Here is a 72,089-nt window from a genome sequence, read left to right as displayed (position 1 = left end):
ATTATTTATTTTTATTTTATTCTATTCATTTTATTACCGAGCAGATGATTTTGCATTATCAACTTTACACTCGCCATTATTGTATCTTTTACACTGTTTTAATCATTTAGAAATAACTATGACATGGGCCATGGCTATAAACGTCAAGAAATGAACGTTTTTAGTAAGAAGTAGGGTTAAACAAGCCAATCATTTACAAGAAGACAAGGTAATTAGTTATTACTAACCGGAAGCTGTTGGTTAGAACGACAGATGCTAATTGTCCACCTGCAGTAGCTTTAAGCAATAACGAAATAAATCTAACTGTCCAAAGAACAAAACATGAAAATATCTGCTTTATACGGACGTTATGTAATTGTGATTTAAAATAATAATAAATGGAAATAAACCTCAGCATTTCCGAGAATAATTGCATTTAAAACTCACTTCGAAACATATTTACATATATAAAATTATTTAATTTGCTATAGAAATATAATTATCATTTTTGTAATTATTTATAATTGCAAAAACTAGTAAATAAGAAAAAATGTGATGGCGAGTATTAAATTTAAAACTAAGAATTTCTAATGACCAACAAAAGGATAATGTCGAGCTGTTTAAACGTCCTTACATCCTGACGAATGCCGATAGCAACCACGATGTTTTCTATTTAAAAATTTAAAGTTGAAATAAGTAAAATATTGTTACAATTCAGTATTAACAAATGAATATTTACAATTCACGTTCGTAATAGGAAACACTAACTTTCGACCTCGATTTAACGAAACGTTTCTCCCAAAAATTAATTCTCTTCTTCTGGTTACTAGACCCGCCTTACAAAAAACTTTATTCAATTATTATTTATATATTTAGAAATTCGCCCATAAAACACTGGTAAAAATTAGATTTTTCTGTTGTTACATAAATAACTAAGTAATATCCACGGGTTTGAGTTGTCAGCCGGCGTGACTTGTTATATTACTACAACATCCTTTACAGAACACGGCTACCAGTCACCGCCTTAAAGGCTGGACAACTCCAGGGTGTGTCACGACGGTAATATCAGCTTTCTTTTTTATTTCAAGGTCGTAAGAAACGAGATAATTATCACTTAATTTCTCAATTCATTTTCTTCGCTACGTGGGAGACACGAGGCTTACTAAGCACCTTGTCGAGTCTGTAAAATATTTATTAAATATTAAGATACGTAAGCGACTCCTTTTTCATTAAATGTTACGTCACTTATACATACGAAGAACTCATCGTTTTTCTATACAATGAATTTTTCAGATATTGAGTGTAAATTTTGTTAAAATCCAAAACAATGAGAGTTTCGTTTATCCATAAACGGTAAAACTATAAACAAAATTTTATTTGGGAATAAAACGAAAATTACAATAATAATTTTTGAATTTAAAGTAAAATGTCTTCGTTCTCTTACGCAAAACACATTTCTTATTAGAATTTAATTTAATTTTAAATTTTAAATTTTAATTTTAATTTTTATCCGATATTTCGTATGCAATTTATCAGAATATGTCTGCAAACTGGTTTGAAAAAGCAATAAATAACATTTGTGTCACGCCATTTACTGGCTCTCTATACAACAGGTATCTAAATCTGTTTTCTGTATTGGAATGATGTGTAAGTAATATAAAATTAAGTAGTTTTGTTTATAGTGTTTACCAAACAGAACAGTGAAACTTATTTATTATATCCGAGACTACAGACAGGCTGTTTTGAAGACAAACGAATGGCTTGAGAAACGATAAACAGAAGTTAGGGGTGGAATTGTTAATAAGAAATGGACTCTCCCATAAAGAACGTAGAAAAATTAAACAGAAAGACGAAACACTTGTTAGTGAAAACTCTCTCTTGACACCTAAACTTCGTTGACGTTTTTTCTATTCTTTATAAGGAAAAATTATATCGGAATTACAACTTTGATTAACAATCAAGGTGTAATTCCGCAGAATTTTTTTTTATTACACAAGGAAAATTTTGAAAGGAAAACGTCGGTATTATGTAGAAACGATTTAGGAAAACGAAACGCTCCGATCAGCATAAATAGTTAATAAAAAAATGAATAAGTTTTTCTTACTGAGTAAAATACACGTCTGGATGATAATCAAGAATTGACTAATTCATATATAACAATTTATGACGTCGTATATTTTAATTAATTAACGCCGTTACTTTCACTAATTATATATTTTACTATACAGTATATAATAATATCATGTTATTAATAGAGTTTAATTCGGAAAGTTGAGAAATTACACATAAACTTTGGGTAAATAAGTTGATAGTATATTCTAACAAGGTTTATTAAATAGGTACCTTTAAGTTTAACAATGTAGGGCAGTGGTTCTCAAAGCGGGTGCCGCAAGTACGCCACAAGGGTGCCGCGAAATTTTTAAATAATTAAATTAAAATTACTTAAAATAATGGAATTAAAGTATTAAATTAAATAAATAATTAAAACAATTATAAACAAATGAATATTGGTTTTTTCTACTAATCTTGTTACGTCGCTACTCGTCTCAGTGACTCGGTAATTGGCGATACGTAAATACTAGAAAAAAACGAACTAGTTACTAGTCGTCTGTTCTTCTGTTCCCGCAGCGAGTAAAAGCGCAATATAAATGCGTCGAATGCAGTACTTGTTTTTATTATTGTTATACGTTCGGACAATAACGAAAAAGCATCGTATAAAAATATTTTTCTTCTTTACAACAAGAAAAAATAAATTATTAACGTGTAATTAAATTTTATAATAAAATATTGAAGTTAATTATGTCGTTCAATATCGTGAATAATTTTTTCATTAGAAAAAGAAAACGTGACGATTCTAATGATCGAGAAGTGGCTACTGGTAGCAAAGCTAAGGAATCAATTAGCTTTGCTACCAGTTACCAATTAGTAAATCATCAAAAATTGAGAGCTCATTTTATCACCAGATACCTTTTATAATAATAACTTTTGTTTTGAATGTTTTTGTGTTGTTTGGAAATAAACTTACTTACTTTAAAAAGCTTTTATTTTTTTCAAAGACTTTTCATCCTTCATATCTTTACTAACCGTAAAAAAGCAAAAAATAAATAAATAAATAAATAAATAAAATAAAATAAAATAAAATAAAATAATAATAATAATAGGGGTGCCGTGAATTTTGTTTAATAATTTCAGTGTGTCACCAGACGAAAAAGTTTGAGAAACACTGATGTAGGGCGTTCTGTATACGAACACCAGCAGAAAATAAGCAAGAAATTAAACACATTTACTTTAGATTTTTCAATAATGTATAGAAATAACTTGGAATGCGGTAATAATATTGTTTTGAATTCTTTTATACTCGAAACAAACTCATTTTGTGAAATCTAATTGCCGAATTTAAAACTAATTCATATTAAGAGTAATGGGAATAGTTTACATATAATGCATATGTATATAACCTAGCGGAAGTAATTCGGCATTTGCAATATCGATGGAGTTCATCCGGTCCTGTCGTATCGAATTAAAGAGCTTTTAATATATATGTGAAGAGGAAAACTCAGCTATAACAAATCTACGACCGTCTTACGTGATACGAAAATCATCTTTTATTTTTTAATTAAAAAATATTTTAAAAAGTTTATCTCTTTTCTAATAATTTAAAATGTTTTATATTTTTAACTATTATAAAATGGTAAACAGCTTAATTTTCAGGATAGGAATTGGTTTCATAAAAACTCATAAATGCCAAGAAGGAGTAAAATCGTCATTAAGTTCGACCCTACTGGACATACAGGATTCCCTTTATCTCTCTATTCCCTCGACCTTTAATCAATACAATTTAATAGCATGAATCGCCCTCAAAAATTACAAACCTTCCTGCAAAATTTCAGGAGTTATCAAGCTTCAAAGTGGTTGAACAAAACCGTCCTCCTCTATACACACTAACATCTATACATCCAAATAACACCCAATTATTACTTTTTGTGTTCGATTTAATTTATTATTATTTTCTTGTTGCTGCGTTAAGGGTTTTTCACTTTAAGACGTAAAGCTTTTTACATGTGGCATTTTTTATTGACAGTAAGCTACTCTTTATGGGAGCACCACCTCGAGAAACAATTAGTACACGTGTACTTTAGTACGGCAATAAACACGACGGCTATAAAAATAATTAAGGTCATTAACGAGTTTTTTAGCGATTTGTGAATAGAAAAAAAATGTTTTTAAAAAATTTTAATTTTTAATATTTAACGTCATTTTTTAGTATAAAATATCGATTGTTTTTCTATTTTATAAATCGACCGCAATTCAAATTTACGGCTTCATCTAAATCTTGAAATCGCTATACTTCTGTAAACAATATTTATTCTATGGATAGCCTTAATATCGTAAAGCTATTCATCAGTTAATACTACCCCCATTTTTCACTCGGTAGTGGCCGAGCGAATAAATCCTTGTTAATGTTTCCTGAATGATTCCGAAATTCTATGGCGATGTCTCAATCTATCCAATAGACGTAAATGAGCTAATACACAATATAAGAAACACTTTATATACGTCATTTTCAACATTTCCTCTTTTCCGTTTAGCGCAGAGCTTTCTAGCAGATTATATCTGCTAATTATTAAATATAAATTAAATAGATTTACCAAAGCCCGTCCGGATCCTCTAGCTTCAAATTCGTCACGTTTTTACTCATTTACCAATGATATTACCTTAATATTTTCCTAAATATATAAATTTAAAGCGAGCAATTTAATTGCGGGTAAATTTCTGCTCCTATGTTAAAACATCGTTAAAAAGTAAGATTAATAAGGAGTTGTCACTCATAACAAATAATACACGTCGTGGTCCCTTTCGCACTAAATTGTAACGTCGAGGATGCAATTGCGTGCAAGTTTTCGGCACGAAGATGAAGGCAATTTATATAAATACGTCAATTGTTATAACGGTTAAATAATATCAATTTTACAACGATATATATTCGATAAGATGGAATATTGTTCTAGGGTATTATTAACAGATCTAGAATATTACGTTATATAAAATTGATTGTCCTTACTGGTGTGAGTCGAAGCGTAAATCCACATAATGAGGTAACAGATCTCATCGTTACGTGTAACAGATCTCATCGTTCTTCGCAGTAAACGTAAAATTTTACAAAATAAAATCTGTTTATTGACATCCACGTCACATTAAAGTGATTGTTCTACTTGTGAAAACGCATTTATCACCTCTATAAGCCTACACACCTAACATCTATATAAATTATATGTCCCGTAATATAAACGCGTGTTAAATATTATCGTTCTACTTTATACATAATTATCTTTGATGTGTCTTATCGTCACATTTAACACGTCACCAGAAAAATATTCTAAACGATTATTTAAATATCTTTTCAACGAAAACGAGCGTAGACGACAATACGGGTTAATTGCTGCTCTCCAGTTACCAGTTTCTTGTCTGTGCTGCTTTTTTCATATAAGCATTACTAAAACAGGATTGAATTGAAGGCAACCCGACAGTGCGCAATCTGCCAAAAAAAAGAGTGCCTTTGTAGAGGAAATTCAATGGGAAACTGGCCCCTATTTACGTTATACAAAGGAAGAATCCGGAAAGCTTTAAGTAGTCATTTTTTTTGGGACGAACCCACGTGTTGGGTAGTTTATCCACTCTGCTACCGGTGAACTTGACTATTATTGACTGAATAAAAGCGAAAAATATCACACTCACAATGCCATCATAGTTAAAAAAATACGAATCGCGTTATATATCTCGGAGAAGCAACGCCAGGCCTAGATTATTACACTTTTAGGTAAAAGATTCTCAGAGATAAACCCCACCGTTATACGCGGATTAGTGCCACCGATAGAAAGAATCGAGTGCTAACTAAACACAGTTAACGTTAATTTAAACAAAAGAACACTTTATACTTTTATCCCCACTTCGAATAGCTATCTTATTGTTAGTTATTCGGATTTTTTTCACGTTAAACTTACAAATTATTTCGATAGCCATATTATTTTTTACACAACACCTGTTTATCCGACACACTGCACCAGAAGAGTTAAAGGGTTGAAAAGTTACAGCAAAATACGTGTGCACGAATGCTTATGTAGTTAGTAACGCCGCGTAAAGTATTTCTTATCTTGTCTCCTACCAACACCTAAAAACGGGGACGAACCCACGTGTTGGAATCCGAGTATGCCGCTTCACTTTACAAGGCCAAAATCGACATTATCTGTTATCGATCTGACACGCTAATTAATTTATGGGGGCTATTTTTCCTCCATTCAATTTTCCTCTATTGAAAAGATTAAGTCATCAATTGTTTTCTCGTTCTTTCCTTTATATAATTATAGCAGAAAATTACAAACAACGATTTTTTTATTACGCGCCGTGAGGATTCCGCCAGATGATTAGGCCGACAGTTTATTTAGAAACGTGCAAATTCAGGTGCCGCTTCCTGACTGGTGTAAAAGTATACGGTTGGTGTACTTTATTGGGAGATTAATTAAATTAGCACACTCCCGTAGCCAATAATCGTCGTTGCGTAGAAACCTAGCTCGAAATCGGTTCGTTATTATTCTAGCAGCGGTATCGTTATTATTTGATCGGTATGTGTTCATCCGAATACCGGTAATTTAGTTTATCGTTTCCTACCTAAAACGTAATGACTGATGAATATTTTCAAATTGTTTAAAAATTCTATTGTTTTCCCATCTACTTTTAACTGTTCTTTGAAATACGGTGTAATTATTGTCTTTTGAAATAGCCCGCATCATGCAATAACCATCGATCGCTTGAAAGATCCAGCTAGAATTCGGCTAATTAAATGATTAGTATAAAGTAATTTGACGAGAGGGAAGCGTTAGGCTCCCTCTAGTCAAATTACTTTATCTCGGGAATAACAGTAGTTCATTAGTACTAATACTGTTAAATAAAAGTTTATTATTTACCAAATCATTTACATAGGTGTTTTTACATATATCATTACATAGATAGGATTAATACACTAATAGGTGACATCAGATTGCAAACTCCGAAACACACAAAACCGAAATGTACAGAAAAAAACCCGGATACCGAAACGCGACGCTATATACAAAAGGTAGACAGGAATGTGCGGCGAAGTACAGAGCAATTTATGATGAAACAATACAACAGTTAAGACGTACGGTGATGAGGTATACAAACAGAGAACATAGACTAAATTAGATTTTACGTACAATTGGATAATACTACATACAGGTTGGCGAATAAGTGTCAGTTTGTGATTGTTGTGAAAGCAGGCGGTCTGAAAATGAAATTTGGTATCACAATGCGTAACACTACAGTTACATCGACACCATCTATCGGCTCCCAGACGCACGGAGAAACAATTCACAGGGTTTTAGAATTACACACGATTCAAAGCAGTTGTGGCAATCGCGGCGTCCTCTACAACCATAGTCACGCAAGCGCAATTATGTATAGCTTCAATTTTCATTTTTCGGTTATTACGTGCATGCACAATGTTTATTTTGTTTAAATATGCTTATTTCCAAACATGATCATTTTCTTTATTTATTACGCTATTGTTATGGTTTTTTTTTCAAAGATTGAACTATTCACTATCGATGGTTTTTCCTCTGCTTTAAAGTATTGTGTGTGGCGCCATCTGTTAAGCGATTTTATTTAAAAATACTTTTTATATTTTTAATTATTATAAAATAGCAAAAAGCTTAATTTTGATGGGTATTTATTATATAATATATATATATATATATATGTATGTATATAAAAGACTAATTGTAAATGTTAATAGCTTGTAAAATCGACCCCAACTCCCCCTATTCCAGATATGACACCCGACCCCTTTTATCCGCCTTCCGTCGACCTTTAACCACAAAAATTTAACCCCATCGATACTTCTGATACATAACCTTCCTCGCAAAATTTCAGAAATTTTACACTAAAAGCACAGTTATTATTAAGCTTCAAATATAGTAAACAGAATCGTTCCCCCACACACTAACGTCCACAGGAAAAAACACCCGATTTTTTTTTTTATTTCTCGAGTGTAAAAATGTAAAATTCTTAAGAGTCATTATATTACCGTTGACCACACTTTCCCTCTATTATGCAGACTATAACAGCCATTATAGGCATATGAAAGTAAAATAAAGTTCTGACATTACTGGAAGCATTAAAGATCTGATGTGAGATAAAAATTTCAATATCTCAGTAATGACGGAAACGAAGAAAAGTAACGATTTTTATGTCCTTCAAAGTTCATTTTTTGTAACCTTGTCTTCATTTGTTATTTATTTATTTATTTATTTATTTATTGTTAATATATTAAAAGCCAACTCCAATAAACGTCACAAACTGCCCGATACACGGGTTGCTGGTGTTTACAATGCCCGTGGAATATTAATACGTAAAAATTTCCCACCAACTCATTGGAAGTTGCCTATCAGAATAAACTATAAAAATTTAATTACTCGACGTCTTGTCCCGCCAGAAACGCCTCCTGACCCACTTGCCAGGCACGACACGTAAAAACTATAAACAGAGCGTTGGACATTTAAAAAAAAGTTATACAGGAAGGTTAACAAGTAAATTAACCTATTACCATAATAATATAATAATGGACTGTAGTGTTGAGTTTATCAAATAATTAGTTTTTGTCATTAAATATGTATGAATAGTTTCCGTATCATATTATTTATCTTTTTTCCTCATGTTTAAGAAAGTTTATCCTTTCATTAATTCTTGCAGAATGCATTCAATCGCGATAAAAATGTGACAATCATAAAGAAAATATTAACTGAAAAATCAATTTTTTTTAAAGCGTACAAAATATGAGAAATTCATTGATTTGTAGACGAGTACAACCTAATAGAAACCTGTTCTAACAAAGGAGATTTTTACTTGGAAATAATTATTAGGAATTTCACAATAGGAAAAAATTAATTGTGATTTTGGTACTTTTTCCTAAATTATGCTATAAATATGACGCAAAAAGTATATTTTACGAATATGTTAATTCGATAAAAATTAAGTTCGTTCTTCGGAGGGGAGAAATTTTCACTATACACCGCTCAATTTTATTAAAACTCGTGTTAAGGTTAATTAAGTTATTAAATTATTTTAAATTTCGGCTGTTAGATATACAACAGAGGGAAAGTACGGCAATCGGTCAAAAATTACTCCCAATAAGTAAAAAGGATTTTTACTTATTGAACTTTCAATCAGATAAATGTTTTACAATTTCTATTTATTGATTATGTATAATAAATATAAATTGTTTCCACTTAAGCTAACTTATCGTTTTGCATGCTATAAATTATTAAATTTATCGGAATATAAGTAAATACTGTGAACAGAACTATTTTAAAACACTTAGTAATAGAGCAGACCTTCTACCTGGCAATAAATGTCAGGCTTCCGGTGCTCCACTTTATTTTCAGACGTTCTCTGTTTCGCTCAATGCTTTACAGAGAGTTGGATACACTTATTGCGGTCGTAGCCGCTACATTTGTTTTTACCGACATATATTCGTATATTGTTACATTCAGCATATTACATTTTATATATTTTAATTACATATTATTGAAACAATTAATATAATATGTAGATTTTTTATAATTCCGTGTTGGCTGTTTTGTACTTTTTGTACAAACATTATAAATAAAAATAAATACAAATACAAAATGTAAAATATATGTGGAGTTGTTTTTTTTTAAAGTTAACGATAGTATTAAAGAGTCTACATATGTTTTATGTTTTATTTAAAAGTACTTGAGATATTTTAATTAAGGTTTCATAGATAACCGCTATGTTTGCTTGTCGTATATTGGCACTTCCTATTATCATCGTATTTTCATATTACCACTATAGTATCGAAACGTTTCTGTACCTGTACTAGTATCACTCTCACTGTCACTGTCGCTGAGTAGGTACCTCCACAATTTAACACTTTAATTTGTAGAACTTTCACTTATAACACAAAAAGTATCACTTTCTTGTAGTACTTTCACGGGTAGTTTCTTAAATCACTGTACAGCCATTCCTCTCGCTCCTACGTCGTATTTCCATATTATTTGTAGCACTTGTAGTACTTCCAAGATTATTTTGTTTTTCATGATATCATCTCATTCATACCACTTATTTCATTATCACTTCCTTTTCGTTTTGTGGGTAAAATTAGATACACTTGTAGTACTTGTAGTACTATTGCCTGTTGTTTCTGATTAGTTGTACTATTGTTACTAGCACTGTCGTCGTATTTCCACGTTTCATTACTTCTTCGTGATGGTATATGGGACGATTATATTCTGGTTTTATAACATGTTCTTATAAAGTTTATAAAGTATGTATAAAGAGTGACGTTATTGATAAGACTACTCTTTTTTATTGGCCAAGTATAACCTTCTTTATTGCTTATTGTTCGTAGCTCGTTTCTAATATTTTCATATTTAATACACTCAAATAAAAGATGTGGTCGGAGTTTCTCTGTCTCCGCATATTTCACAAGTGCCATCGTTATTATGATGGAATCTATTGTGGTACTCTGCAAAGTCACCATGCGCAGTCACGAATCTTGTAAATTTATAATTTATTATAAAGTTCTTATTTTTTATTCGCTGGTGAACATCAGGTAGATACTCAAAAAGTTCTCTTCCTTTTGTTGATTCTGTCCATCTCTTTTGCCATTTTATTATATATTTGTTCTTTATTTCCCTTTTTATATATCTTTCAGATAATTTCTTATATACTACTTTCATGTTTGAGCCGCTTGCCTCTTTTGCTAGGCTGTCTACTCGTTCGTTTCCAGGGTCGCCCATATGTGCTTTTACCCAGCTGAAGGATATATTGTTTTTATTTGCTAAGATATATTTTCTAATGTCCTCGATGAGTTAATGTTTGTTATCGTCGTCATTCAATGCTTTTAATACGGAATGACTGTCTGTACAGATTGTGATTGTTATATTTTTCATGTTGTTGCTAATCCAGCTTACAGCCTGTTCTAAGGCTACGAGTTCTGCCTGATAATTATTGCATCTTTTATCTAGTTTGATTTTCCTGTTGTATTGTTCTCTATTATTTGATATATATATGTATGCAGCTCCTACTCCTTCTGGGGTTCTCGAGCCATCCGTATAAATTCTATTTTTAGTTAATGGACTATATTCTTTTATTTGTATCTTTTTCCACTCGTATCTTTTCAATTGTTGATATCTTTTGATTTGAGGTTCTATTTCGTCTTTCTCTGTTAGTATTGCTCCATATGTTATTTTTTCTTTTAAAATTTTTCGAATATTCCTCCTTTGACTTATTTCTAAGTCCATTGGTAGGAGGCCTGCCATTACACATAATGCATCATTAGACGTGGTTCTATATGCACCTGTTATTCGTAGGAGAAATTTACGTTGGAAGCTTATTATCTTTCTTTTCATATAGGTCATTTCTGCTCTATTTCCCCATACTTGAGCGCCATATGTAGTTATTGGTATCACTACGCCTTTGTATATTTGAGTTAGTGCAGTACCTCCCGTACTCCATTCTTTTTATGCCACTTTAGTAATTTCTTGAAAAAGATTGCCAACTTTCTTTTTGACGGATTCAAGGTGGGCATTCCGTGACAATTTGTTGTCTATTGTCATACCTAAGTATATTATTTGATTAGAACATTTTACGTTTTTGTTTTGCAATTTTATCGTTGGCTGTCTTTTATCCACTTTGCGAGTCGTAAACGCGATGGCCGTAGTTTTTTCGGGGTTAAACTGTAATTTGTTTCTCTTTCCCCAGTTCGCTATCCTCTCCAATATGTTATTACATTTTTTCTCGATTTGCATCCGACTGTTTGCCGAGCAAACCACCAATATATCATCCGCAAACGCTGTTATTTTCGTTCCTATTATTGTCTCAGTATTTAAAAGGTCATTTAGTAGGATGGACCAGAAAGTGGGGCCTGAACACGATCCTTGTGGGCATCCCATTGTCATTGTTTTTTCAATTTTTATGTCAGCGTATTCTATGAATGCTGTTCTGTTATTTAAATAATCACATATTAATGAATATATATTACAGGGACAATTGATTTCTTCTAATTTTTTGTGTAGGAGCGGCCACCACGCACTGTCGAATGCTCCCGCTATATCTAGACTGAGAGCTATTGTCCATTTATTATGTTTTCGTTCTTCTTCAATATCATTAATTACTTTAGCGATGGCGTCTTCCGCCGATTTTCCTATTTTAAAACATTAAAAACTAAACTTTGCAATAATATTTGGGGCAAACACTCTTTATGATTAAGTTGAAGTTTTAAATCTAAGCAGAGATGTCGAGCCAACACCTCTTCACCTCTTTTTTAAGGAGAGAAAAGTCACGTGGAGAAGTTGGCCCGCGTTAAAGATTATCTAACTGTTACCGGTGTTTCGTCATCTCTGTGTGTAATGTGTTGTGTTGTTACTAATCGTCTTAACTAAAAGTAGTTTTGTTATTATTAACCATCTTAATATGTAAAATAACCACGCCGTAATCAGTGGTTTCGAACCATTCTTTCGTCACGAGGTTGACGGGAAGGCGCCTGTAGATAGGATGAGAGAAAAGAAAGTAGGCCGAGGGAGAGGTCGAGCTGGAAACTGGACCAAAGATGGCAAAGAATTGTGTGATTTTGATGGAAGATATGGATCCTCCACCGGTTCGAAAGCAGTAAACCTGAGGTTAAGACGAAATTGTCTGTCGGAATTAGGTGGATATTTCGGCCGGAGAACCCGGGTTTCTCTCCGGAAAGTATTAAAATTTACGAGCTAATGGCATCATTGACCCGTTTCACGGGGTTTCTGTGTTGTTAGTGGTCGTATCTCTTTAAATACTGTTATTAATATTTCGACACGGCCTTATTTAGCCGTTTGTCGTTGAGAGACGTGGTGGGCGTGGAGTAATTTTCCAACTGATACTGATACTTACGACTGATAACGATAGTTCGCACAGAATACCAGTCGAGATCAACTCCCCTCCCATAATCTCCCCTTCTCTCGTGCCTCTTTTCTATATACTTTCGTATTTTTCTTAATTCAAATATACATATATATAATAGCTTTAATTTTTCTGATGGGGGTGACTGTGCCTACTATTTAGGGAAAGTTTTCGACATCGGAGGGCCGAAAAACCTCTTCAAACCTCAGGTAGCTTGGCCCCTGTATGTCATTTCTTAATAACTGATAACGAAACAGTCTATTAGCACGGGTATGCAAAGGCTAATGTACCGTCTTGTCATCAATCAAAATTTAATTCCTGTATATGGCCCAGCCGTCAGTTCAGTGGAAAGGTGAAATAGGGATTTAAAGATGTAATAATCCACCCTAACGACCGACTGTCACGCGAAGTGGAAGGAAATACTCCCTAGCATCCGGTCCCCACGAACAGTGCTGTATGTCAAACGACAGGATTTAGTTTGGCGTACTTGAGTTTAGGCCGAAAAACAAAGTAGGAAGTGGTAATGCGCTCGTTTAAGATCGCCTGTCATACAGTGAAGTAGAAAATTTGCTATTTATTGACAATAATAAGGATTCAACATCATATTTAAAGATACTGCAAGGTAATTGAATGAAAAGTGCACTAACAATGGAACGAGAGAACGATCTCATTTTCTACATGTAGGCCTATAACAACTTTAAACAGATCCTTACTGCAGAACAGGTGATTTATATGTTAAAAAAGAAACATGTAAATTCATCCCAAAGTCCAGACCTTAAACCTGTTGAAAGTAAACGGCATATTTTTGATCCATACTTAAGAAAATACAACACAGCAGAAAAAATTATCTCAAAGAATATTTGATGAAAGAAAGGGATAATCGGACTGCGGTGACATTAGTTTTATCCAGGACGAGATTGGAAACAGCAATTGAAAGTAAGGAATTTCATGAAAATTTATGTGTAAGTTTATTATTTTATTTTCTCTAATGATTTAGAATGTGCTGTTACTTAAGCTTTTTCCTATTTTGACGTATTAAAAACTTGCATTTTTGTCTTAAAGTAATAAAAACATTTTTATTCAACATTCACCACAGTGCATGCCGAATGTCGACATTCGCCAGATATCGGTCATTCACAGTAAGATATAAACTATGATATAAAAATAATAAGCATTAAAAGCTAATTACTGTTGCCAAGTTTCAGATCAGATCCGACAATCCCTTACTAAATTATTTTAAGAGGTTCGTAACTCAAGAAAGGAACTTTGTAGAATAAATGTACGAAGTCGCGTGTCAGCTTCGTACGTTTTCTTTAATTAATTAATCACGTTCTTGATGATGCCACAGAACGCAAATTTGTGTGTTATAAAATGCATTAATTGCGCTTAGAATAAAATCATTTTTAACATTTTATCAAAATTTATAATGATATTTCTATTTATATTTAATTAAGCTACTCCGGTTAATCGTAAATACACATTCTGAAGTAAATTTTCACACGCCTTAAGTTATAAGTATTGTTACCGCTCTGACAGTAGCCACAGGGAAGCGTATGATATTTTAGGGACATTTTATGTTTAAAATAAAAATTCGCACGATTGACGTACAATACATATCGGCAACCGAAGATCAAAACTTACATTTAGAAGTTAACCAATAAGCGTTCGCGTACTAAAAGTAGAGCGCCAAACATGTAATTCGCCCTCGATCATTGGTCGTGAGCGCGGCTATAAGATGTCTTACGTCGCACTGCCATAATAACTTTAATCCATTTGTTTATTCACACTTCTACTTCGTGTTCGAAAACCTCTCGTAAGGCATTGACGTCACGAAAATAAATACCTGTTCTGTAATTTTTTCAGTTCGGCGTTGTTCGCTGTTAGAAGATGGTAAACGATTCAAATGATTAGGAATGCTTCTGTAGTCATAAAACGATCATTTATACGTATTTACAGCAGAAAATCTAAGAAAGGTATAGATAAGGTAAGAAATGTTTCTTTCTATAAATATCTTATATGGAGAGCTTCGACAATGGGTTGCAATAATTCACCAAATATGAAAAGAACTTTGTCTTTCGGCCCGGAGGATCCCACACAATTGTCTAAACCGCGTTTTCTCACTTTCGGCGTAGCAGTTTTGAATTTTTCTTTTTTAAACCTTATTTAGTTGGACTACGATTGAAAAACTGTTACTACGCTCGCAATATCCAAATAATTTCTCCTAGATAGAATCCAACGTGCTTTCGATTTAACAAGTTTGAGGACACGAATTCAACAATGTAATGTACTGTAAGAACTTGTACAATAGTAAATAACCTTGCCCTGGCAGGTGTGGAAAAACAACTCCAAGGATGTTAAAGAGAAAATTATACAATGCTAAATGAAATCATTAGATAAATCTTTAACCTCCATAAATTATAATTTTTTTAATACAAGGTAATTCCTTTACTTTGTAAAAGTAACACGTAACGGCACACACCTGTTTCCTTTTCCTGAAACATCGTAGCTTCATCGTTTAATATTAATAAGTATTTCGCAGCACCATTACAAGTTTTCATCCGAGAAGACTTCCCAAAGGGTCTTCTATAACAGCACTACACTAGAGCAAAAATTATTTTCCAGTTAAATTAAATTAAATTGTATTTGGGGTAATTGCTTTAATTGTTTTCAACAATTACCGATGACAACGGCAATCTTCTCAACAATCAAACAACACCAAAAGTAGTTACAGTATATCAAGCCAAAAACATTGACAATATAATGAATGATGACAAATGCATAGAAAATTGATTTTTTTAATTAATTAAAGAAACTGATATTTTAGAAATAAAACGAAGGTAATACTGTACGTATTTGCCTTCAAGTCGTAGTTTAGTAATATATACCATGAAAAAAATTACATATATTATTTTATTTAATTATCTTTTATAATAATAAGTGTTTTTAGAATTATAACATAAAGAATAATCAAATCAATGAATAAAAATCTAACGCGTAAATTACTCGAAAAAGAAGTTAAAAATATGTGCCGACAGCAGTTATAAAATTTTACTTTAAGAACTTTTTATACTATTAACTATTAGAAGAGGGCATATTTTAGGGTAAGGAAGGGTTTTATGAAAAATTGTAAATGCTAATGTCGAGTAAATTCGTCTTTAAGTCCGACCCTACTCGACATATGACACACGACGCCCCTTTATCTGCCATCCCTCGAGCTTTAACTGAAATTGAATAGCATTAATGCCCCTAATACACCAATCAGCTTGCAAAATTTCATAAATTTTCGACAAATAGCACGGGAGTTATTAAGCTTCAAACAGGGTGAACAAAATCGTGCCCCCCACACACTAACATTTATACGTACAGAAATTACCCCCAATTTTTTTGCATTTCTCCTCGTTTCCGGGTTCCCCGAGTCCAAAAATGTAAAAATCTTCGGGGGTCATTTTTTTGATTGATCGCCATATTTTCTCTGTTACACGTAACAGAGCAGGGAGAGTAAAAGGTAAAATTCACCCGTAGGCCTGTATTTTAGTGAACGTATGAATGAAATAGTATTTTAAAACATTAAATGAAAAGAAAACAAAAGAAATAAAAAAAATACATTTACAAGTTAGATGTTAAAAATTATTCTGATTTCCTCGTTTTCTTCCAAGTTAAATATCTGGGTGTGTTCAAAGAAACAAAGCAATTGCAGGCACCAGGAAATAAAACCTCGACAAAGTATATTTATTTTTTAAAATAAGCATAAAATGCTTATTTGTAAATCGTTTTGACTTCGTTCATAATTTCTTCGTGTTTCGAGGCGATATCTGTCAATTGTTTTATAGCCTATATTCATTTAAACTGAAAAACAATTCATTCGGTCGACGATTATCCTTTATGAAATTAATGAAATGCGTCTCAAATATTATCAAAACGTAATAATATTACCGAATTTAGCCTGAAAAATATTTTTAAACGACTTTCCACACGGTTTTATCGAAAACATTACGTACCTCGCAGGGTATTTTGCTATTTTTATAGGAGTTGTAAGTAGATATGTTCTAGGCTAACCAACAAGTTAACCAGAATATTGAAGAAGTGATTGGTGTTATCTAACTTATTATTTTAATAAAGCTGTTTGATAAACTTGTAAAATAGTACTTTTATATCTCATTGAGACTTACTTTATATATCAATTTACCTTTGTTTTTTATATAAAATAAAAAAAATACTGAATCTCGATGTAAATCCTTATAAAAAAGATAAAAATATGTGAAGGAGATTTATGCAAAAACGTATAAAAAGACGAAGAGAACCTTCAGGTTGTTTCATTAATATTAAAACATTTCGAAGGTAATACACGTTGCTTTTGCACGTGTAAAAGCGACTAATAATGTATGAATGTTTCATATAAAAACTGGTTATAATGTAGTTTTACAAACTTATTAATAGGATGCAATGTTTTTATTACACCAACGTATTTTAAATAAAATGCATTGGTGTAATAAAACGTATTTGAAATAAAATTTCACAAATATAACTGGAAAATTTTCATTTGGTGTAAATTTTACATCGAATAAACAAAACTGTTTAGCGATTTAAATATACAGTATTGTTTTATAACAAATACAAAATGATTTAGTTAAGTGGAATAATTCCGGGCTGTTGGTTTTAAATATTGTTCAACTTATCTGAAAATGAACGAAAACTGTAAACAAAAACATTTCATAATATTAAAAGTTTTCTAGTTTACAATTTTCAAATGTGAAATGCGACAATAGAAGTGTGTATATATATTTGGGCGTAATGCAAGAATATAAAATTGGCTGCGATTTACATTTCTGTGTTCTTAGGCGTATTTTCCAAAAAATGTTTGTTTGCTTATTTTGATTTCGACCGTATACTTGATTATCACATTCTCAGAACTACGGTGACTACGTAAGCAATGCGCTCGTCTGTGAATTTAAACTTCACGTGTATACATACTTTTAATTACGCAAATGTACAGTACCCGCGTAAGCAAAAATATATAAACTAAGTAATTTATCAACTTTTTAACACGCGCATTCGGAAAACCCGCTTTATTACATAACGTACTTTAGGCTCTAACGGACATCCCCTCGCCCGAATTAAGTCCGTGAATCCAGGTTTTCTGGTATTCGCATCGTCCCGACAAGTCTATATTGAGAATAGACTCGATAAGGAAAATTTCTGTTATAACACATCGTCCCTTCTTTCTGGTTTTCTACTTGAACCCGAATGTACAGATTTTCTGGAGCTTCTTAAAAAAATCAATTATTACAATTTATTTTTCGTTTACAAACAGATAATGAGGGGGGAGTTAAAAACGTCTTACCATAATGTAGTTGTATGTTTTAATTATTATTATCTAATAATTAATTTCTATTTATAAAAATAACGTTTGGGAATACAATATACTTACATATTTTGTGTCTAACAGAAAAGCCGTAATAGTGGCTACCGTTGTCAAGCTCGAAGACAAAAAAAAATTGAAAGGAGTGCGAGAGGTGTTCGTGCACCTTTACCACAGTGCCTTGACATACATAAAATTTTTATGGCCCTCTGATATCAATCAACCTCCAAAAACCGGAAAACGATTTAAGGTTAGTTTTATAATTGATTAAAAATTATTTAAACAAAGGACGAGCAATTATTTACTGTGACATCGTACGAAGCCAGCCTGCGATTTTTAATCATATTTTTAATTTATTTAATTTAAAATGTTTGCTCTCCAACTTTAAATTAGTAGTGGCTTGCCCCTGTACATCATACTTTTCTCGTCTTTCATCCGTCCAACTCCGTGCTCGAGATTAAGAAAGGACAGACATATGGACGCTAGTGGGAATTTGTAGGTCTACAATTTTTTCAACTTGCAGCCTAACAAATCTAACTCGTAAGTTATGCTTATAATATAAAATTTTGTCCGTGTGGAACACGAATCTGGCCAGCTGTCCCCATTCCTACTCTAATAATTGGTTGGATAAGATTGGACTAGATAAATGGGGTGGTATCGATAATGAGAAAACAGCGTAATGAGTGTTTATATAACACTCATTACGCTGTTTATATATATATATATAATTATATAAAACTTCTTCCGAATTGAATTAATTAATAATAGAAATAGTTTGCATGACCGGTTTTCTGCAGGTGACAAGTTGCAAGGTCATTTCTATTATTATTGATGTAAATCTCGTCATAAACGTATTTTATAAGAAAACGAAAATAACGATTCTTGATAACAAAAATATATTTTTTAAAAATATTCTCCGATTACGTGCTTTATAATGTTATAATGTAATTTCTTGTACTTTCTTCCGCATATAACCAGTTCAACATAATCGAGCTGTTTTTGTAAAAATATATATACTTTTACAATATTTTCTCTTATAAAGGTACGAATTACTTCAACATTTTGGAATTTCATATAATGTTGTAATCTTTCATACGTGGATTTGGCAAATCTACATATGAAAGTTAATGTGTTAAGGTGACGTTTTCATTTTGTTTAATTCACTTTTCGGTTAATGTTACCTTAGGATCCAAAATGGCGGCCAAAGAAATTTTTCCCTACGTTGGAGACTGCGACGGGGAAAAAATTTTTCCCTCTATTCAAGATGGCCGCGGTTCCGGCCGCCATCTTGAATTTCTCTGCAGACTCCGCGGACGTTAACCGAAAAAAAAAAAAAAAAAAAAAAAAATTATTTTTACTCACTTTTCGATGGTGGTTGCCTACTTCTTCCTACTTTTTTTCCCTTTCCGATCCATTCTTTCTTCGGTTTTGCCAGCTTGGATACTTTCCTTTTCTCTTGGTACGGCTCTTTTCTTCCCTGTTCTTTTCGATTCGGCTGCTCTTTTATTGGTCGATTGGCGTTTCCCTCTGTTCGATTTATTACTACTTGGCCATATAAACGACAGAATGCAACCCGAAGAAATGTGGCCAAAATTACTTTTAAATGTTCCTTCAAAGGCAGAAGTCTTCGTTCCGCACTTACTACTTCGCAAGAAACAGCTTTCTCTATTACTCCGATGATATAATTTGCATTTACAATCGCACGGAATGCAAACGGACTCGGTCGGCTGTATGCCTAATTTTACAGCAAATTTCGGAAATCTCAATGCGTTATCGATACGGGGAGGCAAACATAGCTCCAAGAAGTCGTCTTCCATTAACTTGTAGAAATCACGTGTGGTGCAACTCGACCGAAATTCGTCGTTGAAACTCAAATCGGCAAAACTACTCATTATCGAATAATTGGCAATAAACTAAACGCGGGGAGGTGGTGAGGAAAAAAAATGAAATATCGTAACCAGAAAAATAAACAGCAAATATTCCAATACGCAATTCGTCGCAACACTGCAGTAAACGATTCCAACTGGAAACTAGTCGATTTGCATAAAATTGCATTGAAATGAACAGAAATCACGTCACAGATCGAGCATTTGCATATTCGTTCGTAACACCACTACGAATTTCCCGCCGATATTACTCTCGCACGACGTCACGAAAAGGCTCCCTCTACCGTCGCAAATTTACACACGACGGTCGCCGTTTCGAGGTTACAGGATACTCGGCAACGTCGATCTCAGGGTTGAAACCGAAACGGGGAAAAATTCTCAACGGCGTCGACGTCACGACTCTAGGGAAAAAATTTTTCTCCGCCGCAGTCTCCGAAGTAGGGAAAAATTTCCCTGGCCGCCACTTTGGATCCTAAGGTAACATTAACCCACTTTTCTGCTTAAATATATTGTTGTAATTAATAACAGGTTTTATTTATTTCATCACGAGTTGTACCAATTGTCTAATTAATACAGATATTAATTAAATGACGTCAATTCCTTTTTTTACGGACGAAAAACGTTATGTAATACTGGACGTAATATAGAAAAAGCAATTTCGTTGCCATTACTTCTTCAAGTATTTTAAATGTCATACGATAGTAAAGCGCTTCGCTCCTCTCTCGCCCTCTCATTCCCAATATAGGCAGGCTCATTATAAGTAAAATTTGTGGGGAAAAGTGTGGTGAGGATATTCGTAGAAGTGTATTACATCGAGAGAAGTATATTTTTCGAAATTAAATAACTTCTATTAACCGGTTTATTATGACACTGCTAATAAATTTACCGCGCGAAACATGTATTTAATATTTCCAGTGTAGCAACATGCCAATCTATCATTACACAACGTTCGTATAACTTTGTGTTTAACTTGTAAAGTTGTTTTTTCATAGATTATATAACCTTGTAAAATGTTTTCAATAAAAATATTCTTTATTTTTAGATAAAATTAAAAATTAAATTATATGTAAAAAGCAACAGTACGGAATTATTCCAGTCAAATAGAATCATTTTGTATTTGTTGTAATCAATAAATAGAAATTGCTAAATCATTCTTTGCATTCTTTGGTGCAAATTTACGCCAAATAAACGAAATTTTCGATTTATTATTGTGAGACTCCGCATTATGTAATTTATTTACGTGAATAAATCATAACGTAACGTCATAACAATAAAAATTTTGTCTTATAACTCAACTTTCACACCTGGAAGTAAATCGTTTGTTAAGTTCTCAGCAGTAAAAGCGGCGCTTTCTCATGACCTTCCAACCTATTGTCCCGATTTCATCAGTTCAATATAGAAAAGAACTGCAAGTTTAGGCAGTCGCCGCCTGGTTCTTCTCGAGGTAAGAAGTCGCCTAAGGATAGTCGTCATCAGTGCCTCTAATGTGTTAGTCCATTCGGCACCTCCTATATTACCTTTACGGATACTTTGCCCATTCTCTGTATAAAGACCCCTCCAGCAAGAGGTATCACCTACCGAGATATTTAGACAAGGATATCACCTTGGACACTAATGGATACTGCCAAATCTCCGTCACAAGATATCACCTATTTCCGAAATGTTCCCATCAGCGGACTGACCGCACGACAGCCCTGTTACCGAACACGAACTTCCGCAGTTGGAACGAGACAACTGGATAATCTCAGGTATTTATCTCAACACGCGATTCAATGTAAACGCTCTCTCTCGTTAAATAGGTCGGTAAATCTAATATTACGATATGTATCCTGTAACCTTTTTTTGTGATTATTAAACAGTTATTTGTTGTTAACCCTGGAGTCTGAGTGCAGTACTTCCGTTGCGCTGTAACTCTGTCCTCTATCCGGAATCCGATCGCCCACGCACGCGGCCGCTCGCGTGACCTACGTTCTAATACCAAATCAACTCGCCGTCTCGGCTTCCGTGTCAACGAGACACGGTGCTGTTAGTCTTGACAAGGCGTCAAAGAGGTGTCGACCCTCCGGTCGCATTATTACAAAGGAATATATTGGTAAAATATGGGGTTTTGCAATTTATTTTTGACCCGATTTAAATCAAAACATTTTAGTTGTTAATTACAATCAAATATTATAAAATACGTGTTAATTATTCAAACTACGTACCTTTAGTTGTTATACACATGCAACGACGACGTGTATTGCCTCCCAACTGAAAATGTTTCGTTAGTATGCCTTTGTGTCTTTATGTTAATTTAAACTTATCTCGTCTACTAGTACTTTATCAATTAACAGGACTTATTATACTGGATTTATGGATGCAGAAATTAAGTCTTACAGGTGAATTAAATAAACAATATTATTTCTGATCTGTAAGATCTAATTGCTGCATGCATAAATCTAGTATAATAAGTCCTGTTAATTGATAAAGTACTAGTAGACGAGATAAGTTTAAATTTAAAGACAGTTTCGTGTTTATAAAATAATCTTCATTTTTTTATAGAACAGATTTTCTTCACATTTTGTACAAACCAACATATTTAAAATAATATAGAATATTGGAATAATAGTGAACAAGTGATTGATGTTATTCTTTTAAGAAGAAAACTAATTATTATTTTAATAAAGCTGTTTGATAAACTTGTAAAATAGTACTTGTATTTCTCATTGAGACTTACTTTATATAGCAATTTACCTTTGTTTGTCGTTAATAAATAAATAAAAATACAGAATCTTGACGAAAATTCTTATAAAAAAAGGTAAAAATATCTCAAAACTATACAAAATATGTAAAGAAGGTTGATTGGTACACGTACAGGCTAGAACATATTTATTTACAACCTCCTATAAAAATAGGAAAATACCTTGCAAGGTACAGTATGCTGTGTGTAATATTTTCAATAAAACTGTGCCTGGAAATTTAGTTGTTTAGAAATATTTTATAGGCTAAATTCAATAATAATATTATTATTACGTTTTGATAATATTTGCTGCGCATTTCATTAATTACATATAGGATAATCGTCGATCGAACGAATCGTTTTACGTTAATGTTAGATTAAAATTAATAAATAAAACAATTGACAGATATCGCTTCGAAACACGAAGAAAATACGAATAAACTTAAAACAATTTACAAATAAGCATTTTATGCTTATTATAAAAATAAAGGGTTCTAGGTCGAGTTTTCATTTCCTGGTTGCTTGCGAATTGTTTTAGTTGTTTGAACACACCCAAGTATTTAACTTTGTAGAAAACCAGGGAATACGATGATACGAAAAGGCTTAAGTGCACGTGTTCGGATAACATTTATACAGAGATCTTCGACTTTCGTACCCAAGATAACACGTTGAATTTCTAAAAACGTTGAATTTGTAACTTAAATTCGAAGTTTTGTACATATTCAGCTGCCTAATAATTTGGAGTTGTCACGATATTGATATTTTTGTGGATTTTATTATCGGTAACATCAAAATAATTTTTAAAAGTGGAGTCGTTTTCTGTTTAATTTGTTTTCTTTTCATTTAATATTTTAGTTTTAGGGGAAATTTTGTAATTTATTAGTACCGTACAAGAGAATACCGTATGTAGGATGACGTCGTGTCCGGAAGTCGAAGACGACTTGTGTATGCAGTAGCCTATGATGACTGTTCGAAAATGGTAAAATATGAAAATGAAATAATATTTGTCGAATGGCAGTGTTCGGCAAAAGGATGAATCGTTTAACTTTTAAATGTGTTCTTCTAAAGTTAACTAAAGTTAACAAAAAACGATCAAGTTCCGATTCTCTTCTGCAAAAACATCAACCAAGCAACTATTTCTTTTCTTCCAGTTGCATGAATTGTTTAAAAAAACTGTACAAATAATTTCTCATTCTTGTCATATTTTAATGTTCGAATAAAACATATGAGCATATTTTATAAATTCAGGTATGGTTCTTTCCAACTATCAATTATTTTGCGTGTAATAACTTATTGCGTCAATAGTTATGTTATTTATTTTTCATCAAACCAGACTTGGAAAGAACTAGTTTCATAAATAATTAGAAAATAAATAACACGAGACTATTTGTCACTAGTGGAAAGTAATGTATATTTATTTATTGTAAAACATTGCAAGAAAAACATTTTGGTGAGGAAAATTAGAGCCCAAATACGAGCCAGGCGATACTTTTTAGGTAAGTTCAGATAAAATTTATATCTTTAGGAAATAAGTGAAAATATGTCAAATATCTGAATGTTACACCATTTAGAAAAGCATTCGACGTTCTGTTTCTAAGAAATAATTTTAAAATATTTACATCAAGCAATTATTTATTGTAACATGTTCACAATTCCAGGCTGAAATTTGCAATCATATTTTTAATTTATTTTTTGTAAAATATATCTATTCCACCTGGTACTGTCTCGCTCCTCCACATCGTACTTGTCCATTAGCAATGAAGTCGTGCCAATCATTTAACTCCTTTTGGGGGAAAATTTTTGGATGAAATAACACGACTTTCGGTATGAATCAAAAGTTTTTATATAATTAATCGAGGCCTCCTGCCGCTAAGGTTTTTTTAATAACTGACTTAAAAACCTTATCTTTCATGCTTCTAACTCCGTTCTCGAGATTAAGGAAGGACAGACGACGGACGGACAACAGAACGACAGTGGAAATTTACATGTAGAATAGATATATATAAAACCTACAATTTTTTTTTCAAATTGCAGCCCAATTAATAAAATTATTTCGTGCTTATACTGCAATTAAACTTGTGGAAATGAATTTAAAATGCGCATTTTACACATAAATGTGTAATTGATAAATTTAGAAAAATAACTAACAGAGGAAAACAGGAAAGTAAAATGTTATTTATACTTTATCCGTAAGCCATTGTTATTTATTATCGAAGTAAACGTGTTCTGCATAGAACTAATAATTTGTTCACGTATGTTTCTGGACCTGTTTTGTGCCTCTGACGATGACAGTTTTCCACTTACTACAAGTGATAAAGTAATAATCGAAGAATTTACGTTGGTCTTGGAGCCAATTATAATTAATATTGTTGTTACGATAAGCTATTTTTATTGATTAATTTGAATAAAGTTTATATTTTATATTTATAAAAAACTTATTTTTTTAAATGGCAACTAAATAAAATAATATATGTAACTTTTTCATGATATACATTATTAAACTACTACTCAAAGGCAAATACGTGCTATTATTACCTTCATCTTTGCCTTTTTCTAACATATCAGCTGTTTCAATTCATAAAAGATCAGTTTTCTATCTTTTTTTTTTTGCCATTGTTACTCGTCACTCTCAGGCCTTTTGTATTATATAAATATTATTTCTAACACATTTTCGAAAAAGAGCCTTAATGTCAATTAGAATAATATTTAAACACTGATTGGACAATGGAACTAGTCAACACCATATAAAAATGAAAATAAAGCGGTAATTTTGTAGAAAGAGTTAATAAAAAGTCATCGGTAGTTGTTAAAAACCAACGTCTCGAGTTAACTAAATTATATTATATCCGAATTAAAATAATTAACTCGGATATAATATAATTTAATTGAATTTGATTTAACCGGAAAAGAATTTTTGGAAAAGTGGTAATGTACATAAATCTCTTTCAAGTTGGGGTGAATGACAACCTGTTGTTAAAATTAATTTAGAAATTTGAAAACCTGGCTTCGGGCAAATAAATGTCCGACTGAATAATTAATTTATAACTAATGTTCTTTCGTCCAGATAATAATGACATTGGAAAGGGAAAAAAGCTGTAAATAATTCACGGTCGTCCTCCGTTTGTTTCCTTTTCGTTTTATTCCATTTCTCTTTATCTATTTCCTGTTTTAGTTCATCTCCGCCAGGTTTTCATTATCTTGAATTCTGATCGACGAAGCTACTATTGTAGCTAGCTTCAAGAAAACAATACATTCCAGGAAAATAGTAAGTCGTAGGTAATATTATACTTGATATAATGTTTTAAAATATCCCTTGGATGCTATATTTGACGTTAATGAAACGTTAAAAAAATTTAAAGATATTTAGTGATAAGTTTAGATTACCGATAAATCTGGATATTTAGTATTTATGAGTAGAAATAAGCAAAACTAGTTTGGTTTAGAATGTAACTTAAAGATAAATAGTGCAAATATAATGAAAGTAAATTATATCAAATATCTTGAGATACTAACTTATGTTGGAGGTGGCACTGTGAGAAATATTCTATGAGGTAGCTTAAAGTGTAAGCTATACACAGTGTTAAAAGCTATATTGTTGAAATGAATTTATATATATTGTATATTTTATTACTTAAAAATTGAATATGTTATGCTATACTGATTGGAAATTATTCTGCGATTTAGTTACAAGCGATTAAAATACAAAAAAGATATTTTAGACGTGTCTTTAAAGTTGAATGGCGGAGACTCAGTGGCAAAGAAATTTTTCGAAAAAAAAGGCTACTGTCTGTATGTTACATGTACATTAAAACTTTATTAGACACTTGGTGAGTTAGTTTTGAATGTTGTATGAAGTCGAGGGTGTCGTCTGTAAGCAGCCGGAACCCGCTCGACCTGTTACAGTTGGGCCCGCGCTTGGAATAAACCGCAAACCTACTTCAAAAACAGCAATTTATAAAATATATAAAACCTTAAGTAGAAACGAGTTTAATTTAAATGCTTTATTTATATAATTAATAATTAATAATTGCTTTTTAGTTTTGTTAATCTTATGCAGTATAATATACCCTTACATTTTCTTATACTGTAGGCCCTATTTATCTTGGTATAAATTAATTAATAAAAAAATTTTTTTTTTATTCGTTGTTCATTTCGTATTATTAAGAGACTCTAAAAATGGCAGTGTACCAAGAGTTAACCTTTTCTAAGAAATATCGTTTTACCTTTATATTATATCATAAATAAAAAAAGATATTCTAAGTAAGTTACTAAAAATTATTTAAGTAGGCAAACAAAATAGGCACTTTAATGTTCCAAACAGGCAAATGATTAGGCAGTAAAACTGAAAATAGGCTTTTACTAGACCTCACTATTAATCAAGTTGAGTGTACTAGAAAGAGCGACTCCTAAAATGGCGGAGGGACCGATGGCGACCGGACTGACGCAACGAAACGTATGTAAAAATGGACGATCGCGTGACTCGCACCGACACGCTTTTTTACCACACTATCTCTTTGTTCAATAGTACATATCTATATTTATATATTATAAACTAACCTCCGTAACACTTTATCCAAGGCCGCCATCAGCCTCAAGCGCACTTACGCGCTTGAGACTGATGGCGGCCGTGGTCGTGTTGTCGTTGTATCTGCGACTGTGCGGCCCTTGGGGCTTCGTGGGGGGTAGGCCCGTAGTTTTTGGTGTAGCCGTGCAAACAGGGTTAGGATCTAGGCCTTTCGGGGCCTAGGCTTATTGAACTCCAATGGGGCCCCATTTTTTGTTAGATTAAGAATTTTTAAATTGGGGTTTAAAATTATTATATTATTAATATTAACTATTTTTTACTACACGATAAGTCTACATTGTTAATGAAAACGTATTAAAAAGATATGATAATTTAGGTTTTGTGGGCCCTTGACACTTGGGGGCCCAGGGCTTGAGCCCTATTAGTCCCTATGTAGGTCCGCCCCTGGTTATATATAATAATACTTAATATAGTAATTTCCTGTACATATTCATTCATAGAATTTTCGTTCTATTGCTTAAATTTAAGCATAATTAGATACAAGAAAAAAAATCTGTATATATTTATTGTATGTATTTAAAAACCATTTTTGCATTTCAATGTTAGTTTGATAAACTAAAGTACAAGCAATTTTGAAAATTACTCTATAGAAACGAAATCCTCTTATCTTCTAAATTATTTTTAAACCAGTGTAATTTCTCTCCACATCAAAAGATATGATTAGTACATACGTGAATGAACCGATTTCGCTTGGAGAATATTCAACGTCTGCTTCCTGTGGACTTACTGTACAAGTTCCAGATAGAATTTCTGTAATTTTACTTATTGTTAGTCAATCTGGATTCATTTTTTTGATTTGTTGCAATTCTCGCTGCAACTTTGAAAGGAGTTCCACTAGTGTAAGGACGGTCCCTACGTATCCGGGAGGCATGTTTCCATTTACGACATAGTTACGACGTGTGGGGTATTTTAATTCGTTTATTTGAGCAACCCACGCTTCTCATGACTGACCCCATCAACTGGTTTCAAAAGTAAACATATTTTGAACATTAGAAATGAGTCACTTTCCAATTAGTATTAGGAAGACGTCAATGAATATTGAAATGAAAAAGTCTAGCAACGAGTTGAGCAACATTCCTGGTTGTCATGCGATTTTATTTAAAAATAACTTTTATATTATTAATTTATAATAATTAAAACTGTGTGTGACGCCTTCTGTTATGGGATTTTATAAAATTTTTTCAAAAAAAATAATTATTATTATTATTGTAAAATGACAAAAGGCTTAATTTCTATGGAAGAAGTAAGTTTTACAAAAAGTTAAATGCTAATAACGAATAAAATCTTCATTAAGTCCGATCTCTCCCAAAATATGATAAGTGACACCTCCCCATCTCCCACTCCTTGGACTTTTAACCACCAAAATTTAATAATTTTAAGACGTTTAAAAGCAAATTTTAATCTATACGATTCCAATACTTCCTTTTGGTATATGTTGCAGAGATAACAGCCGGAGAGTAAAACGCCATATTAACATTATATCGAGAGAGGACGTAAACAAATGGATTAACGAATTCAGCAAACCGAAAAATACAAAATGGAATAATAGAAGTTTGCGTGTATCCGCATCAAATATTTTGTTCTCGTATATAACTTATTTAATTATATTTAATTTGAATATTTACGCAGATTTTGGCTACTCCTTAGCCATCATTCCTTATTGATTTTTCTGTACATTCGTAAGTAATTTTTTGCAGAATAGGCACTAAACAAAAGTCATCGAGATAGTTTTTTCTTTACTTTCAACGTTACAAGCGCTTGTGCGGTACTTTCCCCGCTGTTATTTAAAACATAACAAGGGAAAGTATTGGAATCGTGCCAAACTTTACCTCCGGGTTTTTCGAAAATCTTTGTGTTTTGAAATCTCCCGAATTCAAAATAATCAACAAAACGGAGAAAAATTCTGTAGATGTGTGAATGCACAGTACGCATTTCGTTTACACCATCTTTACTATCTAAAGGTGGTGTAACGATAAAGATGCGTAATTTGGGATGCCTTATTTATAAGGGATATTGATACTATTAAATATTGGTGGTTATAGATCAAGAAAATGAGGAGATAGAGGGTGGTCTTCTGTCATATATGGAATGAGGTCGAACTTAATGAAGATTTTATTCGCTATTCGCACTTACGAATTTTTTAAAAAGATTTACCGCTACCCCGAAAATGAAAATTTTGCTATTTTATTATAATTAATAATATAAAAAGTTTTTATAACAATATCTCATAACAGATGGCGCCATACGCGAGTAAATTTATTTTGATTAATAATACAAACGTTATTATTTAAATAAAATTTCATAACAGTTGGGAGAGACGAGATTTGTTCCTACATTTTTTGATTGACATAGTCTATTATTTATTTTCTTTCTTATAGTTAATGAGTAAATATATAATATGAGATAAAAACCGTGCAATCATTTACTTAGTCTACGGTAATGACCGCCGTATTTTACCGATTTGTTATTTGCAGCTACTTTTCTAGACTTTTACTTCCGATCGTTCGATAGGCAACCTTGGAGAGAGCACGTTTCATTTTCGTGTTTTTATGATAATTTTTAGTTATTTCAGTTCACTTTTTCGTTTGTATGTGTGTTCTATGTAAAGTACGATTGTTGGATTCAGCTTTAGATCGTCTAGTATTGAAGAGATGTGACGAAAATCGTCGGGTTCAAAAAAAAGGGAAAAGAGTAGAAGAAAGTCGTCGGGTTTATAGAAAGAGACTGGTGAATTGGAAATCGGTAGATCTGTTAGATTATGCCTGTAACCTGATAGAAGAGCGAATTCATTCAGCCTCGAATCTTTTAGCAGCAATGATATTTATGCCGATACTATTAAACCTCTTTCGTCAGATTTCCAGATGCAGATAAGAGAGTGGAATGGGAAGAATGGGAATGGTCACAGAGTTGTTATACCAGCAAAATCTGTACGTTTTTAAATCATTAGCAACTGCACTTTTGGCGATGCGGAAAGCAAGACGTTTGCTTCAAACCAGAACACTAAATCGGAAAGAGAATTGTTAAATTCGTAACCATAATATAATTTTGAATATTTTTATGTAACAATTGCGAATAAACTGGATGCTGAAGTATATACTATATTTATTTATTTTTTAACTTTCATTGTTTTAACACTAGAGCAGATTTATTTTAAAAAATATTTGTAACTTTTCATTTTTTATCCATTTCCATCAGTTTAAGTTATGACTTTTCTTATTAAAGATGATTTTCTCCTTTTTGATTTCTGTGCCGTCAATGTAGTTTATAGCAATGGAAACTGATAACATCAAAACTCCATAAATGACTTGTGGTGTTATAGATTAAGCCTTTTCTAATTGTATAGTACTGCCAAAATAATACATAGAATATTTTTATTATCGTATAGATTCAACTTAGGTTATATCGAATATTAAAATGTCTTCGAAATAAACTTGAAATAAAAAAGAATTCGTAAATTTTTTAAAATATTGTATAATCAGTTTACGAAAGCGTAAGTTATATTGATTGCATTTTACAGGACACTTTTTTTATTTTTATCAATTAATTAATAGTTTATTTATATTGTTTTGTAAGAATTTAAGATATTTTTAATGAATTTATTGAGAAAATATATTGTACGAAAGCTTCGGAATTCTTATTTATAAAATCATTCGTTAACAAAGACTTTTTTAATACTAAAAAGAATGAAAACCAATTATTATTGGGAAAGGGTAAAATGTTTACATTTTTCAAGTAATAAGGATTTTAAAAGATAAAGAAATAATTTTAATGCTTTTATATAATTGTTTTATTTAAAAAATAAAAATGAATCGTGCAATTTTAGGTCGTATTACACATAATGTTTTTTTTTTTCATTTACTCTATGGGGAAGCGTAATCCTGCAATTTTGATAAAAGGCTGAACGGTTTCTTTTTCTGAATTTAATTACATTCGGAAAGGTCATAATTCATATTTAAAAGTAGATATAAATATTAGTTTCATATACATTGTTTGTATACTCATCCTGCTTTCTAGCTTCTGAATCCTAACCGCAGCACTCTTGGTAAGCAAAAGTGGCTCTGGGCAGAGAATTTTGCTCTGCTTCTCAACCAAATATTGATACGTAGTAACTTGGACGAGAAGCTCGTCTTCTATGACCAGTTTCTTCTAGTACAGGGCTTCTTAAACTATGGGTCGCGACCCCATTTGGGGTCGCTTAGCGAAATCTTGGGATCGCGAGATTTTAATGCAAAAATGAGTTTGAAAATGGCACATTTGTGAGTTTGAAAATGGCACATTTTCAAACTCACAAATTATTGAAAAACCTATGACACAAAGCGGCACGCTTTGTGTCATAGGTTTTTCAATAATGAGTTGCGTGATGTCACAAAACGCAAATCGTGAGTTGCGTTTTGTGTCGAACATTGCACCAAGATTTAGTTTGTTATGCTGTCAGGGCTGGATTTACCAATCCAGGACCCCTGGGCACAAATTCTCCGGGGGACCCCTTTAAGAGTAGGCAAATTTGATGATTTAGAAAATTTACACAAAATACTGTACTTTCAATTAGATTTCAACTAGGAAGTTGTAAATTTCATTTAAAAATAAGGTTATTGTAAACATACATATATTTTATTGTGTAAAACTATTTTAATATAATTGAAAAATACCTATTAAAATTTTCTCCCGAAATTTTCCGATGTTTCATAGGTTTTTTCCCGGGTTTGGTTTGATTTGCCCGTGGCCCTCGTGATTAGGCCACACTAGGCTGTCGCAATAATAGGGGAAAAAATTATGTTTAAACATTGTTTTGTGAGGGCCCTGGGCACCGGCCCCAAATGTCCATATGTAAATCCGGCCCTGCATACAGTAAAAAGCAAGCACATCCATCTCATTAAAAAACAATTTTCCTTTAATTTTTGTATACTTAATCGTGTAACGGCTGCACCCGAATATATTCGAACGAACTAAGACGGCCGAAATGCCCAGGCTCGAATACATACCAGCGACGATATATTTTGCCCAATACTCTCTTTTATCTATGTTATTGCAAAAAATGCAGTTTTGATGGAAAATAGGTGTATAACGGGTGGGCAAGCAAGAGTTCAGTGGGAGCCGCAGTTCTGTACTGTCATGGCGGATAGTATGGTAAGGCGCGTGATTGTATTATATAATACAAATATAATATAAAACAAATATTGAATTTTTTAAACACATATTTTCACAAAATTATAAAAATAAAATTATAAAAACAATAATAAAAAACAGAAATTAACACTTTCAGCAAGAGCCGCATGCGGCTCTCGGCATTTGCCCATGTCTAGTATATAATTTTTGTAACTATAATAAATACAATTTTACAACTTTTTGTGCAATTTTTAATTTTGTACTATATTTTTTCATAAGTATATATATATATATATATATATATATATGTATTTTTGGGGGGGAGGGGGGTCGCGAAAAAATCACTATCATAAATGGGGTCGTGAATAAAAAAGTTTAAGAAGCCCTATTCTAGTAGATGGATATCATCCTACTTCCGCGCCACCTATTGGAGCTTTCAGAAAATAGAATATAATTTGTTTCTTTTCTTAACTCTTTCAGATTAGAAGTAATCGAAAATTTCGGCTTAAAATTAACCTTGCTTATTGAAATCGGTCGTATAATAAATGTCGAATTGGAAGTTCAAAGACACCCAGCAATAAGTTCCACTGAATATTTAATACATGCGAAAATTACGTGCGGATAAGTTGTATGGCGTCCAGTTCAATTAATGTTGTTTACATTTAAATACTAACTAGTGCAGAGATTCTGATAACTTGTAACTTGTTTGGGAAATTTGGATAAGATATAAAGATGTCAAGTTTGCTGCCACATTCGAGGTTTTTCGCATTGTCCACGTGAGCTGATTGATCAAATCTTTAGTGCAGGGACTTTTGATATTTTGGACATTTTTTGATTTATCAAATCACAGATCTGTAAAATTTATATAAAAATAATCACATTACTATTGCTCTTAGGATCTATGATTAAAATATGATTAAATTCTGGTAAAAATGGTAAAAATGATTAAATTCTACATTAATATTTACAATAGGAACATTTGAACTCTAAAGCAGATGGGTTCTTAAATGCAGCACCCCCGAATCTTTTCACTTTAATGGAAAAAATCTTGTTTGTTTTGTTATTCTCTTTTTAACATTGACATTAGAAGTTCGATTGGGACGACACAAATTATTGTACATTCACATTGTTACCGATTTTCAATATATTGTTTAGAATCTTATTAATTGCAAAATTTTCCCGTACAGAAAATTTGCAGCTATTCAAGGTACCTAAAATGTTTTCAACTTTACTTTTCAAAGAGAAATTACAAGAATTTGTATTATGATGGCTGGTAAAAATTACAACGATTCCTTTACATTAGTCTTTTGATCATTGGCTGCTAAGAGTGCCACTTCGTTAATAAAAAGCGTATTTACATGCCGTCCTTTCTTCTCTACAACATAGCTTACAACACTGTGTTTGCATAATATTCCCTGTAATCATATTGCAATACACGAGCATGTAAATAAACCGACACATACTTTACATGGGCTACATTTTAGAAAGCACGTTACTAAACACTCTTCATTTACCTTTTCAGACTGAAAGTTGATCTGTGTTTTATATTAACATGACCATTTGTGAGAAATACCATGTAAGATAACCTCAGGACCATGTGCTATTAAGCTCCGTTAATATCATAGCCTGAGGTTGGTAGCACATGCTCTTAATGGTAAAATAGGTTCACGTCAACGAAGGACCAGATGATAAGGCGCAGTGAATAGAGGAAGTTATTTGTACTGTACATGCCGCGACTTGTGGTATTCCGCAAATTCCTTCTGGCACTATTTTTAATAAGATGTGGTTCCTCCCCACTTTAAAATTTACATAAAACAATTTCTGAATAGATTTTCTCAGATAGTGGATTGGTTCTGACCACACTGGACTTTTTCCTGAGGGGTTTTATGAATAATGAAGTGTATGGTGCATCTATGCATAATTAATGATCTCACACAATCGCTTCGAAATTGAATGATCTGTCAGGATATAGATAATGTCAAACCTCACGTGCTATTGAATACGTGGTTGAAGTAAAATACAAGTTAGACATCTGCTACGCCACCGATAAGACATTTATTGAAGTGTTTGTGAAAATTTTGCCTGACTGTTTGCACTAGAAGGCAACATTCTCATTAAATTATTATAAGTTTACAAGTTATACTATTTATTTTATTAAACCTGTAAGCCGTACACCCTGTATAAAAATTTCATCGTAAAAATGAAAAATATAATTTGTAATCTCAATATTGTATATGATTAACAACTAGTATATTGATTTTCATATAATAATAAATTAATAAATTTTATTATAAATATTTTTACAGATATCGAGTATGTTTATTGGAATTGCATACCGATTCTTATCCAAAACCTTTCATAAACACGGGATAAATGTCTCAAGACATACGTCATGGTATATAGTTGTGCCAGTCTTTATGACATTATTATTAGGCACAGGATTTCAAAAGTTCTCCCAAGATTTAAGTGAAGACACTCTAGTTCCATCTGGAGGGATTATCGATAAGTACAAATCGTTTCTGATGAGATTATTTCCCGTAGATCTTGCATCAAATTTCGATCCCGCGAGATTATTGTACACCATTCATTACGGAACCGCTATTGTCGAAGCGACGGACGGAGGCTCGATTCTACGAAAGTCCGTCTTTCGGGAAATTGTCACTTTGAATCGAGAAATTCAAAATTTCTTTGTTGACGAAGACGACGGGTGGAACTACAAAGACATTTGTGCTAAAAATAATGGAAAGTGTTACGAAAATAAAAATCTTCGTTTAAACAATGAATTGGAAGCATTGCAGAACGGAACATTTCGGTTGAAATATCCAATTGGCAACACGAGCGGAAATTACGACGTTTTAACTTTGGGTGGTGTGGAACTGAACGAAGAGGATTACGTAATATCTGCCAAGGCTGTTAAATTGTTCTATTTTCTGGACGATTCGAATAAATGGGCAGAAGAAAAAGCTATGAAATGGGAAAATCAATTCGTAGACATCTTGAGTAAGGTGAACTTTTCTTATGTCAAAATAAGTAAAGACGTGTTGCTTTCTAGGGATGAATCTAAAAAACAACTGTTTCCTGTTACCTTAAAATATATTCCAAGTTCTGTTATCTTGATGCTTACGTTTACCGTTATCAGCTGTTTATGGCCAGACTTTCTCAGAAGTAAACCGTGGACCGGAATCATGTCTTCGATAGCCACTGGAATGAGTCTAATTTCGGGGTTTGGTTTATTACAGTATGCAGGAATAGGTGTGTCTCCGGTGGATGCAATAGTTCCATTTCTGGTTTTAGGTAAGTGATTTTAATATAACGATAAATAATAGTTCTTTAGTGTGAAGACGTACTTGATAATTATTAAGAATCAAAATTTCAAATTCGTTTCTTAAATGAAATGAAATTTTGATAAATGATAACAAATAATTTTCAACTTTATTATTTTAGTGCCAATATATTTAAAATAATAATAATAATATATTTTCTTCTGATAATCAATTGATTGTTCGAAATAGTAGTATCTGTTTCATAGGGTATCTGTTTCATGGTATTAATCGATTGTTTACAGGGCGTGGCAGCCTAGTACTTTGGGGGGGACCGTACGGATATATCCGGCCCCGTCCCTTACCATCCATCACCCCGTGGGCCTGACCGAGCTCATAATGGACTTGATAAAAGAGACCGTCTTAGTGTCCATAGGGAGGAAAGAGTTAAAAAAATAAAAAATAAAATAAAGAATCGATTGTTTCCTTTTTTATGTAAAATGAAAAAAATTACTAATTACAAACATCATTTGAAAAATTGCTGTGCTGAGAGAAAATATTATATTTTTAATTATTTTTTCTTTATTTCCATTTAAGTTGCCATTAAGCTTGGAAAGTTGAAGAACTAGTATTACAGAATATAATGTTGTGAATAGTTTTACTCTGGTTATATGAAATAACAAACTTTTAACGCGAAAAACATGAAAATGATTTAATGGAATGAAAGAAATTTTTATTTCCTCGAATAAAAGCTTACTTTAGAAATCGTTTTCAAATCTGTCAGTCATTTATGAGTTCGTCTTTTAATCGCATAAACTACTTTTTGTCATTTGAATGATTATGAATATTCAATATAATCAAGTTCTGCAGGCAGCATATTATTAATCGGATCGTAGTAATATTCAAAATGTACAAAATCAACACTGTTTAGCAATGTATTCGTTAAGGTAAGTCGTATATGCAGGTTTTTCAAGCGATAGTAAAGTTGGTTAATGTTACCTTAGGTTCCGAGATGGGGACGTAGGGATTTTTTCCCTACGTCGGCGACCGCGCCGGGGAAAAATTTTTTCCCTGCGATTCAAGATGGCCACGCGACCGGCCGCCATCTTGAAATGCTATGCAGAATCCGCGGATTTTAACCGAAATGAAAAAAAATTAAAAAAAAGGGAAAAAGTAATTTTTTACTCACTTTTCGATGGAGTTCGACTACTTCTTCCTTTGTTTCTTTCCATTTCGATCCAATTTTTTGCCGGTTTCGCTAAACTCCGGATTTCCGTTCGGTGAAGTTCTTTTATTCGCTGTTGTTTTCGCTTCGGCCGCCCTTTTATTGGTCGGTTGGCGTTTTCCTTCTTTTGAATTAGTATTACTATGCTGCTTTTTGGTATCTTTCCCTTCTTCTTGTTTCTTGTTAGCTTTCTTTTTCGTAATCGTCGCAGGCGCTGCGGGAACGGTTTCGGGCTGGAGCCAAATCGGCACTTTTCCCTGCCCGGACAAGTGTTGCTTAAGTGTTGGGCAAAAGTTGGAAATCTCTCGCCTGGTTTTCTGGAGGGCCAGGAATCACAATCAATGCAAACGGACTCAGTCGGCTGTATGCCTAATTTCACAGCAAATTTAAATGCGCTATCGACAAAGGGAGGTACACCTAACTACAAACGGTCGTCTTCCATCGACTTGTAAAAATCACGGGAAGTGCATTTCGACCGAAATTCGTCGTTGCAAATCAAATCGACCGAACCGCTCATTTCCACACAATCGGTAATAACTAAACGAGGGGAGGTTGGAATGGTGGGAAAAAAAACACAGCCTATCCTTAATTTCTAGTTACAGGTTCGTCTAACGTTTAGCTAAAAATTGTAAAAATACAAAAAAAAAAAATACTTACTAATGCAAGAAGAAATATTAACCACAATTATTATCCGATAAGAGTTAATTTGAAAACGAAAAATCGTCACGAAAAAAAACACGAGTCATAATCCAAATCGCAAAACACGGCAGCACACGTTTCCAACTGGTAGTCAATTTGCATAAAATTGCATTGAAACGAACAGAAATCACGTCACAGATCGAGCATTTGCATATTCGTGCGTAACACCACTATGAATTTCCCGCCGATATTACTCTCGCACGACGTCACGAAAAGGCTCCCTCTACCGTCGCAAATTTACACACACCGTCGCCGTTTCGAGGTTACAGGATACTCGGCAACATGGAAGTCGGGGTCGAAACCGACCGGGAAAATAAATTCTCGAGGGCGTCGACGTCACGAGTCTAGGGAAAAAATTTTTCCCCGTCGCGGACGCCGACGTAGGGAAAAAATCCCACCACCGCAATCTCGGAACCTAACGTAATATTAACCGTAAAGTTAAACGTGTTACAATATAGTCATACCTTACATCACTTTCATACTAGTTATAGTATGTGTGTAATTGGATCTTAAGCATAATTAGGTTTGCTGAAACAAATTGCGCAGCAATATCTGCAACATTCAGACTGCGTAGAATTGTTTGAATTGGGGAAAAATAAAAAAATCTCAGGAGTCCAGCATACCTCTATTACCATAGGCGCTGTATTAATAAAATGTAATTGTTATATAATAGATATCATTTCATACTAACAACTATACACTCGCGTAACACGGTAGTTCCGTTCCAGAAAAGTTCAAGTTATGCGAATCCGTGCTAAATGAAACAAAGGACTAATACAAAACATGGGGCTAAGTTCCGAAAGTTAACAAATATGTATTATTATTTTTCGTTACTAAGAGAAATATATTTATGAAAGCAATCGACAATTTATTTCCAATCAATAATTATATTGATTGGAAATAACAATGGACGTTTATACATCGTTTAAAATCTATAAAAGCTGATTAGTACAAAAAGACTTTGAGCGATCGGACGCTTCTGCAGATATGGGACTGATCTCGCGATAGCGAAATTCTTGCTTTTAAGCATATTAATGCACCTGCCATAAAAGCAAAGCTATACATAAGTTTTGGCTGAAAGTAATGTTGCAGTTGTTCAATGTTGAAATTCAAGTTACTTCACCTTCATCAAAATTAGCATATTCATTATTCATCCTCCTATTCTCTATATTTCATTACAACTTCTCTCTGAATCTTTGCCCCACCTCTCATTTTACTGCCACTCTAATTTATTTTGGTGAGAAACTTGCAACTTCAAACGAAAGAGGATTCTACTTTATGTTGAGTTGGTATTTGACATAATTGAATAACCCTAACAAAGATAATTATATTAAGTGGAAAACTTTTAAAACTATATTAACTTTTATGAAGGATAAAAGAAAAATTTCTATAATTAATTAATGCCATTATAATTAAATGTGTCAATCATTATTTTACGTATATTTATGAAATTTTTTAACATTCGCTATTTTCTTTACATATTTTATAATTATTAAGTAATTATTTACTTATTATACGTAATTACTTATTAATCACGCATAATATAAAATATAGAAAATTTAAAATATTCATTTTGCGTAGCCGTATTTCAGACAACTACCTATACTATATACACATAAACTTAAACGAGAATTTTATAAATACATCTTGTTTATCCATGATTTACAATAAATCTGATATAAGTATTCCAACTAAAATTCATACTTTTAGGTATTGGTATGGACGATACATTTGTTATGTTATCAGCGTGGATGAAAACCGATCCAAAGAAATCTGTGGAAGAAAGAATGGCCGAAACATTCACCGAGTCGGGTGTTTCCATCACAATCACTTCTCTGACTAATGTTGCATCGTTTCTAGTAGGAATATTTATTGCCACTATTCCTTTGTATAAGAAAGTTTGCGTGTTTATGGCAGCGTGTTTGATCTTCGACTACATTTATCAAATTACCTTCGTTGCAGCGATTTTGGTTCTATGTGGAAAAGCAGAAGAACGTCAATTGCATTCCTTGGTATTTACAAAATTTCCAGGTAAAGTAATTTTGATGATATTAGCAGTATATAATTTTCGCCATAGTTTCAAGTTATGAATAATAAAGTAAAATAAAAGACTTTTTTAGTTTTTAAAAAGAAACTTGAACCCAAATTAAATACAAACAATTAGGTTTAGTAGCAGTTTATTAGTTGTAATTTATTTAACAACAAAGTTAAATTATGAGTAAAATGCTATGTCGAGAACGAAGTATTCTGTTTATTCCTCTAATGTTTACTGGATCCACCTCCGAGAAATGAAACGTTTAAAAGCAGCCGTCAGTCGTATCGGATTAACCATAGCAATCTTTTTAATTGTGACATTGTATGAAGAAAACTATTACCGTAAGACATCTCCGGAGCTTTCAACTTGTAAGTGTGGAAAAAGCTGATATCCCAACAAAAAAGAAAAGAAAGCTCACGTTTGTCCAAACAAGCTTTCAGCCAAACTTTTTAATGGAAACGTAGAGGTTTTGACAATTCTGATGGGGTTATGTAGTGCGAGGTGTATAGAAATGGTAAAATAAGTTGTTAAACATTAGATTATTTTATTTGACGACTTTCATTATCATCCTGAAAAACAACTTTATCTTCAAATTGATTTTCTACCATAGGAATTATAACAAAAAGTGTCCAAAATTTCTTCGAACCAATGATTGATTCTCTCCAATGATCCTGGTCTGGGGGCCCCGCTATCGGATGTGTGGGCCATGATTGTTAGAGTTCTTTAACACATTTCTTTCTACTATGTTCAAGATTCTCTATTTCTATAATCCGAATTATTTTTCCAGTGTGATATTTTGCATAATAAAAGCTTTCATCATTACAAATAAACGCCAAAATTTTTATTACTTTAGGATTATATGTTAATAAATAAAAAATTTCCGCAATCAATAACGTTCTCATAGCTGCTGTTCGAAAACTTTTTCAGTGGTTGTAGTACAAGGATTCTAAATGTAGGGTTAAGACCTAAAGTTACATATCATTACACTGAATGTTTTATGACATTAAACACCGACTTAAATTTCCATTGTAAAACGAATTAAGCTGATCCACTTTTCCGAATTTTAGTCGAATGTTCCTTTATGTCGATTTCGTTCACATTGTGTTTGCTGTTTATAATGACTTTATCATTTAAGCTGCCTTAAAACGTAGAATGTGAATAGGGTGTGAGGTTTCGTCCATAGTCCATGTCTGTTATTTTATTTAAAGTTTAAACTGCCTCTTAGTTTTTAGCCGCATTCCCTCAAAACTACGTTGAAATTTCAACTCCCGCTTTTTAAACGTAAAGTTACATTATGAAATAGAAACAAAAGTACAGTGAAGAGAAAAGTTTCGTGACAGAAAGTACCCTTGAATAAGTTTCAATGCCCACGAGTTACTCATTTTTCATATACGAGTACTCCAATGTTTCTTCCATTCGAATTTACAGTCGTTCCGTATTTTTAACTTTTTTTTTCAAATTTTCCAGAAAATTCAATCCAGTACTGTCCATATAATTTTCCTCCTTGCACACCTCAAAAAAAATCTAGCAACGAGTTGCTTAACTTTTCCGGCAACATTTGATGGCTCGATCTGTTATCACATTTTATGTTAGGAAACCTTTTATATTTTTAACTATATTAAAATGGCAAAAAGAGTAATTTTGAGGGTAGGGATGGATTTTATTAAAGAATTGTACACGCAATAACGAGTAAAGTCGTCATTAAACCGATCCTACTGGAGATACACACGACTCTCGTTATCTCCCCACCATCTCGACCTTTAATCACTAAAATTTAATAGCATCAATTCCCCTAATATACATCTCTCTGCAAATTTTTAGGCATTTTCGACAAAATCACGGAAGTTATTACGCTTCGAAGAGGGTGAATAAAATCGTACCCTCCACACACATTAATATCCACACATACAAAAGTTACCCCGAACTTTTGCATTTCTCGACGTTCATGGTTTGCTGATTTTAAAAATATAAAAATCTGGGGGACATTTTTGACCGATCGCCATACTTTTCTTCTGTCATATATAACAGCCGGTTAACAGCCTGAAGTTAACTACACATAAACTCATATATATGACTTTATCTGTTAACTTCATATTAAAAATTATTATAAAAGTTGCTGTAATGCTCTAGGAGCAGAAGTCCTAGAATTTGAGGCTATTGAAAAAGCGATGGGTAAAGAGCATAGATTAGTGAAATGTATAAAAGTAGATACGCATTTGATTATAGAATGAATTGGCAAAACATACGTGCATAAAACACAAAAATAACAATGCGCGTATTAGTTTTACAATAAATTGGAAAATTTAATATGTGTTTGGAAATTATCGAACAAGACCGCTATTTTCCTTTTATCAGCTCTGAATTCAGCAATTAGAAAAAAACAATACAATTCTGCCTCAGCATCGGTATCAACGGGCAACTTCGAGTATGGAGTTTCGCTTGACAAACAAGAGATATTCACGATCCGTAGCTTTTCTCGCTACAACGGCTTTTCTGGCTTTTTCAAAAGGGCTGATTTTCCCGATTTTGTATTTCTTAGAACAGATTCTGTGGTAAAAGCCGACGGCTTAACGGGAAGTTTCTTACGAACAATCGTCGAAATTCGCAGACAGAGAGTCCACAGTCTTTTTCTAATTTAAAAAATTTCCCAAAAGACGATATTTAATTAATTATATATAGGCTATGTATGTATATATATTTAATTTCTCTAAAAATACTTATTTTATTAAAGTAACTATAACCACGTGTTTTTTTTGCGTTATCCATTCCCCACTGTCGCCCATAAAAATTCCTATTGCCAGTCAATTCCACAAAAAAGAGCTTTAAGCTTCGTTTTTGCATAAGACATTGCAACTTTAACCTTTTTTACAGTACGGTCGAGAAACAAATTTTATTAAAAAATCCAACGTTTCTCTCAAAATGTTTCACAGTCGTTAACACAACGCCAACAACATAAGTTGTTCGTATTGTTTACATTTATATTACCAGTAAGAAAATACAGAAGTAAATAAGAATTTCCGGAGGATACTTTCACACGTGCAAAGGTTGGGAGAAAACGATGTTTTTATTGAAAACAGCAACACAGAAAAATCTTTTATCTCCAACCTCTCCCTGCTTCAGTTTGGACACAATTAATAACAGCTATATTTTGTATAAAGTAGCAATATAACGTTTTTTCAGAATATGACAATAAATTAACAAATTGCACTAAATTTCGTAATTCGCATATACTTATATCTTTCTTTTATTTCAGAAAATAAAAACTTTCTTCAAAGAATCTTCTGTTTTGTGCGTTCGGAAGATTTCAAGAATGAGAACGTTAGTAAAAAAGCAGTCGGTTTTACTAAATTTCTCGAGAATTTCAACGAACTGATGAGAAAGAAGATAACAGCAACCATTATCTTACTAGTGTACTTTGCTTATTTGGGAATTTCATTTTGGGGATTAACAAAGTATTCCTATGGACAGGAGTTAGACATGAATTTAGTTCACGGTACATATCGATATAATTATTACAAAACAAATGAAAAGTATTACAATCAATACAAGTACAGATTACAATTGTTTATTATACAGGAGCTAGATTATTCAAATCGTACTGTACAACGAAATGTTGAAAATATGCTACAAACACTGGAATCGGATCCTCTGATCGTTGGATCTTTGACCGAATCCTGGTTAAGAAGCTATTTACAGTTTATGTCCGACAACAGAATTAATTCCTTTATCAACGGATATAATATTACAAACTCGGACGATTTCATTTTCATTTTGCGTAAATTATTCTTTCGTATTCCAGAAGCGAAAAGATTCAGACAAGACGTCGTTTTCGATGCTTCCTTCACCAAAATCATAGCTACTCGTTTCTTTCTTCAAACGAACATTACAAACAACGGAAGCCATTTCTACAATCAGTTTAAACACTTCCAAGAAACGCTGAATTCTTTTCCATTCACCACTGTGGTGTATCATCCGTTGTTTTACTATTTCGATATTAATGACGCCATACCTAAGACAACATTTCAGACTTTAGGCATTGTGTCGATAACCGTTTTTATTATATCTGCCGTGTTGTTACCAAACGTCATTTGCATCGTCTGTGTGTTATTCAGCATAATATCGGTAGGAACGGGTGTTATGGGTTTCATGTTTCTTTTCAATCTCGGACTTAATATCATTTCCTTATCTATTCTAATTGTTGTTATCGGATATTCTGTCGATTACGCAGCACACGTTTCCTGTGCGTATATATATGCGAAAGAAAGTAGTCCGGACAAACGATTGCAGAATGCAATAAATATGACGGCAATTCCCATCATACAAGGAAGTGTCACTACGATTCTTGCCATTGTAACAATGTTGGACGTTTCGGAAAAAGAAACATTGTTATCGATAAAAGTAATTATTTTAGCCTGTATAATCGCTGGAATTCATGGACTCACATTTGTTCCAATAATTATTTCGTTGATCGATAAGATTTTTCAAAAATGTTACTGTTTTAAATCCAAATGGAAAACTTCAAAGTCTTCTATTTCTAATTATGTAGAAAAGTATAAAGCTAATCCACAGGATTAAGTAGACGAATTAATAACAATTTATATCCATTAGTAAAGTTTCAAAGTTAAAGTGTGTAAAATAAGATTCTATTGTTAAAACTTTTCTAATGAATAATTGTTGTTTATTTTATATTTTTGTATATAAATCAGTGGCGTGCCGTGACATTCGATGACAGGGAAGCTGTGTTTCTGTAAAAAGCCGACTTCCAGGAGCAATCAGTTAATTGCGCGTCAGTGATGGTCTAGGGCAGTGGTTCTTAACCTTTTTATACTCGCGGCCCACAAATATTTTATAATTTTTTGTGACCCCTTTTTTTAAATAATAATTTATCTATAATAAATTGATTTTTTTTATTATTGCTTTATTTTTTATATAATAAATGTAAATCATAACTTTATTATTTTATTATCTATTTAAATAACGTTCAAACTTCACAATTAAACACGAAAACTCATTAATTTTTAACAGAAAATAAAATAAGAAACACGTCGATAAATCGATCCAATGTCGATGTTAAAACTAAACTAAAACAAAAACGCCCACTTATAAGGATTTTGCATATCTTTTGCAAAAATATTTAAATTTTCAAAGTCTACTATTTTTCCTAATTAATTTTAAAATTCCAAGCATTAATAGTTTCTTAGAATTGTTCTGGGATAAAAGAAGTAAATACTGCGGTGTAAGTAGCATATTTTCATTTATTTCTTCTGTACTAACAAAGTTGTATGTAGGAAGAAATAAAAAACAAATAAACAAAACTAAATAGGAAAACTTTATCTTTCTTATTTCATTTTTCAATACGATATTCGGTTATACATCAATTTTCTTTTTATTATATTCCGAAGGAAATTTTGTATAATTTAGCGGCCCCCCGGCAAACTTCTTACGGACGCCCAAGGGTCCGCGGCCCCCTGTTAAGAATCACTGGTCTAGGGTCCATTCGTATTCATTTGTTCGATAAGCCAGTAAAAACTGTAACTTCTCTAAATGTATTTTTAATATCACAATTACATTCTGAATCGCTAGCCACGGTATAAGGGCTGAAATTAAAAATAAATTATAAAAACTTACTCGGTGAAATAAAATGTGCGATGGATATACATACCCGGTACAATATATTGTTCGATTGTATTAATATACTTTTAAAGAAACTTATAATTAAAATATAGCTTTGTAAAGAAACGTACATAAAAATAACATAAAATATTCTTTACTTTTTAAATCTTAAAACAATCCACTTAGTCAAATAGCTCGATACGAGTGGCTAATGGATGGAATCGGAGACGGTCCAGGTAGGTGTGTAGTGAGTGTGTGCGTGCCAAATCCCGAGGGTGCCGATACCGGTCAATGTCAAATGCCTCTTTTGTCGCATCACTAGTATATCTCAAAGGATGTTGTATGTAAAAAGGAACCAATCACTCGCATCTGTTGTAAATTTTAAACGTTTCTCACCGTAGCTGTAAAAATCTAACTATGTTAAACTTAATAGTCATTTGTTTTCTAACTAATTCGTTTTAATACCGGGTGTACACGGAAATCAGTTCCCCACTGTACTGAGCGAGTGATTGGTTCGTTTTTGTTTAAGCTTTTGTTTAAGCTTTTGTTTAAGTAAAATTCTGGCTTTTTCAACAGGGTTTTATTTTGTCCCCATTCCCTAATCTCTTAATTATTTAGTTACTTCTTAAGTAGAAATAACTCGAAACCAGTTACAGTACTTTGTACTTGAATATCTGTAGTCTTGGGAAAACAGTGGAAAGACAAATTTTTATGACAACGGATACTTAGATCGTAAATTTAAGGAAAATAAATTCTAGAGCTTTTTTGTACCTTGTACGTTTCATTCATTAAATTTGGTTGTAAATGATGCTGCCAAAGTAACAGTCAATTTTTTAACACTATACAAGAATTGTACACGTTTTTTCTGCATTCCCATACAGATGTAACATACTATAATCGTAATATCACCGGTTTAACATTGAAATCCGTAAGTAATATAAGACGGGAGAGCGGAATAAACGCCGAATAAATATATCAAATATTTTAATGGATTTTTTTAAAACTCCTGTCAACTATACGGAACTATCATAAGAACATGCTAGTAAATTCCTATCGGTTGGGTTAAATTATAAATCTAGTCTAGGGTGGGCAACCTTTTTTATAACGTGGGCCAGAATAAATTTTACGTTTTTTCCGCGGATCGTAGTAGTTAATTGATGCTTTCTTATGACTTGCAATTTTTTTAGTCTGCAAATATGAAATAAATAAATAAAAAGTTAATTACTACATTTATTTCTCTTATCGTTTTCGAAAATTACAAAGAATTGGAAAAATAACTATTAATTAGTTATTTTTCCAATTTAATAATCTATTAAAGATCTCGCGGGCCGGATAGAAACTTTTTGCCAGCCGTAGCTGGCCCGCGGGCCGGGGGTTGCCCGCCGTCGATCTAGTCTGCTCGTGATTCGCGTAATCGAGTGAGGGTGGCCGAATATCTAGCAAGCGGCTAACAGCCCACAACCGCTCCGGGATATAAAATTGGACGCTTTACGCGTGTGTCTCTTCTACCCGCTAAACCGGGTGGGGTTGGTGCTCCGTAAATCGCGTGTGACAATGCCTATATAATCTGGCTGATTGGAAACTGACCCGGTTTCGACATTCCTTCCGCCACCGAATTATTCGAATATACAATAACAATCTTATCGTTTTTTTTCACATGTAGTATAGAAATTTGTAAAAGATACATAATGCAGTTATAATAAAATATTAATTTTAATTAATGCAAAGTACGTTAAAATATGAAAATTTATATTTTATAAAATACGAGGGAAGGTCATTGGAAGGTGGAAGCGGCGCTTCCATCGCTTCTAATGACGGCACGCCACTGATATAAATACATATATTACTTTTGTCAAAAAGTTTTGTGAGAACCGGGGACAATAAGGAGTCTTCGTTTTTGCCACTTAATCGGCGACCCCTGCTCACGTTGTCTGTGGATGGCTAGGAGTTTAACGGAAACAGGCAAATCGAGCGATATCGGTTTCTGATCAGAAACTGACACCAGTTAGGATACTTACACGTGTCCTAACTCGCGAATATTGAACAAATGATGAGTAGGAGGGCTCGTTAAACTACCGACTGGGGAGTTGACGATTGGTAAGTCATAGATGTCCTTAGCTCGATTGAGACAGTGAGTCAGGTTTAAACTCAACAAATAAAAGTTTAATATACTCTAAATCTACGATATACATAGCCTACGCATTTTCTCCCTTCTCGCGTTGGCCGTCTCTTATAAGGCCGACTTTGGTCGCTTCGTGACTTCTCTCCTGTCTTCTTCGCGTTGGTCATCTTCTATAAGGTCGGAGTACAAGCGAACAGCAATACCTCCTCTATTGAAAATGAGAATACCGTGCATTCGTGAAAGAAATGAGAAGTTTCGGTCGATTTTAAAAATCTCTGTCGAAAAGTTTATTTTTTTAAAAATAAAATTTTGAGTTGTTTTTTACCTTGTATTTTCATAAAAATGAAATATGCATATTTTGTCGGTGGAAAAAAAAACAATAGACACCATTTTGATTGAAAATCAGGATTTTACTTTCACTACTGTTATGTACACATAATAAGGGAAAGCATTGGAATCCTATCAGATTTGACCAATCGAGTACTTTCCAAATCTCCGGTTTTGAAACCCTGAACCCAATAGAGTTAAATAAACGGTTAAATTTTGTGAAATGTATGTACAATACAGTGTGTGTGTTGGCGTATATGTCGTTTAATATTTTTGCATTAAGTAATGAGTAAGAAATAAAATTCGACATGGTCACTTACATCTAAGAAGAATTGATGCTATTGAATTTTGGTGTTTAAATTAAGGTGGAGGAAGTAGGAAGATAGAGGTAAGTTAACCGCCCTATTCTCGATTGTTTAGACCGGACACTTGTTCGCGAGCACCTTGACAAAGTTCCCTCTCTCTCGATTGACATTCCCGTCTGTCGTTTATCATCGTGTGGCATTTGTTTTAAAATAAGTAAGAAAGTTTCCTTCCTGTCTGATCTATATCACCAACACGTGTTCCTGACCCGATTTGACCTCCGAAACTTCCCGACTTAGGAACTTCATAGTTATTCGTAATTTCCATTCGATTTTAGGGACTTCACATTCCCTGACAATGTTTGAATATTTGTTTTCTGCTCTGTAGCAACTCATAAATTCTGTTATCCATTTTTTTATTAATCTGTTTGGGTAATCGTTCAAAATAAAAGTAATGAACTAATAAATACTTTTATTTTGAACGATTACCCAAACAAATTAATAAAAAAAATGGATAACAGAATTTATAAAAAACAGACTCAATGTTAAAAATAACAAGGCGAATATTACATATACGTCATTTCCCTATATTAAAGGCACATATGAAAAATATAGAGATGTTTTCAGAAAAAATGGTATTATACTAGCAGCCAAACTAAAAAATAAAATTAAAAATAACAAAAAACTAGACGAATCAGGAGTTGTATATGAAATAAAATATACACGCAAAAAACCAGCAATATACATGGGAGAAACAGGAAGGCAACTCAAAACCAGAATAAAAGAACACGAAGCAGCAATCAGACTGAAATATAACCAATTACTATGGATTAATCACTGCAGCAAATTTGGATGTACAATCAATATCAAAAGTGTAAAAATAATCCACAAAGAGAAAGACAGTTATTTACGTAAGTTCAAAGAACACTTTGCATCGTTAATAAAAACAACGCCATAAACTTAACAGCGTGGTGTAAACAATTAAACAACGGCGTGGAGATTGACGACGTATGGGACAATCTGTGAAACAGTCTACCGTCAATTTTTCGGATTAAAGAGACTATTACTAGATCAACAAATAATTAAATTAGTTATAAATAACTACAGACTGATATGTAGAGCCTATATATGAAAACTGGTAAGACTGATAGCCACTTAGCCACTGATTATCCGTCCTTACATTATTATAATATATTAATATAAGTTAATTAGTAGAATTACCTTTCCTATTATTTAACTTACATTATAAATATAACGTAATCTTTAACTAAACATTTGAAGTTAATTATCTCTATCTCGAGTGTTAAACCGAACCAAAGTTAAGTTTACTACCTAAACGTGTAAGAAGTTTTACTGATTTATAGTGACCAGTCTAAATAATAAAAGCTTCTTAAGTATTTTTTAAAAATGTTTTATTTCATAAAAAAAACAAATTGCAGGATAGATAGATAGACAGATAACACTTTATTGCATCAGAAATACACCCACGCTGGATCCAGCTGGAATGATTTTAATGCAGCAAAAATTCAGCAGGATTCAAAACACTGCTGGATTGCAATCCCTAATTCAGTGATTCTCAAAGCGGGTGCCGCGGCACCTTGGGGTGCCGCAAGTACGCCACAAGGGTGCCGCGAAATTTTTAAATAATTAAATTAAAATTACTTAAAATAATGGTATTAAAGTATTAAATTAAATGAATAATTAAAACAATTATAACAAATGAATATTGGTTTTTTCTACTAATCTTGTTACGTCGCCACTTGTCTCAGTGACTCGGTAATTGGCGATACGTAAATACTAGAAAAAAAAACGAACTAGTTACTAGTCGTCTGTGCTTCTGCTTCTGCAGCGAGTAGAAGCGCAATATAAATTCGTTGGATGCAGTAATTGTTTTTATTATTGTTATATGTTCAGACAATAACGAAAAGGCAACGTATAAAAATATTTTTCTTCTTTACAACAAGAAAAAATAAATTATTAACTTGTAATTAAATTTTATAATAAAATATCGAAGTTAATTATGTCGTTCAATATCGTGAATAATTTTTTCATTAAAAAAAGAAAACGTGACGATTCTAATGATCGAGAAGTGGTTACTGGTAGCAAAGTTAAGGAATCAATTAGCTTTGCTACCAGTTACCAATTAGTAAATTATCAAAAATTGAGAGCTCATTTTATCACCAGATACCTTTATAATAATAACTTTTGTTTTGAATGTTTTGTGTTGTTTGGAAATAAACTTACTTACTTTAAAAAGCTTTTATTTTTTGAAAGACTTTTCATCCTTCATATCTTTACTAACCGTAAAAAAGCAAATAATAATAATAATAATAATAACAGGGGTGCCGTGAATTTTGTTTAATAATTTCAGTGTGCCACCAGACAAAAAAGTTTGAGAAACACTGCCCTAATTGATAGTAACTACTACATCAACAGCAAAACAGTGAATCGCACTCAGCATACAGAGACAACAAAAAGATTTCTCCTTCTAGCGATTTACGTTGTAGATTCTACGCTTTAGGAATGCCAACGAAATAAACCGGAAACGTTAGTGTATTAGTTGAATAACTAACTAATTTCAGAGTAAGCATTAAGTAGTGTAGCGCGATTGTCTACGACACCGTTCTGCAGTAGATTTAATGGGAAAACAAAAGACATTTTTCTGTTTAGCCTCGGAGTACCGGTTCTTTCATTGTCTGAAAATTAGTTCATATTAAGTATTATTATAAATTATTCGCATAAAAATAGCAATTACACCGTCTAAAGTAACTTTCGACGATTATTTGCGTATTTACAAACGATTCGTTTCTTGTATTTAATAATATGTTTCTTACATTTGGTACGAGAATAAATTTGATTTTAATTTTAATCATTTTATCCGGTTATCAGACTTTATCATCTTCGAATGAACTTTAAACTTTGCGTGTACCTGGAAACGGGTGAAGTGTGCTTTTATTTCTATTTAAGTGTAAGTAAATAATAATAAAAGGCTAAGGACTTCAGCGAAATTATGCACCGATTATGATCTTCGGTATATCAAATAATATAAAATATACAGCGTGTGTTTGTTATAGAATAAAAAAGATTGCACTCATTTAAAAATAATTTAACAACCGTAAAAGACTCGAGTGTGTATCCACATACATAGTGTACATATTCTGATATTGTTTATGTGTTAACGAATAATTATACGTATCTAGAAGTTTCTTTACCATTAAAATTATGTACATTAAATAATTTTCAAGGTTTTATTCATTCTGTTGACCTATTAAATACAAGTATTTAATAGGCGAATAGATGAAGAGAAAACCTTGTAAATTCCTTAATATTCTTTTCACATTTTTGCATAATAACTCTTGGATGTCTTCTGTTTTGAAGTCTAATGACAATAGAAGGATGAACTCAAAAATGAAAGGATGGACTCAAAAATGTAATATTTTTGTATCGTCATTAAACTTCAAAAATTCTTTTCACATGTCAATTTTTTATCATAATGCCGCCGGAAAGTAATAAAATAAACGAACTGGTATGAAAGAAATAAAAACCGAATTAAAGTTACGTATTAATATTGTGTTGATTTATCACGAAATTTAAAACCCAGAAACAAACTTATATGAAATCGGTTTCCCTTTTTTTATTTTGCACGACTTTTATTTTCAGTTTGTATCAGAAACGTTAAAAGTTTAACATAAAATACAGTGAGTTGTATTGTTACATCACACAGGAAATGCCAAAATGCGAGAAGCTAGAATGTGTAATTGACGATATCAGAGTGCAAACGTTGACCTCTGATTGATTAATTAAACCTGACGTCACGCGTATAGATAGCCTTTATTCTCTTTTAGTATGCCACTCCGTATCGTTGTTTAATAAGGAATAATTGCTGCGAACTTCGGAAACGGGTATTTTCAGTAAAATAATTATTAATATTTGGCAAAAATTTTACTGCTGAATTGACGATTAAGCAGATCTAAATATAGTGATTTATTTCTTTTTATAATTATGCATAAACTAAGATTATTTTTAACACTGGTAACCCCAGCGGTAATTGCTGATGTTTGATCTATAAATAGCTTTCTACTTGGCACACTTTTCTTCCTGCGTAAGTATTCTCTGACTGTTTTGTTTTAAGACGAATTACAGCAATTTTGTTTTGAAATCTTTAGAAAAGAGTAAATTAATTTAATTTAAGTGAATTTTAGTTGAATAGAGTATATATAAATTGAAATGAAACTACACTGATCTGGGAGTATAAGAAGCTTCGTTATTACTTTTAAGTAATAATGTTTTTGTAATTAGACTATACTGGTGTTTAACGTGTTAGGCTTTATGTCAATCGTTATTTGAACAGTAAAATTTCTTTATACTTAAAAATTGAACAGAAATTTGACAATACGTCTGTAATAACAAGTATAAAGACGTTAACTTCGACATTTCTTTATTACATCTAAGTACTTTATTATCATTTATGTTAAATGCATACTTTAAATTTTTATACTTATGTGCAGTACTTTAATTAATAATACTGTACTATAATATAAATAAATAATAACTGTTATGCTACTGAATAATATACTATCGAGACTTATAATTACGTAAGTTACATAATTTATTATTATTAATAGTATTTGTCACAAATTTAGTAGTGCTTAATAATTTATAACTTGTTAATCTATATATAGGTATCCGTGTAGAGCATATTATATTTTCCTGGTATTTATCTTCTGTAAATGTTTAATCTAATAATATAGTTGTAGATAAAATACTTGGTAGACATTTTTTCTGGTTAAGCAGAAATTAAAAATTTATTTGAATTGTTAATTGCTTAAAACTTTAAAATCATATAAATTTTATCATCCGTGTTTTTGCATCCGCAACCGCAATAATCAGAGACAAAGAACCAGTATTAAGGTGTTTTAGATGCTAATATTTATACTTTAATTAGAATATATTTATCAATTCACTTTGTCCTTTTCTTCTGCCTTCTACTTTGATTGTTCTAATCCAAATCTTAGACAATGCAGTCAGAAAATTATTCTTTTTTATTACTAAAGACAATATGATTTATAATTTAGAGCTTTATCTACATTACAACTTTTTTTTTATATGATTTTGTGTTACGTACATTTTTACACCGGTTTATAGTTATATGCAAATAATTAATATCACTTTTATTTTTTTAATTCACATTAAAATTTTAAAGATTTACGGTAATTGCATATTCACAAATTACAGTATCATTTATTATCAGAGTATCATATATTATTCCATGTAACTGTACTAGTTTATTATATAACTCTATCATACGTAGATATTGCGGCAATCACTGTGCCCATCCTTACTCCATTATTCTGTTTATATATTTTTTGATCAACATAAAAGTAATTATTATCAATACAATATTATATTACTGTAATTCTAATAACCAATTACGTATATTTAAATTAATTAAACTATTTTCAATTAGTTCCCATTTTACAGATGGATACATAGATATTACATTTAAACTTACTAACCTATACGTTGATTTAATTTTGGCTTGCAGTATTCTATTCAACACGCATCAGTGGTTTTTTATTGAATAAGGTGAATTTGAAATATTTTAAAATTTATTCTTAATAAATAATTCTAAATTAAATAAAGCTGTATAGTTGAACTCTACCGGTGGTCTACATAATTCTCCGAATTTTATGAGTCTTAAGCCTAATTTTAAATTGAGGTTCTCTAATGTCAGTAAAATCAAGTTTTTCCCCCCCTCACTTGATGTTATTTCCTTTTGTTTATATAATTTTGCAATTTCTTTTTATCCAGTTTTTGTTATCTCCTGTGGATCTTCTAGCAATTATGCAAATCTCGGGAATGCCTCTTTGGGGAGACAGAAGTATTTATGATTGCTATACAGGATCGGGTCATAAATACTAAAAACTACAGAAAACACATACTCAAGGACACAACACTCACAAACGCACATGCAGAAAATGTCACATCATGCCAGAAACCATACACACATCACTTCTAGTTGCGAGCTCTTGGCACAGACAGATTATTTACACAGACATAATCAAGTAGCAAATATAATGCACCGAAACTTCCAAACAAACACAAATTATTAGACATCCACGAACCATACAACAAATACATTTAACAGACAGTATTGGAAAACAACACGCACAAAAAGTACTATGACAGAGCTATAATCACAGATAAAACAATTTACCACAACAGATCAGACATCACAGTCATTGACAAATACAATAAAATCATATACAGTATAGACATATCCATTCCAAACAATCACAATATACAATACACATGCACTGAAAAAATCAGCAAGTTCTTAGTTATATAATTTTGCAATTTCTTTTTATCCAGTTTTTGTTATCTCCTGTGGATCTTCTAGCAAATATGCAAATCTCGGGGATGCCTCTTTGGGGAGACGCCCAGAATTCGCCCAGGAACTAAGGCATCTGTGGAGGATGGATGGGTGCTTACTGTACCTGTCGTTCTCTCCTCTACAGGTATGATACCACACACACTACACAAAAGCCTGGGAACATTACAATTGAATAGAAATACATACATCACAATACAGAAAGCCACTATATTCAATACATGTCACATTGTTAGGAAATTCCTGAATTCAGACACTGACACTAACACACTTGTTTTGGTTGCTATGCCTTAACTCTGGTCCGGCATAGCACACAGCCACCGGTGTCAACCGAGTATAATCCACAAAACCCAACATAATAATAATAATAATAAGCGCAGAGCTCAAACGGTTAAGAGTTGAAACTTGAAATTTGGTACACAGTTAAGTACATTACGAGAACGTACACTAAGAAGGGATTTTTCGAAATTCCCACATGGGGGCAGAGGATTAAGGCTTACCCTGAAGAACTCGGCTTCGATTGTACTATTTTAGATGCAATTTTTGTTTTTAACTGCGTTTTAGTCGGGTACCATGTGGGGATAAAAGAAGTGTATTCCTTTACACTGGAAGTGCTAACAATGGAAGTGTTAAGAAAAAGTGGCGTGCAAGATTTACAGGCGCAGATGCGAGTTTTCGCGTTTTTGCGGAAAATCGAACATACTTCTAGACGCATCTAAAAATTCTCTAATTATTGTGGAAACAGCTGAACCTAATTCTCGCATTCTGTGAAAACGGGTAAGATTGGTCATGATATAATAATTTTAATCTTCGCTAGCTTCACTTTTTGCCCGAGCAACGACCGGCTTATCTGCTAGTAAAGAAATATTTTTATTAACAATTCCACATGGTAAAGCCGAAATTAACAAAGTCGTCAATAGAGAGGTTGCGGCCGAAGTTCTCAACACGAAAACGTGGACGTCGGACGTTTAGCGCCACCTTCCTGTAAGCTCAAAAGGTTGACAATGGCCTTTGGAATGTCGACCGCACCGCACCAAATGCCAGCCTTCAGATTTTATCCAAAAAGCCTCCCATCGACTTGCTGATAAACTTTCACTCCAAAGTCTGGCATATTAAATGGGGGCAAAATGTCGTGCTCGGCAACATTACCATCAATGTAGACAATTTTGAGCGCAACCTTCATCTCAGCCTTTCTCGAAACCCTTCCTCACATCCTGTCATTAACTTCATCAGGCCCGCACACGCAGACATCGAGATTTTCACGGACGGCTCCAAAACTGATGACCATGTTGGCTGCAGCCATGTAGCCTACACGAACAACATTGAAATCCATACCGGGCAATACAGGTTGGGAGAGCACTGCACTGTGTTTCAAGCTGAACTCTATGCCATTCACATTTCCACTAGCTGGTCAGCCAATAACTATTCCAACAAGAACATTGCAATAATCACTGATAGTGCTTCCTCCATCACCCTTCTTCAGAACCACAATTATCATCCCATTGCTAACTCTATTCTCAACACTATCACTAACTCCACAAATAACTACCATATCTATTGGACCCGTGCTCACCAAGGTACTGAGGGCAACGAGAGGGCTGATACCCTGGCTAAGGCCGCCTCTGTAGACAGTGATCTTCCCATTTCTTATGATAGTTTTAATATTCACACCTAAAAAGCATTCTTTGGCAGAACTTGATTCACACATGGCAGCTTGAATGGGATGATGGTTGTCTCTACTCCATCACTCATAATTCTGTTCTCAACATCAAGAACTTTTACAGCTACAAGTGGTACAGACCAAATCATAATCTGACTCAATTTCTTACAAACCACGGCGGGTTCAACTCTTACCTGGCACGGTTTGCTGGTGCGGCTAGCTCCCACTGTGCTCTTTGTGGTGTGGTCGATAGCAGCAGGCACTACATCCTGGACTGTCCTATGCTGGACCCGCAACGCCAACACCTTAAAACTGTCATCATACAGCATGGCCACAGCTGGCCACCCTGCTTTAGCCACCTCCTAGGTAATGAGGATATCCATCAAGTCTTCATAGACCTCATCAGTGCATACTTTAAAACCACTACTGTGCCAAACTATAGATAGCATCTGCACCGCTCCTTCCGACTTTGGCCATAGTGCCTAACCATTTGTTAAACTATTTGTATTTGTATTATTGTTATTATTACTTATATTTTGTGTTATTGTATCTTATTTTCTCTTAATGTTTTCATTTTGCTTTTTAATATTTTGTATTGCTATTATTATTCCCTGTATTTTGATTTATTGTATCTAATTTCTTATTTATGTATCATTTTGTATCTTTATTGTTGTATTATTATTTTCATACTTATTTTTATTTACTATATTTTGATTATTATATGTTATATTTCTTTTACTCTTATAGTAACACTCTGTATTTTAATATTGGTATTATTACTGTTATTACTCATATTTTGATTTATTGATTGTATTTACTTGGTTGTGCCCAGCGGTACCAAGTATGCACTGTATATTATGTGTGTTAAATAAAATGATTGATTGATTGTCGAGCATGATTCTATTGACTTTCCAAACACCATTGTCAACCATTCTAATGTTATTTTTACATATGTTAGTCAAATACGATATTGTCTTTCATATGGAAATTAATTAATTAATTATCATTATTATATATTTTTATAGATTTCAAATATGTGTATTGGAATTGCATACCGATTCTTATCCAAAACCTTTCATAAACACGGGATAAATGTCTCAAGACATACGTCATGGTATATAGTTGTGCCAGTCTTTATGACATTATTATTAGGCACAGGATTTCAAAAGTTCTCCCAAGATTTAAGTGAAGACACTCTAGTTCCATCTGGAGGGATTATCGATAAGCACAAATCGCGATTGATGCAATTATTTCCCATAGATCTCGCATCAAACTTCGATCCCGCAAGATTATTGCACGTCATTCATTACGGAACCGTTATTGTCGAAGCGACGGACGGAGGCTCGATTCTACGAGAGTTCGTCTTTCGGGAAATCGCCACTTTGGATCGAGAAATTCAAAATTTCTTTGTTGACGAAGACGACGGATGGAACTACAAAGACATTTGTGCTAAAAATAATGGAAAGTGTTACGAAAATAAAATTCTTCGTATAAACAACGAACTGGAAGCATTGAAAAAAGGGACATTTCGGTTGAAATATCCAATTGGTAACACTAGCAGAAATTACGACGTTTTAACTTTGGGTGGCGTGGAATTGAAGAAAGAAGGTTTCATAACATCTGCCAAGTCTGTTAAATTGTTCTATTTTCTAGACGATTCGAATAAATGGGCAGAAGAAAGAGCCATTAAATGGGAAAATCAATTCGTAGACATCTTGAATAAAGTGAACCTTTCTTATATCAGAATAAAGAAAGACGTGTCGCTTTCTAGGCTTGAGTCAAAAAATCAGTTGTTTCTCGCTTCCTTAAAATATATTCCAAGTTCTGTTTTTTTGATGCTTACGTTTACCGTTGTTACTTGTTTATGGCCAGACTTTCTCCGAAGTAAACCGTGGACCGGAATCATGTCTTCGATAGCCACAGGAATGAGTTTAATTTCGGGGTTCGGCTTATTACAGTATCTGGGACATCAGGTGTCTCCTGTAACATTCATGATTCCGTTTCTTATTTTAGGTAAGTCATATTTATATAATAATAATAGACAATAGTTTGATGAACACTCCACGGCCGAATGGATAAAATCACTAAACAGTTAGTTAGTTCGCTACTCACTAGTGAGTCGGTCGCGTAAAGTTTTACGGGTTTTTATCACGTGCTTTATACCTATTGGAGAGCAATACTTTCTATAGAAGGTACTCGAAATTTAGGTGAAAATTTGAGAGACAATTGTTTATATTTCTGTTGATTGTATGTAATTTATTTTTTTCCACCCGTAAATCGTTTTAGAATTCTACATCCCTGTATGTTATGATGGCATTACCATTAAACGATGTGTTAGAATACGTTAAATTGGAAGAATTAAGCTGTAAAAGGTGCTTGGATGAAGAGAAGAGCTTTTCAAAGAGGGATACTTTATTTCTTGTGGAGTGAGAGAAAACATTAGTGACAACTAGAGAGTATATAAATAAATATATTTTAATATTACCTTTGAATATAAAAGTGAAGAGAAAATTTTCTGTAATTAATAAATGATATTTTATTTCATTCTGTTTCTCTATCACTTTACTTCTATTTCTAATTATTATTTTTTTATTATTAGGTATTATTACGCATACTGGATACACTTCTTGATGCGAGGAGCAAAACCATCTCTCAAAAACAAAACACTTAGATACAGTGAACATAAAATCACAAATCACAACAAAATTATACAATAATAAATTATATAAATAACAATTTAGATATAAATTAAGGTCTAAAAACCAAATGTAATAATTAGTTACAGTTTAAAGTTAAAGATTGAGAGCATCTGTCAATAAAATACAGAATACCAATACATAAAAATAAAACAACCAAAAAAAAACCAAATTGCTTAACTATAAAAAAGAAATAAGTTAGTAACGAAGACAGCACCGACAGATGCTCCCCTAATTATTAGTCAGTCACACATAATATAAAATAGGCAATAGATATTTAAAGCACTAATTTTTATAAGCTATATTTTCATTTATACATATATAAGATACACACATACTCGTATAGGGTATATTCATATTTTTTATTTTATATGATGGTGTTTATTCACGTTGTACAATATTCTTATTTTATTTCAATATATAATAATTCTAATTAAGAATCTTATCAATTATAGGTATTGGTATGGACGATACATTTGTTATGTTATCAGCGTGGATGAAAACCGATCCAAAGAAATCTGTGGAAGAAAGAATGGCCGAAACATTCACCGAGTCGGGTGTTTCCATCACAATCACTTCTCTGACTAATGTTGCATCGTTTTTAGTGGGAATATTCATTGCCACTATCCCTGTATATAAGGAACTTTGCGTGTTTATGGCAGCGTGTTTGATCTTCGACTACATTTATCAAATTACCTTCGTTGCAGCGATTTTGGTTTTATGTGGAAGAGCAGAAGAACGTCAATTGCATTCTCTGGTATTCATAAAGTTTCCAGGTAAAGTACTTTTAATAACATTATCTATATACATTCCCGGCATAGGTTAAGGCATTGAATTTTACATTTCTTATTTTCTTTAATCTTAAATTATTAATTATTCGGTTTTATTTCTGTTTCTTATAATACGGGTAACTTCTGTAACATTTGCCTGATAAGAATAGATAAGAAACTGTAATTTTATGCGTTATCACTATAATTGGTAGCGTATAAAATTTGAATATTTATTTGCATTCACAAATTTTAAATATATGTGGGATTAGCCGCGGGTAAAGGAGGGGTTCCTAACTCTTATGCGGCGTCAGGGTTGTTAGAACCCGCTCTCAAATGTCACTGGATGACTTGGTTACGCTCGGAGATGGGAAAGTCATAAATTTTCCTCTCCTATCAGGACTGACACCACATATTTAACGCGTCTTAACTCGCGATTACGTCCATGATTCGGCAAAATATGTTTCCATAGAAGGGTTATTTATAAGTGTCGAGTGGGGAGTGCGGTGGGCGAGTCGATGAGGTATCGGCCGTCAAAGGAACTTCAAAATGAGACCCAATTAACATATAACAAAGTTTAAACAGAAAAGGCTTACATAAGGAGTATAACGATTTTACTTCGGAACAGAACTACTTAACATCTATTTAACTATACCTAGCGATTCTAACCTAGCGAGAGAGCAAGAACAATTTTACGTATAATATACCTCATAGACCGGTGGTTCCAAATCTCGTTGTATGGGACGTTGGTGAAACTCACCAAAATCGGTGATTATTAGGTTTGGCAAGTAGTCCTCCTTTATTCCATGTCGGGATCATCCTGGCAGGGGGACGGGAGACGGGGCGGTCGAGGCAAGGGTTGCGACGGACGGAAGCTTTGGTCCTTGCTCTTCTGGAAGAGTGTCAGCGCGCTGAGGAGTGGGTACTATTCCTTTTTATACCGTCATCTGGCTGATGCAATCTTGATGTAATATGTTCTAAGTTCGAACTGAGTCCGGGTGTTGTTTATACGAGCTGTCAAAAGTCGGACGTATCGACAAATTGTTGACACTTTCTATCCGGCATTGTTAATCATCTCACTTCGAAATCGACATAACAACTGTCAAACATACTAAATTAATTGCCGGTAGTGACTAAGGTCTGGCATTAGGTTACAACCTGAGTTATAATTGTTTAAATCGGAGAGACATGAAATCGGCCTTATCTGTTAAGAAATCGAGAGAAATAGGACATGTGTGGGTTCCTCCGTTGACCTTTTCCTCTCCATTTTCAGCAAAGAATAAACAATAATTCTTAATTACAGTAGAGAGTCGTTAATCGGAATCAATTGGGGACTGGGATTGTTCAGATTAGTGATTTGTTCCGATTACCGATTATGTACGAAAAAATATATTAACCTGTCAGATGTTCAAATTTTTCTCCGTCGCGTGTCGCTTCGTGTTGAATTTTCGTCGATTTTAAGCCTAACAAAAATTTTTATAATAATAATCGAGGCTATCGTATCGTTAAAAATTATTTCTTTATTTTGTACAAACAAAATAAATATATTGAAGTATATAAAAACATGAAAATTACATTTTAGAAGTAAATCTAGTATCAAAATCGTTCGATTCAGCACGACACAGTCCGACTGAAAATCGTTCGGATTACCGGCGATTCGGATTTCCGGGGTTTAGATTAACGACTCTCTACTGTATTTAATTACTTAATTAATTTCATTCCTCCATCTCACACCTTTATTTGTCATCCACTTCCGAGAATATGTCTTCGTGGCACAACATTAAGAACGTTTGCCATGATATATTTTCGAGTCACGAGTCAGTCATAGAAAAGATTATTCACATCAGACACGTATTATGTCCTCCGCTAGTACTGATTTATTTTGTTTGTTTGTTTGCAGCATCGTGATGATCTGTCCATGATTCCACAATATATCCGTTCCATGTCCGCAAAGTTTTAAGTCAAGGTAATAAATTATAACGCAATTTATAAATTAATTTGCTTTTTGCATTTCGTGGATGGCTTAATGGGGTAGATCATTGAACACTTGCCTCAAATTTGTGTTTGACCACCATTTATTTTTTGATCTCGGTAAGTGGTGGAGTTTTGAATTTGGCTACAGTTTGGCGGCTTCTATTAAGAACTCTGGTTGTACTAACGCCATCTCGTGTGACGTCATAGAATAATAACGCTAGCAGAATCATGTTCTACACATTTTTTATCATCGGAGAAAGGCCGTGTAGGGGTTTCTCTGTTTTTTGTATTAGAATAAGTGCACCATCCTTAAGGGTGTATAACACTAAGAATACCTAAACCAAAATACATGATACAAAGTATACATAAAACTAGTATTCGGCTTTTTGTGAAAACTAAAATGCAAAACTAGAAATTCCATACTTTTTGAACATAATTGTAAAAAGCATCAAACAGTGACTTGTGAACAAGCTTATGGAGGGGGCATGACCACCCGAAACCTAGCGTGAAGATTTCTAATTTCGGAATAAGTCTATCTTGATCGTAAATTGGACAATGATAGATCATATGGTCGACGGTGTCTAAGTTTTCTGTAGAGCAAAAGCAAGAGGCAGTTTCTGCCCGGTTATACATCGACAGGTAGCTTCTAAAATTACCATGGTCAGCAAGAAGTTGAGCACTAGCAAACGTTAAATCTCTAAGTGGTAATGACAATTCTCATTCAACACTAGGAAAATAGTCTTGTTATTCTACCAGTTTTACTGCTCAACTATTGTTGATTCCACTTTTGCATAGCGTTGTCATAAATATAATTTTTAAGGCTGCTGCGTGAGGGAAGGATGTCAGTGTAGTCCGAGTCAGTGTCCTTTGCAGCTGACTTAGCCTCAAAGTCGGCTTTTTCATTTCCTAGTATGGCACTATGCCCTAAGTTATCTTATTTCCAAAATTTTTAATATGGTGCTGGACACATGTAATTTCATTGCTATTGCAATTGGGATTTAATAGAGCTTTTAAAACGGACTAAGAATCACTGTAAATGTGGTTCTGTAAAAACCCTAAAGAGTTTTCTTTGGTAGTGAAGTGGCCCACTGAACAGCTTGGTAGTCAGCATATTTTTCAGCTTGATAGATGGAAGTATGTGAAAGGTACCTGTACCTTCTAAAATATTTTTGGCAAAATATGTCAGTTCGGAAGAAGATACAGATACTTGAGTTGACACGAAGGAGTGCTTTTGGACCCATCTATGTATTTATTAATGTCTGCATGGCTATCCATGGAGGAAGCAGATGACACCAAATGTACCCTGGGGTTAACCTTGTTTACGGGGTGATGATCAGAGTTAGAGTAATTGCAATGTGGTAGCATATGAACAGCCGTTGATAGGAGTAGAGACTGTTGTTCAGCCTTGATGTTTTTAGTTCTGATGTAGTAGTTTAGAACCGTTTCTACAATACATAGTGGCAAAAGAAGGAGCTCTGCTGGTATCAGAGAGGCATTAGTACAGGGAAGTCAAACTCAAACTGCTTAAGTGTCAATTTTTTATCTCGAGTACGACAGCGGGCCAGATGGTTTTAGCTTTCGTAGCCAAAAATTTTCTAAAAAGTAGCCGACTCAAAACATTCCTTTTTAATAATCCGAGATTTCACAATAAAATATTTAAAAAAACACCATTTGTACTTTTCAAGCAATAACTTTAATCATAAAACAAAATTTCGGCCAATTTACAGGCCTGAAGCAGGTCTGCAAACTGATCCGGAAATTAAGATCGCAAGAATCAAAGTACAAGCATAAACTGTAATTTACTAATACAGTGGGGAAAGGTTAACGAACACTTTCGCGAAAGATTTTTACGTTCAGGCAATTAACACTTCACACAACATGCATAAAAAGAAGCACGTAAATAATGAATACCGATTGGTCTTTCCTCGTCTTCGGGCAACAATTCGAAACTTTTCGGAGCGCGGGAGATGTCGACATCGACGCTCAACCCGGTATATGCTGATCGGATAGTATTCCGCTGAACTTTGAAATATTCCCATGTTATTCCAATCTTTTATTTTTCTGGCAGAAACAATTATTTTATAGTATTCGGGTGGGCACTCGTTAAGTTTTGCGTCGGTTTTTATTTTCGAAACTTGAGAGTATAATAGCAAAGATAGATAGTGGGCAGAAGATGTCTGATGTTGCTGGGCAGTATGGCTCGAACAGGTCTACAGTAGACCGCAGTTCAATCTTATCTAAGAAAGATACCGTATAATCAAGAAGATTCAAGCAGCTAAAGGAGTAACAAAAATCGCATCTGAGAAATAAAGAGGGTGTCGTCAAATCAGTTTCGGTATCATTATGATACCCGAAACTGATCTGACGACTGAAGAACGCCAAGAACTCTTGAATAGAGAACACCAAGAAACTCGGCGAGATATGTTTTCTTCTGAAAAAAAGGATTAATGCATATATATCTATTATTAAATATCTTTTGAGAAAGTGGGAGGAAGTCAGAACAACGGTCTTGGAAAGGTATCCAAACCAGGTTGAGGTTAATAGGCTTGGGAATCTTTACAATTACAATGCTATTAATTACTTCTGAAAGATCCTTAAGAAAAGAGAAAATCAATCGACATTAGACAGATTTTTTAAGCCTCCATAAACGGAAAAAAAATGACTAATAAAATTGCAAGACTTTGTATATATGTATTTTTATTATTACATACAAATAAACGCAGTAAGAAAGTATATATTTATTTTTTGGAGTCTCCAGAACGAATTAATGAAATTCCCATAAAAATCTATGGTAAATCGATGATCGGTTAACGAACAATTCGGATAGCGAAGAAAGTCTTGGAACGGATTATGTTCGTTAACCGATCACCCATAGTATGTCTAAAACACGCATTTTGTACGCAGAAACGTGAGAATTATGCAATAAATGATCTTGACGAGACAGACTTTAGTTTGAAATTCAAAAGATGAAATAGAGAAAACATAATGTAAACAAGAAATTAAACACAAAAATAAATCAAATAAAATATAGTAAATATCTTTAAGTAATATGAATAAATAAAAATAAAAACAAAAACAATAATAGTAATAATTGAGTTCAACAATTTTGTTTATTAAGTATTATTTGTTTAAGTACAAAATATCACATTTTCTTTGGTATCAAGATAATAAAAAAATAAACAAATAGCATTATTGAATTGATGTCGCGGGCCGTATCTTTGACATGCCTGCATTAGTAGAAACAGTTCTGCAGCACTTCGAAATTCTGATGGCAAACCCGCTTTGAAGAGAGAGTAATTTACTTGCTACTGAATAAGTAACAGATATGTATTATGTCAATGGTGCGGCTTCTTTATATTGTTTAAAAATCAATTTCTTTAAAAAGATGTTTCTTTTAAAAATAGTTGATAGAACTTCACAGTTAAGAACGAAAAAGTTCAACCGTTGTTATTTTATCTGGACCGCATTTCATCAGAGACAAAAACTACTGGGTGTTATCTTCGTTATTCTTTATTTTACTGTGCATTTCAGGTGCAAGATTTTGGTGTAACTTGCACCTCTCATCAGGTGTTACATTTCTACAAGTGGTAGAAAACACATTTATTACAGTAATTATTGTAGTGGAATTATTACAAGTTACAAGAAGTTATTATAAATTATATTATTTTAAATTATTAACATTATAGTGTACTAACCTTTTTTTATGTTTAGACATAAGCTAAACGGTGTTGATATTTTGTCCCCTGAGGCATTTCTGTCTTTCTGTCGGTTTACTTGCTTTTTAGTCCCTCCTATTTCCTCCCATACGTCGTCAATCTCCACGCCATTGTTTAATTGTTTACACCACGCTGTTAAGTTTATGGCGTTGTTTTTATTAACGATTGCGAAGTGTTCTTTGAACTTACGTAAATAATTGTCTTTCTCTTTGTGGATTATTTTTACACTTTTGATATTGATTGTACAGTACATCCAAACTTGCTGCAGCGATTAGTCCATAGTGATTGGTTGGTTATATTTGAGTCTAATTGCTGCTTCATGTTCTTTTATTTTGGTTCTGAGTTATCTTCTTGTTTTTCCGATGTAAATTGCTGCTTTTTGGATGTACATTTTATCTCATATACCACACCTGCTTCGTCTAGTTTTTCGTTATTTTTAATTTGATTGATATTGATGTTGTTTTTAATTTTATTTTATAGTTTGGCTGCTAGTATAATACTATTTTTTCTGAAAACATTTCTATATTTTTCATATGTGCCTTTAATATAGGGAAATGACGTATATGTGATATTCTCATTCTTATTCTTAACATTTAGTCTGTTTTTTATAAATTCTGTTATCCATTTCTTTAATAATCTGTCTGGGAAATTGTTCAAAATAAAAGTATTTATTAGTTCATTTTTTTGTTTTTCTCTGTCTTCTACCTTAGATGTTCTGTTCCATGTCTTTGATAGTGCTGTTATAAAATCATTTCTTTTAATTGTTATAGGACAATACGATTTATAGTTAAGAAGTTTATCTACATTGCTGCTTTTTTCGTATGGTTTTATATTGAGGATGTTTTTTCCCGGTTTATAGATATGTCTGGATAATTAATTTCATTTTTATTTTCTGTTTCATTTTCAAATTTTAGAGTATTGCTAGATACATGACCCCAGCTAGAGGCCGCGTAAAGTAGCATTGGTCGTATTGCCCCATTATATAGTTTTAGAAGCTTTATGATTTAGTCCCCAGGTGCACCTAGCGCATTTAAGAAGCGTGTAAGAAGCATTTATTTTCTTGCCTTAGCCAAGATGCAACCATTATGGCAACGGAATGTGGTTTTTCTCTATTGTATGACGTTTCTGTTTACACGTCACTAGCTAGTCGATCTGTCAAAGTTTTTTGCGTCCTTTTGTAAAAATTAACATTAATATAAAAATGAATATTATGACGTTGATTAATGATGATAATAATAAAAAGATTGTTAATAATTAAATAATAAATTTTTTAAAATAAATTGTTCATTCGAATTCATTAAATGTTTATATTTTTAAATTTGTTCACATTAAGACTTTTATAAATAATAGTACAATACATATTAATTAACTAACCCATATTTTGGACCTATGGTTTTTAGGATTTCATAAAAAGATTTTTTTCTTAAAATGTTTCTATTAAATCATGCCTAAATATTACGTAAGATAGGGAAGGGGATCAAAGAGAATATTACAGTTTCTTACACACAGGGAGGTGGGGGTCTAGAATGGCCAAAATTGCCCTTACGTAATTTATGAACGGCTCCTAACTATATCAGTTTAATACAGCAAGACCAAGGAGTAGGCAATTCCCTTCCTATATTGTCAACGTGCGCGATACGGCAAAGGAGAGCGATCGATCCAGATCAAACTATCCCTAATCTGTTCTTTGTATTAATCAATTTCAGAAAAGAAACATCCATTTAATAAAACATGGAAATTTTAACCTTTCTTATAGCATTTCAGGTTCTCAAATGTTATTGAAAAATCCAATAAGTCTCTGCAAAATGAATCATGGTAATCACGTTCATTTCACTCGTATTATCGGTAACAAAATACATTCGCTAAAAAAATTCCCGGAGACGAGTTTAATAAATCCCGGAAAGGTTGTAGACAAATGTATGTTGTTACAGACAAGAATACATATCGATTTGTTATTTCCAAACTAGAAGCGATTCTTAAACCTATCATGCTTTGCCGAATTCCCGTTTTAACGTATGACCAAATGCAGTACAGTAGACCCCCTATAACACGGATTCATATAACATGGAACGTATCTACCGTGTTACAGGGGGATCTACTGTAAATAATAAATTACATAATAAAGTCATTTTTTCTACTTCTGTAACAATAATAGTAAAAGTGAGCTGTAAAACACTTTAATCTATATGAAAATAAACTCGAATTACACCCAACTTCCGATTTTTCCCGCTAATAAGCATAAAACATAAATTTACAAACGTCTTTTTGACGAACTCCGCGAGAATCCTTACTTTAGTCCCTTCATACACCAATAGGAAATAAGAAATCTGGCGGCGGAGAGTCGACATTTATCTGCAGAATACTTCCCGCCTCGGTATGCAAATCATCCTCTGTCGGGGGAAAAATATTTATAAAATTTTAGCATTTAAAATAAAATTTAATAAAATGTAGATTTCTTCACAAATATCGTAAAAAAATTAAAAATTTGCTGCGCAAAATTAAAAGTCTGCGGAATCACGAGAATTCTTTACATTCTCGTGATTTTGTAAATTTGAATTTGGTTCGTTCTTTTTGTTTTTTTGTTCGAGTAACTGAAGAAGACTGATGAAATCAGTTGAAAACGTTTTTATATAGTTAAACTTTTGCTGGAATTTAAGAAAGGTGTTGTTTTCTCTTTATTATACCAGTTCCAGTAGGTTCGTTATTCATTTTTAAAATTTGCATTTCAGTATATTCTTACAGTGTTTTCCTAATTACCTATTTTAATATTAGGACTAGTATGACATTTATTCCAATTTGCTGTTTACAGCGTAAACTTTGTCTATGGCAAAATAACATTTCAAGGCTAATGACTCACCTCACTTTGGTCCCTTAAAATTGACAATTAATGGATGGAAATTTACCGATCGATTTCGATTAAACTTTACCACTTTCCGTTAACGGCAACGAGGAATCCAAAAATGTAATAGGGGTCCATTTCAATGTGAAACCAGCATTGCGTTCGCCTAACAGAAAATAGGCGATAAAAACGAACAATACACGGGGACAAAACAGTCGCCATCGACTAGTTTGTTCTCGGGCCGCCTTTTCCATGATGGACAGGAACGAGGCCTCTTTTGTGGAGGCAATGGCAAAGTTGGCCTTTCCACGACCTTCACCCGCAAAGATGGCTTCTTTCTTTACGGTTTTGCTTTAATTCTATCGCGAAATGACAAAGTCGCGCAATGTCCCGAAACTTGTGAGAGCTTGCTGTTTAATAGTACCTCTAATCTTTTGACGATGCAGGATAATTGGGAGTTCGGAGTATTGACAACTTTCATTAATTTCACGGCAACTAAGAAATGTTTTAATTTTGCAGTAAATTAATACTTGCTTTAATTTTATCAATTTACGAGAACACAGATTCAATTGAATTAGTTGTTTTCAATCTCTTCTAACGACGAGAAAACATTTTATAAACCTTTTTGTCAATCATTGAAATTGAAGCCGAATCCACGTTCACGAATGACCAGGAACGTGTCTAGAAAACGTTGGAAATTTATTTAATAAGACAGAATTTTCCCGTATTACAAGTCGAATTTCATTTCAATATTTTTCAGAAAGACAATCTTCACCCGTGATTACGTACTTATCGCAAAATACAATTTAAAGAGTATATAATATTTTGAAAACATTATACTATTTTTAGAAGATTATGGAAATGTATCATTACCAAATTTTATTAAGTATTGTACTTAAACTTCTATTATATATTTACGTGTTTAATCTTTGTATAATTCCAGAAAATAAAGATTCTGTTGAAAAAATCTTCTGTTTTGTGCGTCAGGAAGATCCGAAGAATAAGAAAGATAATTACAGGTTTAGATTTACAGATCTTCTGAAGAATTTCAACGAGCTGATGAGGAAGAAAATGACAGCATTATTTATTATATTATTATATTTTACCTATTTAGGAATTTCCATATGGGGATTGACAAAATATTCTTACGAACAGGAATTAGAGATGAATTTAGTTCACGGTACTTATCGATATGACTATTTCAAAACGAGTGAAAAATATTACGATCGATACAAATACAGGTTACAATTGTTCATTACACAGGAACTCGATTATTCAAATCGCACCGTTCAACAAAATATTGAAAATATGCTACAAACTCTGGAATCGGATCCTCTGGTTGCTGCATCTTTGACCGAATCCTGGTTAAGAAGTTATTTACAGTTTATTTCACAGATTAAAATTTATTTCTTCTTAACCGGATATAATATGTCAAATTCGGAAGATTTCCTTTTCGTACTCAATAAATTATTCTTACGCATTCCAGAAACGAAAAGATTCAGACAAGATATCGTTTTCGATGCTTCTTTCACCAAAATCATTTCTACTCGTTTCTTTCTTCAAACGAACGTTACAAACAACGGAAGTCATTTCTACCATCAATTTAAACACATTCAAGAAAAGTTGAATTCTTTTCCATTCACCACTGTGGTGTACCATCCATTGTTTTACTATTTCGATATTAATGACGCCATACCTAAGATGTCAATTCAGACTTTATGTATTGTGTCGATGACTGTTTCTATTATATCTGCCGTGTTGTTACCAAATGTCATTTGCATCTTGTGTGTATTATTCAGCATAATCTCGGTAGGAGCGGGTGTGTTGGGTTTCATGTTCCTTTTTAATCTCAGTTTTAATTTGAGTTCCTTTACTGTAATAATTGTTGTTATTGGATATTCTGTCGATTACGCAGCACACGTTTCCTGTGCATATATATCCGTGAAATCAAATAGTCCGGACAAACGATTGCAGAATGCAATAAATTTAACGGCAATTCCCATTATACAAGGCAGTGTCACTACGATTCTTGCCATTGTAATAGTTCTAAACACTTCGGATAAGAGTTCTTCGTTATCAGTAAAAGTAATTATTTTAGCCTGTGTAATCGCTGGAATTCATGGACTTACATTTGTTCCAATAATTATTTCGCTGATCGACAGAGTTTTTCAAAAATGTCTCTATTTTATATTCAAGTGGAAAGGTTCAAACTCCTTCAGTCCTAATCATACACATAATTTACAGGCAATTCAGACGAATAAGTAAAAGAATTAATAATTATATTATTGATAATAGATTTTAACCTCTTAACAGTGAAGGACGAGAATAGTCGTCCAAGACGATCGAGTGGCAGTGGTGAAGGACAACTATAGTCGTTAAAAAATTCTTATAAAATACCTGGACCATTTCGTGAAGTCGTAGAATTTTCACGAGTAGTTGGGTTCTCCAACTTTGTTTTGGAATATCCTTTAGTTCTCGAGAAATTACAATAAAAGAGAGAAAATTAAAATAAATATGAAATTTTAGACGGCCATCTATCGACATAAATCGAATTTAAATCTCCCGCCGTCATCCGATTGGTTAAAAAAATTAATATTCCTAATTGGCTCGCGTCAGAAAAAAGTAGGTGTGACTTCTGTAAATGACGCTATCGGGAGTGCACCGATGCGACCGGAAAAAGTAAACAGCCTACGTCATTAGTCTAACGGTCCTTGTCTGACCTACTTTTCGTAGAATCAACATTGGAGTAAGCTGTAGTAAAACGTAGTAGTTTATAGTAAAACGGTCTTCTCTAATATTCATAGTAATTTGTAATGCTCGGATTTCAATTTAATAAGTATTATTTAGTTCAGAAACATTATAAATACATCATTAAGTAGGAGAATAACGAAAAACTTTATTTTTTAGTATAATACAATTTACAAAATCGAAAGTTCGTATATCGTAATATTATAAAAAACTACATCGAAACATACAAAGTCACCTAATTTACTTAAATTCAGTTCATTATACAACTGTAGATACTCTTGCCTTCCTCAGTTTCCTCAAAACAAAATTCGAAAACTTCAATTAATTCTATAAATATTTAAGCGCCATTACTATTCGAATTAACTGTAATTACAAATATAACTGAAAAATATTTTCGACATAAACCCTAGGCAATAATTATCAAAACAAAATTCTTCAAGTATAAATTTTTCTGATCGAGTAATATGTAATAATAGTTTTATCTATTACTCTTGCCATATTCAACTTTCTATGTTCACATCCATTTAGTTTCATCTAATTACACTTTAAATGTAAAAAAATCTACCAACAAATAAGTTTTCTAATAAAGATACTACTTGCTAATTAAAGTTTGTATTCTTCTTTGACGTAGTTCTACGTTTTAGCACTAAATTAGTAGACATGTCTAAATAACACGCTTATAAACACTAAATGCCATAAATGTTTCGAAATTAGAACTAGATAATTATATGCACAAATAAATTTACATGCCTTCATTTACATCCAAACAAAGATCAGTTCTCCCAAATTGTCGAAAAATAAATTATTTTCAACTTTTCTTTCTGAATTTAGAACTAATTCACAGTAAACTTTATGCCTTAAAATATCCATTGCAATCAACGCAAAATGTATGAATCCACGCAATAAAAAATTATCGCAGTGAACTTCGAAAAAACGAGAAACACAGAATTATTAAACCGCACTTTACGAAATCTGGCGCGAACTGTCGTATACAATAAACAAAACGAAAATGCTCTTGTCCAATGTCATCAGGTGACAAAAAGTTTCTAAATAAACGCTAAAAGTTTTAAAGAATTCTTTCACAAAAACCGATGAATTTAATTAATACA

General features: G+C 32.8%; 2 protein-coding genes across 2 annotated transcripts; both read left to right on the top strand.

Annotated features, from left to right (window-relative positions):
- The first annotated feature begins 34,918 nt into the window (after nt 1-34,918).
- Nucleotides 34,919-70,497, top strand: LOC136987507 (patched domain-containing protein 3-like). Its single transcript, XM_067285244.1, has 4 exons — nt 34,919-35,900; nt 39,501-39,821; nt 59,392-59,712; nt 69,176-70,497. The coding sequence occupies exons 1-4, from the start codon at nt 34,922-34,924 to the stop codon at nt 70,495-70,497; spliced, it is 2,943 nt and encodes a 980-aa protein (XP_067141345.1). The 5' UTR covers nt 34,919-34,921.
- Nucleotides 40,238-44,419, top strand: LOC136987508 (patched domain-containing protein 3-like). Its single transcript, XM_067285245.1, has 2 exons — nt 40,238-40,339; nt 43,079-44,419. Exon 2 carries the CDS (start codon nt 43,198-43,200, stop codon nt 44,398-44,400), a length of 1,203 nt encoding a protein of 400 aa, XP_067141346.1. The 5' UTR covers nt 40,238-40,339; nt 43,079-43,197; the 3' UTR covers nt 44,401-44,419.
- Nucleotides 70,498-72,089: the final 1,592 nt, after the last annotated feature.

This window comes from Centruroides vittatus, unplaced genomic scaffold (assembly GCF_030686945.1).
Source record: "Centruroides vittatus isolate TY-2023 unplaced genomic scaffold, ASM3068694v2 scaffold_2342, whole genome shotgun sequence".
Lineage (NCBI taxonomy): Eukaryota > Metazoa > Arthropoda > Arachnida > Scorpiones > Buthidae > Centruroides > Centruroides vittatus.
The sequence above is the reverse complement of the archived record's forward strand: the minus strand, read 5'-3'. Positions and strand labels throughout refer to the sequence as shown.

Coding starts and splice junctions, on each gene's coding strand:
- LOC136987507 (XM_067285244.1), top strand. CDS start 34,922: ATGTTTATTGGAATTGCATACCGATTCTTATCCAAAACCTTTCATAAA. Junction 35,901..39,500: donor AGTTCCATTTCTGGTTTTAG/GTAAGTGATTTT, acceptor TCATACTTTTAG/GTATTGGTATGGACGATACA. Junction 59,713..69,175: donor GGTATTCATAAAGTTTCCAG/GTAAAGTACTTT, acceptor GTATAATTCCAG/AAAATAAAGATTCTGTTGAA.
- LOC136987508 (XM_067285245.1), top strand. CDS start 43,198: ATGAGAAAGAAGATAACAGCAACCATTATCTTACTAGTGTACTTTGCT.